The following is a 72,089-nucleotide window of genomic DNA, read 5'->3' on the forward strand; positions in this document are numbered from 1 at the left end:
TTGTTCTACATATACTTCTTCAGAAATATATCCATTTAAAAATATACTTTTAACATCCATTTGAAATAGTTTGAATTTCATAAAGCAAGCATAAGCAAGTAGAAGTCTAATAGCTTCTAATCTAGCAACAGGTGCAAAGGTTTCATCAAAATCAATTCCTTCTTCTTGATTATATCCCTTAGCAACCAGTCTTGCTTTATTTCTAATTACATTTCCATGCTCATCTAATTTGTTTCTAAAGACCCATTTTGTGCCAATTATTGAATAATCTTTAGGTCTTGTTACTAAGGTCCAAACATTATTTCTTTCAAATTGATTAAGTTCTTCTTGCATAGCATTAATCCAGTTATGATCATTTTCAGCTTCTTCAAAAGTTTTAGGTTCAAGTTGAGATACAAATGTACAATGATTAAGTACATCTCTAAGTGAAGAACGGGTTTTTACCCCATGCATAGGATCACCAATTATTAACTCCTTAGGGTGGTTGTGAACATACCTCCATTCCTTGGGTAAGTCATTTGTACCTTGGGGTTGTTCTTGAATTTCTTCACCTCTTTCATTTTGTTCGTCTTCTTGATCCATGTCATCTGGAGTTGCTGAATCTTTCAGAGTGATCTCCTTTATACCTTCTATTAGTGGATCTGCATCATCAACACCCTCATTCTTCCTTGAAGGAAGATCGTTAGATTCATCAAAGACAACATGTATGGACTCCTCAACTACTAAAGTTCTTTTGTTGAACACTCTAAATATTTTACTAGTGGAGGAGTAACCTAGAAAGATTGCTTCATCTGATTTTGCATCAAATTTACCAAATTTTTCTTTGCCATTATTTAATACAAAACATCGGCAACCAAAAATATGAAAATATGCAATATTTGGTTTTCTTCCTTTCCAAAGTTCATAGGGGGTTTTCTTTAAAAATTGTCTAATTAAAGCACGATTTAAAATGTAACATGCTGTGTTAATAGCTTCTGCCCAAAAATATCTTGGAAGGTTGCTTTCACAAAGCATGGTACGGGCCATTTCTTCTAAGGTTCTGTTTTTCCTTTCTACTACCCTATTCTGTTGGGGTGTCCTAGGAGCAGAGAAGTTATGGCCAATTCTATTTTCATCACAAAAATTTTCAAAGTCATGATTTTCAAATTCTGTTCCATGATCACTTCTAATATTTTGAATTGAAAACCCTTTTTCATTAGTGACTTTTTGATGAAATTTCGTGAAAATTTGAAAAGTTTCATTTTTGTGAGCTAAAAAGAAAACCCAAGAAAAACGAGAGTAATCATCTATTATTACAAATCCATATCATTTTCCTCCTAGACTAGTGGTTCTTGTTGGTCCAAATAAATCCATATGTAAGAGCTCTAAAGGTCTAGAAGTTGAAACAGTGTTTTTGGGTTTAAATGATACTCTAGTTTGTTTACCTAATTGGCATGCATCATAAATTCTATCCTTTTCAAAATTTAGTTTTGGCAAACTGAGAACTAAATCCTTTTTAATTAATTTTGAGAGAGAATGCATGCTAATGTGTGCAAGTCTACGATGCCACAGCCAACTAGTCTCATTTATTTTAGCATTTAAGGAAACTAGGCATTGCATGTCTAATTTAGTTAAATCATTCAAGTCTACCATATAAACATTGCCATGCCTATGTCCTATAAATTTAATGCCATCGTTAATAGGACTCGTCACAATGCAAACAGATGATTCAAAACTTACTTTATAACCTTTATCATAGAATTGACTAATGCTAAGTAAGTTATGCTTTAAATCTTTAACTAATAAAACATTCTCAATGTATTTGGAGGGAGTGATACCAATGTTACCTATCCCGATGATCTTTCCTTTGCCATTATCTCCAAAGGTGACCATCCCTCCATCCTTAGCATCAAGCGTGATGAATTGTGATTCATCACCAGTCATGTGTCTCGAGCATCCGCTGTCAAGATACCATTTCCTGTTTCCTTCTTGGGATGCTAGACACACCTGCAAGCAAAGGTCACGTTTCTGTCTTAGGTACCCAAGCTTTCTTGGGTCCTTTCAGGTTAGTCAGAATGGTTCCTTTTGGAACCCATATTTTCTTTGTGTTTGCATATTTGTTAATAAGACATATGTATGATTTATGTCCTATTCTTCCACATTTAAAACAAGTAATATTTGTAGACTTGTTACTTGAATAATTTACATAAATATCCTTCAAAAATTTTTGTTTCTTCAGGGGTTTATAACCAAGTCCAGCCTTATCATATATAGCTTTCTGATTTTCGAGGATCATATTTAGTTTGTTTGAACTTAAGGTGAACTTATCTACTATAGATTTTAGCTTGTTCATTTTATCCTTTAAGTTTTGATTTTCTTGAATCAAGGTGAATTTTTTAATTGAAAGATTTTCAGCTTGTTTCACTAAGGACTGATTTTCCAATTTCAGCTCTTTATTTTTCTTCCCTAGTTTCTTTAATTCCTCAATTGAATCATAGAATGCTTCATGCAATTCTTCAAAAGTAAATTCACTAGTGGGTTCAGAAGTTACCTCATTTTCATGTGCCATCAGGCACAGATTGGCTTGTTCTGTTGAGGTTTCCTCGTCGGAGCTTGAGTCATCACTCGCACTCCAGGTCGCCATCATTGCCTTCTTTTTGAACTTCTTTGGACCTTTCTTCAATTGTGGACATTCGGATCTGAAATATCCTGGCTTCTTGCACTCGTAGCATATAGGGGGTTGATCTTTCTCCTTTTCTTTGCTTTGATCCCCTTTTGTGAATTTCTTTCTCATCCCCTGTTTTCTTTTTCTTAGAAACTTCTTAAATTTCCGGGTGATGAGAGCCATCTCTTCATCCTGTTCTTCATCTTCAGATTCATCCGTTTCATAATCAGGCGAAGTTGTGGATTTGAGGGCAATGGTTCTTTTCTTTTTGATTTCATCCTCTTGATGTTGCTTCATGCTAAGTTCATGAGTCATCAAGGATCCAAGAAGCTTTTCTAGAGGTAGAGTGTTCAAGTCCTTTGCTTCTTGGATGGCAGTTACCTTGGCTTCCCAAGTTCTTGGCAGTGACCTGAGAATCTTCCTTACAAGTTCACTGTTAGTATAAGATTTGCCAAGACTCTTTAAACCATTGATTATATCAGTAAAACGAGTAAACATAGTAGTTATGGACTCATCATGCTCTATTTTGAATAATTCATATTTATGTACAAGCATGTTTATTTTAGACTCTTTTACTTGATTTGTTCCCTCATGGGTTACTTCTAACCTATCCCATATTTCTTTAGCAGATGCACAAGTAGAAATGCGATTAAATTCACTTGCATCTAGTGCACAATAAAGAACATTCATGGCTTTGGCATTTAATTGTGCCAATTTCTTGTCAACCTCATCCCATTCTTTTTCGGGTTTGGTTGACTCCTCACCATCTATAATCTTGGTGGGTATGTGAGGACCGTTCACTATGATACTCCACATATCATAGTCGAGTGCTTGTATGAAAATCTTCATCCGAGCTTTCCAATAGGTGTAATTAGACCCATTGAAAAGTGGAGGTCGGTTTGTAGATTGCCCCTTGGCTAGAGAAGTACCGACATGGGTTGCCATAGATCTTTGGCTCTTTGATTGTTAGATCAAAGAAGGGCTAGAGCACCGGCTCTGATACCACTTGTTGCCCAGCTATGCACCCCAAGAGGGGGGGTGAATTGGGTTTCTAAAAATTTTAAGCCCAACAGATTACATATGAAGAACAAAACTAAGACTTTAAATCAATATTAATTACCTAAAGCAGTATTGCAAGGATATAATAGAGAAATAAGATAAAGCGATAAAGCACACCACAAACACAATGATTTATAGTGGTTCGGTGCTAACCTTGCACCTACATCCACTCCCCAAGATCCTACTTGGGAATTTCAATCCACTATCCTTTGTATTCAACCCGAATACAAAATGTCGGAAACTCCGACACTAGCTATCCCAAGCTAGATCACTTATTTTTCGGGTACAAGTAAACCCAAAATACTCCGATTTCAGGTTCGGATCAATCTTTCTTTGTTTTGAAAATCCTCCAAAAACAAGAACAAAAACTCACAAAGAGTTAGAAAATTTTGAGCACAGATTAATACAATAACAGCTCCTTAAATGAGCGAATATAACAATAAAAGCTTTACTCAAATGAAGAACCCCTTTTTCGGATTTTCTCAAAGTGGATGAACGCTTGAATGCTTGAGAAGAGGTTGATTGTTGATTGAAGATCTCTTGAAAGCTTTGAACGATCTCTAGATCAAGGTTGAAACACTAGGCGTGAAGGATTCTCTCCTTGAAAGCTCTTGCTTTTCTCTTTCACACTCTCTCTGGTATATTGTGGATCCTCTCTCTTTTTCTTTTTTGGATTTTTCGTTGATCTCAGACTTTTTCTTGCAAATTTTGGATCCTCTCTTCTGTTCTTCTCTCTTTGATCTGCCGATTGATCTTCGTCTTCACACATGTTTCTCTCCAATTTGATCTGCTATTTAAACTGTAATTTCTTTCACCATTTCAAGCATTTTGTAGCATTAGAAGCAAGAGAAAATAATTTAGGTAGATAAAGAGCCGTTAGAGCAATTTTAGGAAGCATAAATGGCAATTAAAACGGGCAAAAAAAATAGCCGTTGCTGATATTTTCCATCGCAGGGGTCGACTCATGAGTCGACTCATGCATCAGGAGTCGACTCATGAGTCGACTTCTGTTGCACAGACCAGAAGGTCTGATTTCTGGATTTTTCGGCTCAAATCAGCAGAGGTCGACTCATGAGTCGACTCATGCCTTGTGGGTCGACTCATGAGTCGACTCACAGGTCGTGCCAAGTCAAAAATCCAGCATGCCATGGAAATTTTTTTGCGTGCCAATCAGCTCACAGTGCCATGAGTTGACTCATGAGTCGACTCATGCACTTCAAACCTTCATAACTTCAAAAATATAAGTCCAAATACAATAAAATTTTCATCAATAGATTTCAAATCATTTGTTCTATCAAATGATACTATCAAATCAGAATTTTAGTGAAATTATAATTTTGCCCTTGAAGAGCATAAGGATTTTTTCATTTTAAAATTATTTGTATCCCTTCAATCTGCTTTGTAATCATCAAAATCAATCTAGGAGCAACATGTGAGGATGTGGAAGAGGTATGGAGAGGAGATGCTCTTCTCTCTTCTTTTTCTCTCTTCCCAAACCCTAAAGAACAAACCCTAGAATTTAGGTTTTGCACTCACCCAAGAGAAGAGGACTCTTCTCTTCTTTTTTCACACCATGAACCCACAGCCCAAGGCCTCTTAATGTGAAGGCCTCTTCTTTCTCTCTTACATGCACAAAAAGAAATAACAAACCCCTTTTATTTGGCATGTAAGGAAGTTAGGGTGAAGAGTCCAACAATGTTTAGACTCTTCCATTAGTTGTCGCCCCCTCTCACCAATTCATGCCAAAATAATTATGGGACACCCCAACCACTTATTTTTCATGGTGAATTAGATCTCCATCTAATTTTCCATGCCACAAAACTCCTCTAGTTGTCGCACAAAAGAAAGGAATAAAAGGAAGTGGGCGGCAAGGCTTATAGACAAGGTCAAACCTTATCCTATATGGTAACCAATTCAAATCAGATTTGAATATACCATAAGACATCAGATTTTACCCATATTTGGACATGAGAAAGGGAGAGCAGAAGGCATTTTTGCATGGGGAAAACATCACACAAAAACCTCTTTGTGAGATGAGAAATGGCATCCAAAAAATTGGGTGGCGCATGGGAGGAGTCCAACATTTTATAGACTCTTGATTTTCTTATTTGACTCTAAACCAAATCACATCTGATTAAGTCTAAATAAATAGATAAAATTCAATCTAATTAGATTCATAATTTTTTAATTAAATTTTAATCAAATTAAAAATTGATTGAACTAAAGTTCTGATCAAATCAGAGATAATTCTTCCTTAGCGATTAGGTCATCTTATAACCTAATCAGATCAAACCTTATTGAATCTAATTCAATTAGATTTGATCTTATCCTCTTTACTCAGTCAAATTGAGCTAATCAATAATCTAATTACTAATTAATTCTCTATTAATTCACTAACACTCAGTGAATAAATTTATTACAATTTTTGTATAAGATTAACCATCATTCAAATTGACGATTAAACTCTTGAATGATTCTCAATCATTAATCAGCCACATGATCAGTCAAAATTTTTTTTTGAGTGTGAACTGTAGGTTCGAACCTAAGATGATAGTATAAAAATAAAATTTTGAACTAATTGATGTAACTATCTAGCAATGGGATTCGACATTCAGATAGATCGAATGATGGTGAAGCAACATTCAAGAACCTATTGATGTATGGTTATCGTATAATTCAACCCTTTAACCCTAATGCTCAAGGATGACCTAGGATTTAACTGTCAAACCTAGATAAGTCATCCATATTATATTTCAACCTTTCAAATCCATCATATGGATTATCCAAGCTCAGATTTTACTAAATTAAAATACATTGATATATTAACTCCTACTAATTCGGAGGGGTCAATCCCATCTTGACTCATGTACCGACTTGATAAGTACTTGATTGTATCCAAAAATTTTTCATTACTGAATTAAAAATTTAGTTAGTCTGACACCAAAGTACAGTGAGTTGCTTATAAGTCACTATGGTGATCTTAAGTCGGAGGGATACTTATACCCATATCCTTCATGAGCTATTCTTGACAGCAGAGTACTCCACAGTTGGTCATATTCAGTGATGATGTACTTCTATATCTCACCTACATGTCATACCAGTATCTTCATACCATTTAGTTATGAGGACAACCAACGCATATGGCACAAAATGATCTATACTTGATATTGCTATCGTCCTAGTAATAGCGTATCGTTTGGTCGTGAACCAGTTTAAAGACTACGTGATAAATCCTCTTTTATTGATCAAAGTAGTCCTAAGGACTTCATCACAATACAAGAGTTTGTTAGAAGATGTAACCTTGTGATAAAAAAATTTAAATAATTTTTATTATTGATTAATTTATATATATTTATAATTAGTACAATTATCAAATGATTGACTTTAAGATATAATTTTCATCGACTCCTATTTGGACTAAAGCCAATCAGTATAGTATTATATACCCATCTTTGATTTATCATCTTAGAACTCTTAGATACTGAGGCTTTAGTAAATGGGTTGGTCAAGTTCTCCTTTTCGTCGATCTTCTAAAGTTCGATGCCACCTCAATCCATAATTTTTGAATAAGGTGGAGTGATGCAAAATGCTTGGCAAACTAATAGGACTTTGGTTCCTTGGCATGAGCTATGGTTTCGGTGCTATACAATACAGCAAGACTATCATTGGAGGGTGCCACTCTTCGCTTGCCAGTGAACCTGTACAATCACATAGCTTCTTTGCAAGCATCGGATACTACAATACATTCAGCCTTATAATTGAATTGGATATATTGCTCTACTTGAAACTTTTCCAACAGATTACTCCATTATTTAGGATAAAGATATATTCTAACACGTTCTTGCTATTATTTTCAACTAAAAATTAGAGTCATACTCTATAAATTTTAAGTCAGATTCTTCGTAACCAAGCCACCGATCTTTAGTATTTCTAAAATACCTAAAGATGATCTTTCAGTAATTTTCACATGGATCTTGCTGAAAGAAATATGCCCTATAAGCCAATCAAAATTTATCTTTTGATGGATTTTTCTTGTAATCTTTCAGACTCATGTATTGACTCTTTATAAATAATAAAAGGTATTTTTCATCATATGCTGCATCTTACTTTTGTAATGATTATGATGAACTCCATAAATTAGGATAATAGATTTAGGATTATGATGAGATCGTATCTATGAGACCTAAAATCTTAAAAATCTTGATTTAAAATATTTTTAGTCATAAGAGCATTGAATAGGAGATCAATATTCTGGATAGACTAGCACTTCCTATGTATGCTCGATGGAGAGGGTGGCTGATCTCATAAGCCACTTGTGTGAAACACTAATACAAGAAAGTGGATGCTTATTAGAGAATGAGTTCACTAAATTAATTTGACTTAAAAAATATCTTATGAAATTTACTTATCTGCTAAAAGATATTTTCTTATAGTGGGAGTTGTGCATGTAATCCTTTGACCTGAGACTACCATAGAACCTTGTATACATGAATCCATATTTTTGATTCATACTCATTCATGATTTAGTCATATAGGGGTGTTCTGGATATGGTAGAATGTGTATGGAGGTTATGAGTAGGTCAACATAGAATCGATCACTCCTGATAAGAGAAGATCGTATCCTACTTGCTCTGATCGACCGATGATTCAGGAAGCCTTTGATCAAAGTAGAATAAAAATTAAAAAAAGATTTTAATATTTTATTAATCAAATTATTATTTAAGATTGAGAGAAATATGAATATGATATTAGATTTGACATCATTCTATATCCAGAGTCATATTCAGAATATAGGGAGATCGAAGGATCGAATTGCATGGTAACTTTCCACTGAAGGATATTTTTGATATTTTTATTAAAATTTTATATCTTCTAGATAGATATGATAAATTGCTAGATATAAATCTTATCTTGTAGGTTTGATCGAATTAAAGAGTTTAATTCGATCGCCAATTAGAAAGAGTTCTAATTGCTGAAATCGAGTTAGCTCAATTGGATCTAGATTGGTTAGATTAAATTTTAATCAAATCAGATCAAATTGCACTCAGATTCACTGCTAGATAGATATAGAATCTAATGGGTTACACACAAATAAAATTGATTAGAAGTCTAATTGGATTAGATCATGTTTGCAAAATAGACATGCTAGCACATGTTGCAAAAACTAGCTCTCTGTTACAAACTAGATTCGAAATTGATTCTAGATTGGGCTAATTAAAGTCAAATTAATTCAATCCAATTTTAGTTCAAGTTGGTTCAACTCTTGGCTGCATGTACCAAAAATTTTGAGCCAAGAAACCAGGTCCCTACATGTCAAAATTTTTTCTTATATGTGGGTACAGTCTTTGCACGCAAAAATAGGTTTCGCATCCCATGAGATGGGATGCCCCTTCCTCGACCTTATCCAATGTTCCATGATGAAAAAATTTTTGGTGATTCATGACTTAATTTTGAGGGCAAAAAATCTTTCTGAGATTAAAACACCTTCTAATTTAATCATGAAAATTGGTTGAAGTTGAAAATCCTGCCAGTCTGATCCATGCGCCTAACCAAGGGTTCAATTTGTGAAGGACTTTAATCCAAGTGTCACACCACATTTTAATTTCAATTTTTTTTCACACCATCAGCAAGTTAGTGCCTTCATTTTGGTTTATTTGATGGCTAAAAGTCATTGATGGGTGGTAGAAAAAAATTACTCCATGGGAAGTTGCATGACGCAACGGAGAATCATCGAGAAAAATATTCTAAAGAGTCTTTCTGCACGAAGCATCTCTTGGATTTTTTTCTGATGATTGCCATGTGTCAAAACCTTTCAGATGGGTGTGTGAATTCATTAGGGGGTGTGAGATTTTCTGATGGATGCAAGATGGCGCATGGAGGGGGGCAAATCATTCCCGAAGGCACAACGTCGCTAACTATTTAAAGGGGGCTGCGTTGGAGATTTGATTCATTTAGAAAATTGCTCCTATCTCTTCTTTCTTACACAATCTCCCTATTGTCTAATTAGTCTCTTTCTTTTTTTGTTAGGATAAGTCTAAAAATAGTAAGGACAAGTCTGATTTTAGGACAAGAGTCTAGAAAGAGAATTAAGGAAGGCAAGGAGAGAAAAAGGTAGGGATAGGAAGGCTAGGAGAAGAGGAAGAGGGTCTTGAGGTCCTGGTGCTCGAAAAAATTCTCAGAGTAATAATTTTGAAGGAAGAATCATTCTAAGGAGTTAGTGTCCTAGTCATAGCCTTGTGTGGATTGTAGGGTTCCAGTGGCATAGCGAAAGGACTAGGTGTTTAAAATTTTCATTCAAAACACCTGATGCACCGAAAATCCTAATGCCCAGAAATCCTTGACTATAATAATCAAAGTAAAATAAATGTAAAATAGGATAAGAAAAATACCTATAGTGCTAATCTCAATTTCTATGAGGTGTCCAAGTGTCTGTCCTCCAATAGTGATTCACATGAAAATTTAACAAAAAGCAGTGCTCCTTCACCTTGCTCCAAGAGTTCCAGTCCTTAGAATTCGACTAGCCTCATACCGGTCAGATTTCTCCAAGAACATGACTAGACCCTCTCAGAACCTCCTTTAAACTTTTGATTCTCCTTTTTTAAGATCTTCACAACCCTTGTTAGGATCAGATAAGGTTTTGTCTTAAATCCCAAAGCCTTGTCCTAAAACTATGATAGGTTGTAAGAAAGAAGGGAGAGCAATCGGAGAGAAATTGGAAATCCGATCTGAATGCCTCGGACACCCAGTGCCCATGCCCTTTTATCACCACCAGAGGGATGCCAAAAGAGAGGGACATGCCTCATCCAAAAGGCCTATCTGATTTGATTATCAGAGATAAGAGTTCCTTCAAACAGAAGGACTCTTATCAATGATACGTCGATCAGCACCCTCATCTGTGTGCACGACCAGAGAAGGGATGTTTTTGCATCCCTTCTTAAATCAAAAAAATACACAAAAATCCATGTGGATAGGGGATTCAATTCTAATCTCAGATCACCTAATAATAAGATCAAAAATTCCACAAAGAGACATGATCTCACATCCTTTCACGCAAAGTCTGATCACTACATGCGCGCATGTGAGGAAGATTCCAGCATCCGTTTGGCCATCTGATAAGTCTAGAAAAATTCTAAAAAAATTACCAAAAATATATTATCAAATGTGTAACATTATTAAAAAAAATTATTTCAATTTAAAAGTATTTGATTAGGAGAAGGACTCTCTAAATCATAGAGAGATGCGACGCTTCTGCGCATGCATGCAAGACAACCTTCTTTTTTCTAATTTTTCTCTATCCCAAAAGTTCTAGAAAAAATACATCTCATACTTTGAGATATGAATCAGAGAATGGAGGGTGATGTAGGCTACCACACATATCTTAATCCCATGCCAAAAAGATTTTCTTTTCTGCTCACGCCAACACTTGCACGCAAACAATTTTTTGCACCAAGAGTCCTTCTCTATTTGGACTCCTCATATTTTGGTGTTAACATGAGATTAGATGCCTCATTTTGGACTGCTTTCAGGTGGCATGACCTGACCCAAATACCCACCAAATTGGGCTAGCTAATTAGTAAGGGATGAAACAAAATTGATCTCCAAAAGAGCAAGGATTTCCACATGTGCTAGCATGCTTATCAGAACCCTGATTAAATCCAAAATTTCAATCAACATTTTTTTAAAAGGGTTGTTGACCAATTTTTATATATGTATGATCCATTGGGTTTCACATCTAGCCAACAGTAGGTCTGGGTATAAGTTAACCTAATTTGATTAGATGTCAGTCTAATCGAGCTAACCTGAGTTCGACAATTAGAATCTTTTCTAATTGACGATCGAATTAAACTCTTTAATTTGATAAAAAATCTATAAATCAAGATTGATATCTAACAATATATCATAACTATCCAGAAGATGTAAACTTTGATAGAAATACTAAATATACCATTCAGTGGCAAGTTACTGTGTAATTCAATCCTTCGATCATTCCTGTATCCTGAATATGTTCATGAGTATGGAACCATGTCAAACTCAAACACATATTCATTTTGATTCTCAATTAACCAATGATGACTCCAATAAAGAAGCATTAGAAACTCTTTCTAATCTCCTTCTTACTTTTGATCAAAAGATTTTTCTCGAATCATCTAGAATTGAGAATACACAGGATGCGATCTCTTCTTACTAGGAGTGATCGATTCTATGTTGACCTACTCATAATCTTTATACACACTCTACCATATCCAAAACACCCCGTATATATCTTAATATCATGTTTGGGTATGAACCAAAATATGGGTTCATGTGCATAAGATTCCATGGTGATCTCAGGTCTAAGGATCACTTGCATAACTCCTACTTAGAGAACCATCTTTGACATGCAAGTAAGGCTTCCATAAGATGTTCTCTTTCATCAAGTCAATTCAGTGGACTTATTTTCTAAATGAGCACCCACATCCTTGTATTAGTGTCCCACATAAGTGGCTAGTGAGATCTGCCATCCTCTCCATCGAGCATACATAGGATGTGGCAGTCTATCTGGAATATTGATCTCCAACTCAATGTTCTTACGATCAAGAATATTTAAGATTAGAGTTTTAGAATTTTAGATCTTACTAGCAAGACCCATTCATGTCTTCTAAAATCATTGTCCTAATCTTTGGGGTTCATCATAATCTTAGACATAATAAGATGCAGCTAAAATGATGAATCAATATCTCATAAGTGTCATTACATGTGTTGAAAAATTACAAAGAAAAGTTCCATCGTAACACACTTGCAATTGGCTTATAGGGTACTCTTCTTTCAATCCCCTACTTACACTAAAATCAATCACCTTTGTATCCCATACAATCAATATGGTGATCATATAGCTGCTATGGTATGGCCTTAGCGAATGGGTCTGCTATATTATTCTTTGTATGTACTCGTTCAAGGACAACATCTTGTCTCTAACGAGATGGAAGCATTTGAGGATGTGCTTGGATCTATAATGAGACCTAGGTTCCTTAGCTTGAATAACAGCGCTAGTGTTATCATAATAGAGTGGCACTAGTCCTTCAATCTTAGGAACGACTCTTAAATTTATGATAAATTTTTTTATCCAGACAGCTTCCTTAATAGCTTCACTAGCAGCGATGTACTTTGCCTCAGTAATTGAGTCAGATACTATCTATTGCTTGAAACTCTTCCACTGTCCTATCATTTAGGGTAAACACATACCCTGATATTGACTTGCTATTATCTGAATCAGATTGAAAACTAGATTCTGTATATCCATCTAGTTTCAACTCTGACCCTCCTCCGTATATAAGAAAAATATCTTTAGTCCTTCTTAGGTACTTTAGAATATTTTTTATAGCTTTTCAATGATCCTCTCCTAGATCAGTCTAAAATCTATTAGCTACGCCCAAAGCATAAGCTACATCAGGCTTGGTACATAGTATGGCATATATAATTCATCCTATAGCCAAAATATAAGGGATGTCATTCATCCTTTTCCTCTCTTCTAGTATCTTAGGACACATTTTCTTAGAGAGACATATACCATGACTTGCAGATAGGTAACCTCTCTTACTTGCCTCCATATTAAACCTCTTTAATATGAGATCTATGTACCGTGATTGGGATAAGCCTAACATCCTTTTAGATCTATCTTTATAGATCTTTATACCCAGTATATAGGATGCTTCACCCAAGTCTTTCATAAAAAACATATTCGATAGCCAAGTCTTCTCAATGAGTAGTATGTCATCGACATACAAAACTAAGAAGACAACGGCACTCCCACTTATCTTCTTATATACACATGGTTCATCTTTATTTTTGATAAAGCCAAACTCTTTAACTGTCATATCAAATTGAATGTTCCAACTCCTCAAAGCCTTCTTCAATCCATAGATGGATCTCATTAGCTTGCATAATTGATTTACCCTCCCACTTGAGATAAATCCCTTTGGCTAAGTCATATAGACCTCTTCCTCTAGATGACTATTGAGAAAAATAATCTTGACATCTATCTGTCAGATCTCATAGTCATAGTATGCCACTATAGGAAGCAAAATCTGGATGGACTTGAGCATAGCCACTGGTGAGAAAGTTTCATCATAGTCAATTTTTTGCTTTTGTCTGAAACCATTCACCACCAACCTAGCTTTGTAGGTTTCTATTTGGTCATATGCTCTGATCTTCTTCTTGAAGATCCACTTACACTCTATTGGGGTCACACACTCAGATGCATCAATGAAGATCCACACTTGGTTGGTATACATCGAGTTCATCTTAGATTTTATGGCTTCCAGCCATGTGTCTGAGTCTCTACTCATGACAGCTTCTGAATAGGTTAGTGGATCATCATCTTGAATGATGTTGATCAAATTATCATTGTTAATGATAAAACCACATCTCAGAGGTGCGTAACACACTCTATCTGACTTTCGGAGAGGAGGTATGTATTGTGGATGTACCTAATCCTTAGATACTTCTAACTGAGGATCTTCTTGTGGTTCTACCGTAGGTATTTCTGGATTGGTTTGTAGATCATGAACTTCCATAAGTTCAATATTCCTCCCACTGCCTCCTTCTTGGAAGAATTTATTTTTCAAGAAAGTGGTATACCTACTAACAAACATCTTTTGTTTAGTAAGGTAGTAGGAGTAGTATCCATTAGTTTTCTTAGGATACCGTACTAACCTACACTTGTCTGATCTAGCACTAAGCTTATGTCCAAAAATATTTTTGACATAAGCAGGACAGTCTCAAGTCTTAAGATGTTTAAGATTAGGCTTCCTTCTCTTTCATATCTCATATGGTATACTTATAACAGACTTTAAAGGCACTCCATTTAAAATATATATGGCAGTCTCTAGGGCATATCCCTAGAAAGATATTGGGAGATGAGTGAAGCACATCATGGACCGCACCATATCCATCAAAGTGTGATTCATCTTTTCTGCTATACCATTTAGCTAAGGTGTATAAGGAGGGATCCATTCAGAGAGAATACCTTTATTTTTAAGATGATCAAGAAATTTACTGGATAAGTATTCTCTTCCTCGATCAGATCAAAAAATCTTGATACTTTTCTCAGTTTGTTTCTTGACCATACTTTGATACTCCTTGAATTTATTAAAGGTTTCAGATTTATGTTTCATAAGATACACATATCCGAACCTTAATAAATCAATTGTAAAGGTGATAAAATAGAAATATCTTTCTCTGGCCTGAGTTATCATTGATCCATATACATCTATATGTACTAGGGCTAACAACTCATTCGCCCTTTCTCCATGTCCAAAAAATGGAGTCTTGGTCATCTTACCCATGAGACAAGATTTATGAGTTCTCAATGATTCATAATCATATGGGTCAAAGAATTCTTCTTTGTATAACTTGTTTATCCTTGACTCACTAATATGATCAAGTCAACAATGCTAGAGATATGTGATATTCATATCTTTTCTCTTTCTTTTCAATATGAAAAAAATTTGATTGAGTGCTAGAATTAAAAGATTATTATCAATATAACCACTGCTATAAAATTCACTAGAAAAAAAAATAAAACATCCATTTTCATTAGTCTTATTTCATAACTTTGTTTTAACAACAAAGGTATAGAAATAATATTTCTAATAACCTTTGGCATGTAATAACAGTCTTTTAATTCTAAAATTTTATCCGAAGATAAATCAAGCATATAGGTTCCCACAGTCTCTATGCTAATGGACTCTCCACTTGCGCCATAGAGCTCGAGGTCACCTCTTTCCAGACCTTTGATATTTTATAGTCGTTGTAATGAATTACAAATATGCAATCTATAGGCGGTATTTAATATCCAAATATCAGAGTCTAAACCACTCAATAAAAAATAGGTCTGTATCATATACATATTTTTTAGTGGTATACTTGTACCCTACTTCAATCTTGCAAGATAATTCTTGTAATTATACTCCCAATGTCTAAATTTGTCATAAAATGAATAGATGATATCCATATGGACATCATTGTCTTCTTATTATTACTAACCAATCTAAGATCAGAAATATCCAGAACATCAAAGTTCTTCTCTGATATAAATCTAATTTGCAAGTTTCTCAATCAATCTACATAGTTGGATCGATTAACATATTTTTATCTATGGTATCATGCAGTGAAAATAAAGAAGCCATAATGTAGACTTAAATCTACATAAAGAATAATAGTATAAGCAAACCACTCATATTTGACATGCATAACTAAATGAGAATTTTTAAACTAGTTATGTCTTTCACTATTTTATCAAATATTATAGCCCTCTTCTATGGTAAACGAAAAATCCTAATCTGGTTCTTTAGTGGGGTTGAGACCCTAATCCCTCAATGAAGCCTTGTGGATATCACAACAAATCTTAATGAGTTTAAAGATAGAAAAATCTATCCAATTGTATCTCATGCAACTCTCAACATAACCTACCTCTAAAAATACTCATAGCCTTGTGGATATCACAACAAACTATAGTATTTTTAGTTAAGTCAAATCCTTTATTTTCATACAATCATATCTAAAAAATACTACTCTTGTGGATATCACAACAAAGCAACATATCTAAATATGCCGTAAAGCATATAATATGCAACAAGACAAACGCACATCAATCTCTATAGCAAGCTTTGTGGATATCATAACAAACCTACTATAATTTTTGACAGGATATTGACTAAGCATGAAGAAACGCATGTGTAGTATTCAAAACACTGAGCTACTTTCATTCAAGATTTGAACTAATCCAAATGGCCAAGCAAGTATTAAGATTGGTGGGGATCCCTCCGTTGCTTTTTTTAGACACCAATAAAATTGACCAGACCAGCAATGAAACTAATTAAATAACCACCACACTTGAAATACTCCTTAGATACCAAATAATTAATCGATTTAAGAAATAGGTCAGCTACTGGTTCACAACACTATGAGTTAATATGATTTTTATAAGGACTTTAATAGTCTTGAGCACATCTTAATTCAATCAATCATAATAATGTACTATTATAGTTATATCTTAACAATCATAACAACTAATCATGGTATCTTATCATATCTCTAAGATATGAAAATATAATCATATAACATGATTATAACCAAGAATCTCAAGCATATCACATATGCATATAATTCTAATAATATGCATGAATACAAAACACTCTTTTCGTGGTTCTTCTTCTTGGGATATCACAGTGGCATCCCTACATGCCATAAAAGTATCCTATAAAATAGGAAGAGAGGATCTTTAAATCCTACTTGCTCTTATGACCAGATGGCCTGGTGATGAATTCCAATTAGAGTACTAAGCTACTAAGAAAGATTCTATATATACATCATGCATTTTTTATTTAAAACATATCTTTAAGACATGCTAGGGTTTGGATGTTCAATCAAGTTCAACTCTTGACCCGACTTAAACTAAACCAAAAATCCATGCTTGATCATAATTAAGATAATATTTTAATCTTTGATTATATAGATCAAGGTAGGCTCTGATATCACTATAGAGTTTTGGTGGCACAACAGAAGAACTAGGTGTTTAAAATTTTTATTCAAAATACCTGATGCATCGAAAACTCTAATACCTAGAAATCTTTGACTATAATAATCAAAGTATAATAAATGTAAACTAGGATAAGAAGAATACCTGTAGTGCTAATCCCAATTTCTATGAGGCATCCAAGTTAAAGAAAATTTGCGGTAGTACAGTACATACAATTAAAATATTTTATGCAACAGAAATAATAGATTAAATAATTTAATTTTAATCATATGTATAAGATCTAATCTTAGACTACCACATTAGGATCTTTGATATAAAAAATATGTACTTTAGATCTAAAAATAAAAATCACATCGATCTCATCGATACTGAAATTCTAGATCTAACTATTAGATCTACTATAGGAATCAAAATAAGTTAGAGATCGTTACCAAATAATTTTGATCTTGATCTCCTTTGATCCAATGATTGGAGAGGGTGTTCCTCAAATTACTCATAGCCACATGAAATCATTTGGCCTCTATAGGAAAATTCATGAGAAGACTGGCACAGATCAGGGGCTCGGAGATGCTAGTCTGTGAACAACTTCGACAGCTGACCTCTTTTTTCTTCTACAAGCACCTTGGATACTCCAAAGTAATAAAAAATCTAGAAGAGGAAGAGAGGAGGAGGAAAAGAGGCTCTAAAAATAAAAAATCTACAAGAGAATTGATCTTGAGACATCCAAAAGAGGGGTCCCCCTTTTATAGACTAGGAATTAGGACTTTGCAAGAAAGGATAACATGAATCAATGCCAAAACTCCTTTTTGACATCTCCAAAAATTTCAAAAAAATTATTAAGATGTGGAGAATAAATCTAAAGTCTCACAAACCAAAGGATTTGTTGCTCCTAGATTGATTTTGATGATTACAAAGCAGATTGAAGGGATACAAATATTTTTAAATTGAAAAAGTCTTTATGCTCTTCAGGGGCAAAATCATAATTTTACTAAAATCCTGATTTGATAGTATCATTTGGTAGAACAAATGATTTGTAATCTATTGGTAAAAATTTCATTATTTTTGAACTTATATTTCTGAAGTTATGAATGTTTGAAGTGCATGAGTCGACTCATGAGTCAACTCATGGCAAAATGAGCTGCTTGGCACGCTAAAATTTCCCTTGGCACGCTGGTTTTTTGGCTTGGCATGACCTATGAGTCGACTCATGAGTCGACCCACAAGGCATGAGTCGACTCATGAGTCGACTTCTACTGTTTTGGGCCAAAATATCCAGAAACCCAAATCTCTGGTCTTTGCAACAGAGATCGACTCATGAGTCGACCCCTGAAGCATGAGTCGACTCATGAGTCGACCCCTGCGATGAGAATTATCCGCAACGGCTAGTTTTTTGCCCGTTTTAATTGCCTTTAATGCTCACGTTAAATGCTCTAACGGCTCTTTTTCTGCCTAAAATGTTTTTCCTTGTTTCTTAAAGCTATAAAAGGTCTCAAAAGGTGAAAAACAAAAAGGGGATCTACAATATACACGAGAGATACAAGAGATTTTGAAAGAGAAAAGCAAGAGCGTTCAAAAGGGCATTCAAGAGCATTCAAAGAGAAGGTTTTTCAAGCCAACTTTTCAACCTTGATCAAGAGCTCTTTCAAAGCCTTCAAGAAGCCTTCAATCAAAGTTCACCTATTCCTCAAGCGTTCATTCAACTCTTCATCCACCTTGAGAAAATCCAAAAGGGGATTCTTCATTTGAGTAAAGTACATTTAATGTTATATTCGCTCATTTAAGGAGCTATTCTTGTACTTATTTATGCTCTAAACTGTCTTACTCTTTGTGAGTAATTGTTCTTGTTTTTGGAGGATTTCCAAAACAAGGGAAGGTTGATCCGAACCTGAAATCGGAGTGTTTTGGGTTGGCTTGTACCCAAAAAATAAGTGGACTAGCTTGGGATAGCTAGTGTCGGAGTTTTCGACGTTTGTATTCGGGTTGAATACAAGTATAGTGGATTGGAATTCTCAAGTAGGAGCTTGGGGAGTGGATGTAGGTGCAAGGTTGGCACCGAACCACTATAAATCCTTATGTTTGTAGTGTACTTTATTGTTTCTCTTTATTTCTTTATTATATCCTTGCATTCTTGCTTTAGGTAATTAATCTTGAACTAAAGTCTTTCTCCTCATTCATCAAGCTTTTAACAAATACTTTTCATAAGTAATTAGTTAAGCTTAAAGTTTTTAGAAACCCAATTCACCCCCCCTCTTGGGTTGCATAGCTGGGCAACAAGTGGTATCAGAGCCCGGTGCTCTAGCCCTTCTTTGATCTAACAATCAAAGAGCCAAAGATCTATGGCAACCCATGTCGGTACTTCTCTAGCCGAGGGGCAATCTACCAACCGACCTCCACTTTTCAATGGGTCTAATTACACCTATTGGAAAGCTCGGATGAAGATATTCATACAAGCACTCGACTATGATATGTGGAGTATCATAGTGAATGGTCCTCACACACACACCAAGATTATAGATGGTGAGGAGTCAACCAAACCCGAGAAAGAATGGGATGAGGTTGATAAGAAATTGGCACAATTAAATGCTAAAGCTATGAATGTTCTTTATTGTGCACTTGATACAAATGAATTTAATCGCATTTCTACTTGTGCATCTGCTAAAGAAATATGGGATAGGTTAGAAGTAACCCATGAGGGAACAAATCAAGTAAAAGAGTCTAAAATAAACATGCTTGTGCATAAATATGAATTGTTTAAAATGGAGCATGATGAGTCCATAACTGCTATGTTTACTCATTTTACTGATATAATTAATGGTTTGAAGAGTCTTGGCAAATCTTATACTAACAGTGAGCTTGTAAGGAAGATTCTCAGGTCATTGCCAAGAACTTGGGAAGCCAAGGTGACTGCCATCCAAGAAGCAAAGGACTTGAACACTCTACCTCTAGAAGAGCTTCTTGGATCCTTGATGACTCATGAACTTAGCATGAAGCAACATCAAGAGGATGAAGTCAAAAAGAAAAGAACCATTGCCCTCAAATCTACAGCTTCGCCTGATGATGAAACGGATGACACTGAAGATGAAGAACAGAATGAAGAGATGGCACTCATCACCCGGAGATTTAAGAAGTTTCTAAGAAAAAGGAAACAGGGAATGAGAAAGAAGTCATTGACAAAAGGGGAACAAAGCAAAGAGAAAGAGAAAGATCAACCCCTTATATGCTACGAGTGCAAGAAGCCGGGACATTTCAAATCCGAATGTCCACAACTGAAGAAAGGTCCCAAAAAGTTTAAAAAGAAAGCAATGATGGTGACTTGAAGTGCGAGTGATGACTCAAGCTTCGATGAGAAAACCTCAACAGAACAAGCCAACCTGTGCCTTATGGCACACGAAAATGAGGTGTGTCTAGCATCCCAAGGAGGAAACAGGAAATGGTATCTTGACAGTGGATGCTCGAGACATATGACTGGTGATGAATCACAATTCATCACGCTTGATGCTAAGGATGGAGGGATGGTCACCTTTGGAGATAATGGTAAAGGAAAGATCATCGGGATAGGTAACATTGGTATCACTCCCTCCAAATACATTAAAAATATTTTGTTAGTTAAAGGTTTAAAGCATAACTTACTTAGCATTAGTCAATTTTGTGATAAAGGGTATAAAGTTGTTTTTGAATCATCTGTTTGCATTGTGACTAGTCTTATTAACGATGGCATTAAATTTATAGGACATAGGCATGGCAATGTTTATATGGTAGATTTGAATGATTTAGCCAAATTAGACATGCAATGCCTAGTATCCTTGAATGCTAAAGTTAATGAGACTAGTTGGCTGTGGCATCGTAGACTTGCACATATTAGCATGCATTCTCTTTCAAAATTAATTAAGAAAGAATTAATTCTTGGTTTGCCAAAACTGAATTTTGAAAAGGATAGAATTTGTGATGCATGCCAATTAGGTAAACAAACTAGAGTTTCATTTAAATCCAAAAATATTGTTTCAACTTCTAGACCTTTAGAGCTCTTGCATATGGATTTGTTTGGACCATCTAGAACCACTAGTCTAAGAGGAAAATGATATGGTTTTGTAATTATAGATGATTACTCTCGTTTTACTTGGGTTTTCTTTTTGGCACACAAAAATGAAACTTTTCATATTTTCACTAAATTTCACCGAAAAGTCACTAATGAAAAAGGATTTTCAATTCAAAATATTAGAAGTGATCATGGAACTGAATTTGAAAATCAAGACTTTGAAAATTTTTGTGATGAAAATGGAATTGGCCATAACTTCTCTGCTCCTAGGACACCCCAACAGAATGGGGTAGTTGAAAGGAAAAACAGAACCTTAGAAGAAATGGCCCGTACCATGCTTTGTGAAAGCAACCTTCCAAGATATTTTTGGGCGAAAGCAATTAACACAGCATGTTACATTTTAAATCGTGCTTTGATTAGACAATTTTTAAAGAAAACCCCCTATGAACTTTGGAAAGGAAGAAAACCAAATATTGCATATTTTCATATTTTTGGTTGCCGATGTTTTGTATTAAATAATGACAAAGAAAAACTTGGTAAATTTGATGCAAAATCAGATGAAGCAATCTTTCTAGGTTACTCCTCCACTAGTAAAGCATTTAGAGTTTTCAACAAAAGAACTTTAGTAGTTGAGGAGTCCATACATGTTGTTTTTGATGAATCTAACGATCTTCCTTCAAGAAAGAATGAGGGTGTTGATGATGCAGATCCACTAATAGAAGGTATGAAGGAGATCACTCTGAAAGATTCAGCAACTCCAGAAGACAAAGATCAAGAAGACAAACAAGATGAGAGAGGTGAAGAAATTCAAGAACAACCTCAAGGTACAAATGACCTACCCAAGGAATGGAGGTATGTTCACAACCACCCTAAGGAGTTAATTATTGGTGATCCTATGCATGGGGTAAAAACCCGTTCTTCACTTAGAGATGTAGTTAATCATTGTGCTTTTGTATCTCATCTTGAACCTAAAACTTTTGAAGAAGCTGAAAATGATCATAATTGGATTAATGCAATGCAAGAGGAACTTAATCAATTTGAAAGAAATAATGTTTGGACCTTAGTATCAAGACCTAAAAATTATTCAATAATTGGCACAAAATGGGTCTTTAGAAACAAATTAGATGAGCATGGAAATGTAATTAGAAATAAAGCAAGACTGGTTGCTAAGGGATATAATCAAGAAGAAGGAATTGATTTTGATGAAACCTTTGCACTTGTTGCTAGATTAGAAGCTATTAGACTTCTACTTGCATATGCTTGCTTTATGAAATTCAAATTATTTTAAATGGATGTTAAAAGTATATTTTTAAATGGATATATTGCTGAAGAAGTATATGTAAAACAACCCCCTGAATTTGAAAATCATGCTTTTCCTAATCATGTCTTTAGATTAAATAAAGCTTTATATGGATTAAAACAAGCACCTAGAGCATGGTATGATAGGCTAAGCAAATTTCTACTAAATAATAGTTTTTCAAGAGGTAATATAGATACAACCCTCTTTATTAAAAGAAATCAAAATGATATGCTAGTTATACAAATTTATGTTGATGACATAATTTTTGGGTCTACTAATGAATCCCTTTGTCAAGACTTTGCTAAGCTTATGCAGGGGGAGTTCGAGATGAGCATGATGAGAGAACTCACCTTCTTCCTCAGACTCCAAATCAAACAATCAAAAGAGGGAATCTCCATCACCCAAAGCAAGTACACCAAGGAACTACTCAAAAGATTTGGAATGGAGAACTGCAAACCAATTGGCACACCAATGAGTCCCTCATGTAAGCTTGACAAGGATGATGAAGGTAAATGTGTAGACTTAAAATACTATAGAGGTATGATTGGCTCATTATTATATTTAACTGCAAGTAGGCCTGATATCATGTTTAGTGTTTGTTTATGTGCTAGATATCAATCTAATCCTAAAGAATCTCATTTGAATGCTGTTAAAAGAATCCTTAGATACTTAAATGATACTCAAACTCTAGGGTTATGGTACTCTAAGGACTCACAAATTGATTTATTAGGATATTCAGATGCTGATTTTGCTGGATGTAAATTAGATAGAAAAAGCACAAGTGGAACTTGCCAATTTCTTGGAGTTAACCTAATCTCATGGTTTAGCAAGAAACAAAATTCGGTGGCACTGTCTACGGCTGAGGCCGAATACATTGCAGCCGAAAGTTGTTGTGCTCAAATCTTGTGGATTAAGCAACAACTCGAAGACTTTGGAATCAAACTTAATGAAACACCAATAAGATGTGATAACACAAGTGCCATAAATCTATCTAAAAATCCAATTCAACACTCAAGATCCAAACATATTGAAATAAGACATCATTTTATAAGAGAACATGTTCAAAATAAAAATATAATTCTTGAATATGTTTACACTAAAAATCAATTAGCTGATATCTTTACAAAGGCCCTTAGTGAGGATAGATTCTGTGAAATTAGGAGAAATCTAGGAATTCTAGATCCATATGCCTAAATTTTTCTCAATTTCCAAGAATTGATGTCAAAAATTCTTAGAGCTCAATTTTCAACATCTATCCTGGTCCCAAAAGCTTAAGTCTATCATTCTAAAAACTTATCTTTGATCAAAACTCCTTCTCCCAAAATTTTAAATTTTTCTGAAATTTATTCATATTTTTTTCTGAATTTCTGAACTTCATGAGTCGACCCCCATGAGTCGACTCAATGGCAAACTTGTTATTTTCTCAAACTTCCCACAGGCTCATTGTTTTTATATGGGATCCTGTTCGTGAGCCGACTCATCCTTTCATCTTCCTCCTTCCAAAAGCCGACTTCCCCATTTCCTTTTGCTCCAAATCCAAGGATCTAGCTCGAGGCACTTCTACCTCCTCCTCTCCACCAAAAATCGCCACCTTAGAAAGGGATTTTTGTGCTTTCTCCCATTGTTTGACACGGTTGGAGCGTGCCCTAGCACTCCACCATTCTTCCCAAATCCACCTCTTTTCTCCACCAAAATCCCTCTTCACTCTCTTGTGATCCCTCCTCCACTCATTCACTTGTTCCTCCAAGTCTCCTTGCCTGCTACTGTAGTGAATATGGCTCCGAAGATGAAGCTTCCCCAAAGAAGAAAGTCAGTCCGTGAGCCTGAAGAAAATGTCCGAAAGAAAAGACAAGCTGCTCGATCTTCCACTACTACCACTCCAGCTTCAGTATCTGCTCAAGGTCCCCCTCAATCCTCCCTAAGCCCCAGTAAGAATCCTCTATCTGATAGAAAAGTTGAAACCGGGAAGAATATAGATTTTCGGTTCTTTGAAAAAGAGGGTTTTACATTTGCAACCAAGATTAAAAACCAAGGATGGGGTTTCTACTGCTCCCTTAAGGAAGTCACCTATGTTGACCTAGTTAGAGAATTCTACCAGAATCTACATTATGGAAATGGGTCAGTGACTTCAACAGTCAAGGGTATTGATATTTGCTTGGATTCTAGTATATTGGGAGAAATACTTCATTTGCCTAGTGAGGGTTACTCTTATATGGAACTCCCAGTAAAAGAAGAGGGGATCAGTGTTATACTAGGGGGAACTTATTCAGGGAGTTTAAATAAATTGGAAGCAAAGATTTTGTCCATTGAGATGAGGATCCTGCATCAGATGGTAACGAAGCTCTTCTTTCCTAGGAGTGGTAGGCATGATTTACTTTCCAGCAGAGATGTTTGTATCATGTTTCATGTCATCACTCAGACCCCCCTGAACCTCCCTGCACTTATGATAGAGGCCATGAGAGAGACTTTGAACAGATCCAAGGCACACTTGCCTTTTGGTATGGCCCTTACTCGAGTATTTAGGAGGTTTGGAGTTAGCTGTGAGGGGGAGGCTTCTACTAAGCTCTCTCATGTGGACACTTTCAACCAACACACCCTGCACCGAATGGGATTTACAAAGACTGATGGTGGTTGGATCAAGGGCTCTGAAGAAAGAGCTGAGGAGAGAGCTGAGGAGAGAGCTGAAGACAGAACTGAAGATAGAGCTGAAGAAGAAGGTCCATCATCTCCTGTCCATGACTTCAGGGCAGCATCACCAAATATCCAGTTCATTCCTGATACAGAGGCTGGCCCTTCAAAGTTTACTAGGATGCCCACACCAGTGTATCAGCCAGAGAGCAGAGCACCTCAATCAGAGTTCAGACTGGCTGACGATCAGATCGAGCAAATATCACAGCGTGTGGCTTCTTTGCTATCTAGTCAGTGGAGCAGTACTACTTTTGCATCAGGAGCCACTTCTTCTGATCAGACCATGACTCCCCACATATCCACTGTGTTTCAGATGATATCAGATCAGTCCATCCGGATTCAGCAGCTTGAGGACACCGTCTGGAGACTGACTGGTAGAGTTCTTGACTTGCAGGGGCAAGTCCTTGCTTTGGCCCATCCTCAGCCACAGGAGTCCACTATTGAGGTCACAGACCTCACTGCAGAGGCTGGCAGGCTCAGAGGAGCACTGGAGGGTGGATATGAGTTACTGAGGAGGGAGATCCGAGGATCGAGTGAGCATGCATCCACTCAGTTCACTGCTCTACTTCAGTCTGTTTCCAGAGCACTGAACGTACTTGATTCCATCAGACTCTCCCTTTCTGTTCAGTCCTTAGCCTCTCAGCGTTCTCAACCACCCAGTTCATCTCGCTCTCCTGCTCATGCCAGAGGCAGACGGGGTAGAGGACGCACTTCTGATCGAGATCCATCAGCTTCTCATCCCATATCTGATGACTCCGATCCATGACTTGTCTTGATCATTACTAGATCCTAGGTGTTAGTGTCTTGTTCTAGGATCTGTATTTTGGGGCCATGTATTGACAATTAGCTGGTTGACTTTTATATTATGAACTATGTATTGAAATAATTATGGTTTTATGGTATCATCTTTTACTTATATTTCTACCTTTTGTAATGATGTCGATCATATTTTGGTTATATATATTCTCCTTATTGAAATATTATCTTCTCTTTGTTATTGTTTGCTGTTAATAATTGCTGTATTAAGGGGGAGCAAACATCTGTGATAAACTCTAAAGAGAGAGAAATTAAAGAATGTTTCAGAAAAAGAAGGAGTTAACCATGTTTGATGATGTCAAAAAGGGGGAGAAATTAAATAAAAAAAAATCCATCAAAAGCAAAACCATAAATTATGAGCAATTAAAGAAAAAGCAATCCATCAAAAGCAAAACCATAAATTATGAGCAATTAAAGAAAAAGCAACCCATCAAAAGCAAAACTACAAATTATGAGAAATTAATGAATGAATTGGAGAATTTAAAGAACAATATCAAAAGTACAATGCTAAGTACAATGCAAATAAGTAACTTTTAAATTACTTCTTTACATATGCTCTGATTTGCTTTAAAAATTTAAATATGCTCTGATATACTTCAAAATTCCAACTTGCTCTGATACATCTTTTGAAATTTTATTTACCTTGATACACCTTAAGAAATTCAACTTGCTCTAATACATCTTTTGAAATTTTATTTGCCTTGATACATCTTAAGAAATTCAACTTGCCTTGATACATCTTAAGAAATTTAACTTACTCTGATACATCTTAAAATTTTTTTTTAACTTGCTCTGATACATTGTAAAATTTTTTCTGATAACATTGTAAAATTATTTTTCTTGCTCTGATACATTGCAAAATTTATTTTTCTCTTGCTCTGATACATCTTAAACTCAAAATGATCTAATACACTTTCCAAATCAACTCTTAAACATGCTTTGACACACATAATTATTTTTTGTATCAAAAGCAATTAAAGCACATAATTATTTTTTGCTCTGATGCTAAAACTAAAATCAAATGAGAATGAGCAAATTTTCAAAATACAGCTTGCTCTGATAACAAAAACAAGTTTTCTGCTCTAACACCAAAATCACATAATCCAATGAGCATATCTTCAAATCTTTAAGAAAATGAACAAACTATTTTTGTATATGACCATTTATATCACATGCCAAAAGAATCATACTCTTTTCAAGCATCTATAATGCATTCACATAAATGCTTTTGTTCAAGTATTTTGTCATCATCAAAAAGGGAGAGATTGTTGCTCCTAGATTGATTTTGATGATTACAAAGCAGATTGAAGGGATACAAATATTTTTAAATTGAAAAAGTCTTTATGCTCTTCAGGGGCAAAATCATAATTTTACTAAAATCCTGATTTGATAGTATCATTTGGTAGAACAAATGATTTGTAATCTATTGGTAAAAATTTTATAATTTTTGGACTTATATTTCTGAAGTTATGAATGTTTGAAGTGCATGAGTCGACTCATGAGTCAACTCATGGCAAAATGAGCTGCTTGGCACGCTGGTTTTTTGGCTTCGCACGACCTGTGAGTCGACTCATGAGTCGACCCACAAGGCATGAGTCGACTTCTACTGTTTTGGGCCAAAATATCCAGAAACCCAAATCTCTGGTCTTTGCAACAGAGGTCGACTCATGAGTCGACCCCTGAAGCATGAGTCGACTCATGAGTCGACCCCTGCGATGAGAATTATCCGCAACGGCTAGTTTTTTGTCCGTTTTAATTGCCTTTAATGCTCACGTTAAATGCTCTAACGGCTCTTTTTCTGCCTAAAATATTTTTCCTTGTTTCTTAAAGCTATAAAAGGTCTCAAAAGGTGAAAAACAAAAAGGGGATCTACAATATACACGAGAGATACAAGAGATTTTGAAAGAGAAAAGCAAGAGCGTTCAAAAGGGCATTCAAGAGCATTCAAAGAGAAGGTTTTTCAAGCCAACTTTTCAACCTTGATCAAGAGCTCTTTCAAAGCCTTCAAGAAGCCTTCAATCAAAGTTCACCTATTCCTCAAGCGTTCATTCAACTCTTCATCCACCTTGAGGAAATCCAAAAGGGGATTCTTCATTTAAGTAAAGTGCATTTAATGTTATATTCGCTCATTTAAGGAGCTATTCTTGTACTTATTTATGCTCTAAACTGTCTTACTCTTTGTGAGTAATTGTTCTTATTTTTGGAGGGTTTCCAAAATAAGGGAAGGTTGATCCGAATCTGAAATTAGAGTATTTTGGGTTGGCTTGTACCCGGGAAATAAGTGGACTAGCTTGGGATAGCTAGTGTCGGAGTTTTCGATATTTGTATTTGGATTGAATATAGGTATAGTGGATTGGAATTCCCAAGTAGGAGCTTGGGGAGTGGATGTAGGTGCAAGATTGGCACCGAACCACTATAAATCCTTATGTTTGTGGTGTGCTTTATTATTTCTCTTTATTTCTTTATTATATCCTTGCATTCTTGCTTTAGGTAATTAATCTTGAACTAAAGTCTTTCTCCTCATTCATCAAGCTTTTAACAAATACTTTTCATAAGTAATTAGTTAAGCTTAAAGTTTTTAGAAACCCAATTCACCCCCCCTCTTGGGTTGCATAGCTGGGCAACAGGATTCCTTATGAAAAATAAAAAAAAAAATAATATAGCTTCAATAATATATCATATACAAAAAATTCTTTTCCTAGTCTGTATCTTATCTCTAATTTGGATCGCATTCAAATTAGACAAGAGATAATATTATAACTCATCAGCTATAGCCAACCACTCTTATTGAATTCTCTCTCATGATGCCAAAAATCACAACCCAAATTCAATTAAGCACGAAGAAATTGGCATGGATCCAGATGTGGCGCAAAAGATAAGGATAGAGTCCTAGTCTGATTGGACTCTTCATTTCTAATTCAATTCTAAATCCAAATCAAATTTGGATTAAAACCACTGATAGAAATGAATCTAATCTAATTAATAATCTAAATATCTTATCAAATTCTTAACTCAATTAAGAATTAGTTGAGTCCAAATCCTAATCGAATCAGGATCAAATTTTTCTTGTAATCGAATTTGATTATATCAATCCCAATCTGAGTCGAACTAAATCTAATTCAATTAGACTTATTCCAAAGCTCTTTAATCAATCAAATTGAGTCAATTAGTAATCTAATTACTAATTAATTCTTCATAAATGATAGAGTCTCAGTGAAACTCTCCCATAGAGTCCTAGTCCAAGTAGGACTCTTTACCAGAGTAACAATCCAATTGGACTCTTCAGCCATCAGATCTGATCAAATTTTCTAATGCCTGTGACCCCATAGGTTCGAACCTAAGCTGATAGTATTGGAATAACTTTCTATACCAATCAATGTAACCATCTAGCAATGATGACCCAACGAACGGATGGGTCGAAGTGTTGCAAAGCAACCTTTTAGAACCTATTGGCGTATGGTTACCGTATAATTCATTCTTTTGACCCAAATGTTCAAGGTGACATAGAGTTTAACTGTCAATCCTAATTAAGTTAACTATATTATATTTCAACCTTTCAAATCTATCTCATGGATTACTCTGATCAAGATTTTGCTAAATGAAATACACTGATGCATATCTCCTACTAATTTAGAGGGGTCAATTCCATCTTGACTCATACACTGACTTGATAAATACTTGACTGCACCTAGTATCCTTCCATCAGTAAGTTAGAAACTAGATAGTCCTATACTAAATTACAGTGAGTTGCTTACAAGTCACTGTGGTGGTCTCAAATCGGAAGGACACTTATACCCATATCCTTCACAAGCTACTCTTGACAGCAGAATGCTCGGCACATGGTCACATTCGATATGAATGTACTCCTACATTCCATCTGCATGTCATAACAGTATCTCCATACTCCTTGGTTAAGAAGACAACCAACTCATATGGCACACAATGACCTACACTTGATATCGCTATCATCCTAGTAATAGCGTATCAATTGGTCGCAAATAATTTTAAGGACTTAACGATAAATCTTCCTTTGTCGATTAATGTATATAGTTCTAAAGACTTCATTACAATATAAAAATTTAAAAATGATCAATTTATAATAAAAATATTAAATAAATTTTATTAATAAAAATTCATATATAGTTTACAAGATGAGCACAATCATTTAATGATTGGCTTTGGGATATATTTTCTAATAACTTTCACTTGGACTAAAATCAATCGATACAGTATCGTATACTTATCTTTAATTTGTGGTCATCAAACTCCTTGATTTTGAGAGCTTTAGCAAATAGGTCGGTCTGGTTCTCCCTTCCATCGATCTTCTAAAGGTCGACGTCACCTCGATCCACGATCTTTCAGATAAAGTGATAATGGTGCAGAATATGTTTGGTGCGCTGATGGGATCTCAGCTCTTTGGCTTGAGTAATGGCTTTAGTATTATTACAGCATCGTCGATGAACTTTTGCAACTATACAGCTTCCTTCACAGTATCGGATACCGTGATATACTCTGCTTCGCAAATAGAGTTTGCCATAATATTCTGCTTGAAACTTTTTTAGCAGATTGCTCCACCATTTAAGATAAAATATAACCCGATACACTCTTACTATAGTAATGATCTGACTGAAAGCTGGAGTCGGTGAACCTCACAGGTTTCAAGTTAGTTTCACCATACACAAGCCACTAGTCCATAGTATTTTTTAAATACTTAAGAATGATCTTTACGATCTTTCAGTGATTTTCTCCTGGATCAGACTGGTATCTAAAAGAACCAGATCTAGGATTTCAGGGTTAGATCTTGAAATTTTTTCAAGATCAAATAGTAAAAGACTAAAATAAATTAAAATTTATTTTTTAAAATCAGAGAATTCTTACATCTAAGATCCTATTACATGATTATTATATAGCATTAAATCAGAAATTAAAATATATAGAGCATGAACTACATGCTAATCATATCAACATATTTCTATACTACATCTAATGTATGTATTAAATAATAGATCAAATCTATTACCTTGCAAGTTAGACGTTCTAACCTTGCTGATCCGGGCTTGAGGATGATGTTATAAACCACATATACGTCCGATCTCTAAGAGTCATCCACATGAGCCTATGAATCTCGATCAGAAGTCCTGCTTTAGAAAATCAGCACGGTATGCTAGTACTGTGCTGATCCTTCTTCGATGGTTGATCAGGTGCCTCCTTCTTCTTGATTTAGACTTTCAAGTTAGTTTCACCATACACAAGTCACTGGTCCATAGTATTTTTTAAATACTTAAGAATGATCTTTATGATCTTCCAGTGATTTTCTCCTGGATCAGACTGGTATCTTAAGGAACCAGATCTAGGGTTTCAGGGTTAGATCTTGAAACTTTTTCAAGATCAGGCAGTGGAAGACTAAAATAAATTAAAATTTATTTTTTAAAATTAGAAAATTTTTAGATCTAAAATCTTATTACATGATTATTATATAGCATTAAATTAGAAATTGAAATATATAGAGCATGAACTATATGTTGATCATATCAACATATTTCTATACTACATCTAATGTATGTATTAAACAATAGATCAGATCTATTACCTTACAAGTTAGACATTCTAACCTTATTGATCTGAGCTTGAGGATGATGTTGCAAACAACATGTGTTCGATCTCGAGGAGTCATCCATATGAGCCCACGAATCTCGATCAGAAGTCCTGCTTCAGGAAATCAGCACAGTATGCTAGTACTGCGCTGATCCTTCTTCGATGGTTAATCAGGTACCTCCTTCTTCTTGATTTGGGCTCTTCTAAATATGAGAAGTAGGAGGAAGAGTTTTAGATCTGAGACGCTCTCAGAAAAACTCAAGATGGAGGAAGGAAAGAGATGAAACTAACAACTCTGGAAGAAGATCCTCTTCTTCTTCTCTTTACTCTCTCCTAGACACCCTATCTTGTGTCTATTATATCTCTATGACCTAAAGGTCTTTCTTTTTAATTTTTGTATGTCCTAAAGTTCTCTCAGATCTTTATAATCTATAAAAATTTTATAAAGAAACTCATTTTATAGGGAGAGATATGATATAGTCCTTGTCTAGGTCAAATACCTAGTCAAGGCTTATCCAAACATGGCAAGATAAGGGGCGCCCAACTCTTTGGAGCCTCCTCCTTATTTTTGTGCATGGACAACCAGCAAAGGGTGCACAATGTATGCCCTAAAAGCCATGAAAATCTCAAAAAAAATCTGGATAAATTCGGTGCAAAAAGGAAAGAGTTTTGAATTTCTAAAACTCTATCTCATAGAATTTGAAATCCAAACTTATTCCTACTTTGATTTGATCCACAACCACTTTTCATGTATGAAAGAAGAGAAAAAACCTTTTAGATGTAGGAAAGACCTGGGAGAGGGCTTTTGTCACACAAAATAAGATGGGATTGGTGTGGAATAAGAGAGAGAGCGTGGGGGGGGGGCTTATGTGGTGCAAGGTGGAATCCTAGTCTTACTAGGATTCTATCTTATGACTTGTTTTAATTTAGTTTCTCAAATCAAATCAAACTAAAATTAGATCAACTCAATTAAAATAGGTCTTAACCCAATTAAAAATTTAATTTAATCAGATTAAATTAGATTTAATCTAATTTAATTTTTTAATCAAATTAAAAATTAGGTTGACCCAAGTCCTAATTGAACTAGAACTAGTTTTTTCCTTGCACTTGGCTTATCCAATAAATCAATTGGACTTGATCTAATCAAGTCCAAACCAAATCTAATTAAATCATATTCAATTAGACTTAATCTCAATCCATTGACTTAATCAAATTAAGCCAATTAATAATCAAATTGCTAATCGATCCTCCTGCAACACTTGCACTAGGTTAAATGTCAATCGTATTGATCATTTAACCCTAGAATGATTCTTAATCGTTGATCAACCATCCGATCGAATCATAAACTCTAATGTGTGTGACCTCATAGGTCTGAATCTAAGTCGATAGTATAGAAATAAATTTTTGTACCAATCGAAATGATCATCTAGCAATGGTACATAACGATCGGATAGGTCGAATATGTAGAACAACATCCTTAGAATTCATGAGGATATAGTTTTCATATAATTCATCCCCTTGATCAAAATGATCATAGGATATCTCAGAGTTCAACTGTCAACTCTGATCAGATTGTCTACATTGTATTTCAAAATATCAAATCCATCTGATGGATTACCCTGGCCAAGATTTTGCTAAATTGAAATACAGTGACTCATTCTTCTCCAACTCTTGGAGTGATCAATCCCATCTCGATCACACTCTGACTTTGCAAGTACTTGACTATGTCCAGAAGCCTTCCGTCATTGAATTAGAAATTCAGTTAGTCCAGTACCAAAGCACAGTGAGTTGCTTGCAAGTCACTGAGGTGATCTCAGATCTAAGGGACACTTATACCTATATCCCATCAGAGACATTCTCGACAGCAGAATACTCTAGAGTTGGTCACGTTCTATGATGATGTACCCTTACATCTCATCTGTATGTTATACCAGTGTCTCCACACTTCTTGGTTAAGAGGACAACCAACCCATATGGCCTACAACGACCTATGCTCGATAGAAGCTGTCGTCCTTATTAACAGCCTATCATTTGGTCGTGAACAGTTTAAAGGACTAATCAATAAATTCTCTCTTTATTGAATCTAAATAGTCCTAAGGACTTCATCATAACAACAAAATTTATTAGAAGTGTTAGATGTGTTCCCTAGATGCCAGATTGGCTGACACATTCCTGTACAAATCTAAGGATAAATTTATAATTTTGATTATAAATGAATAAAAAGATTATTCTACTATCACATTGTGTACATTATGTCTGTGATACATCCTTTGAGTTAGTAGAAATATTAATTCATATTTTTAAGAGTTGAAAATTTAAGGCATGAATTTATATAACTAACTCATAAACGGCTCTTGACCATAAGATCATCACGAGGATGGTGATCGATCCAGAAGGTTGGTGTATGATCACTTTCTTAGAGTAGATATGTCTTGAGTCTATGGTGTAGAGACACCAAAGTGAGAGTACATGTATTCGTTGAGAATGAGAGTACTGAGCGTGACCACCTCGAGTAGTCATAAGGAAGTCTACCTTCTCGTCGATGACTAGCTCGATGCTGCAGCTGTGTGTCTAGTTCTTTGATCTGAGGTACATCGACAGTTCACTTTGAGTGTGTTATAGTATGACTACATCATAACTCAATCTTCTAGCCATTCGAAACCCTGAGGTGTATGTTGGCTGTAGCATATTCATTGTAGGAACCAAATCATATCAAGAAGGGATCTATCAACCTTGGTAGATGAGAGAAGTAGTCCTATGATGATCGAAAGATCGAGTCCTTAAGCCCATGGCCATGACAGAGTGAAATCATAGAAAAGAGTTTTTCATTAGGGTTTCATTTCAGACTCGGATCGATCGATTGATTCATATGACTGATGTTGGGTTTGATGAGTTCACCTTAACCCTAATTCAGTAGGGACTCATGATAGAGGAACTCAATCACACAGGTAGCTGCACCGAGAGGTTCATCTTCAGTTCTAATGGGTTGCTATCATATACTGCTAGGTGTCACTGATGGATTTTGAGAGCAATTAGAATGATCTTGATGATCGATCATTCTAATTGTTTGAATCAAAAGAGTTCTGGTCCATCGAAAGGAGTTTCGATGATGTCGATGATGAGATCATGACATGTCTCATTACCATACGAAAATGAACCTAACTGAGTCATACAAATAAGGGTTAGGGTCTGGATGTCATCAATTGAGTTGGTCCAGTTCGATTTATTTGGATTAGATCCAATTAGGTTCAAGAAAATCATGCTAGCACACGATTGAGCCTAACTTTCTCCTCGTGTAATCTTTTCTATCTCGACTAAACCATATATGATTTGACTCACCCAGAGAACCTTGAGAAAGTTTCTCTCAGTCTGACTGGAGCCAGTCCAACTCAAAAAAGATTTATCTTAATTCATGAGATAAATTAAAGATAAACACCTGCTAATTCCTGTCACCTGCCATTTTTCATTTTTGGACATCGATCAAACGTTGACCCATGGATCTTGGACTGAAGGCCACTTGGCAAGAGGTCATTGGAGAGTTTTTTATGGAGTGTCCACCTGCTAAATTCAGCCTCAAAGTAGGCACCATAATCAGATTGGGCTTGCGCCCCAATTGGATAAGGATCAGAGTCCCATGAGATGAGAACTCTGACGCCTTGATCAACTTGGACTGTTAGGCGCCAACCTCACTGGGCTTATCCAATGTTGGTGCCAACAGTAGGAGAGATTGTGGGGATTTTCATCTGATGTGATCAGATGACATCACTCCACCAATTAAAATTTTTCAAAATTAATTAAAATTTTTTATTTGGTCGAATGATGTGGCACTGCATGGCGCAACAGGGCCTATTTAAACCCTATCTGCGCCTAGGGTTAAATAATAATGCACCATACCCAGCAAAAACTTGAAACCCCTCTACCTCTCTATGCTCCCTCTGGTCCTCTCTCTCCTCTCTTCATGCCCAAGAACTTGGGCATCTATCTAGTGCTAATCCAAGGTGTGGTGGTGGCTTGATCATGAGGCTGCAAAAATCTGTCGAGAAGCCACTGCTCCAACTTCAGAAGGTCTTTTGAAGAACTTTCAGATCAGATCCAAATCTAATTTTTGGAGCCAAGATTTGTGAGAAGAAGATGATCCAGATCCCACTCAAGTGGATACCGGTAGAGGCTAGGTGACTGCATGGCTACATCAGAACCTCAGACATCGCTGCAATCATCTACAGGATAATCAAATTACCCTAGAGGTATTTCTCTATTCCTCATATTTTTAGATTTAATTTTAGATTTAATATCAGATAATAAAAATTATATCTAATATATTTTAGATCTAAAAAAATTATAGGATTTTTTTTGAAATATTTCACCCCAAATCTCATTAGATCTGGTAGATCCTACGGTGGAAAAAGCTAGTTTTTCCTTCAACTGGTATCAGAGCTAGGTTGATGGCTCTATTTTAGATCTAATTTAGATCTAATTTTTATTTTTATTTATCTAATATTGATAGATTTTAGATGTCACATCAGATGTGATAGGATCTAAAATCAAAAAATTTAAAATTAAATCTAAGTAGATCTAACATATATGAGATGCATGACTAGCTAGGAGTAGTTTAATCTATGAATAGTTTTATAGTTTTATGTTTTAATGTGATTAAAATATAAATTAGATCTAATTTATTCTCTATTTTTTTGATGTTATAAATATTATATTCAGATCAAAAAATAAAAAATAAAATTTAATTAATACATAAGATTGATCTGTTGCATACCTAGACTAGTTGTAGAATTATTCTAGTAACTGTCTAGAATAGATTTCATATTGAATAGTTCAATTTAAATATTATTTTTTAGATATTGAATGTAATGTATCAGATCTGAAAATATACTAATTAGATCAGATTTTAATACATGAGATGTATGCAAAGCATGTATAAGTTAGATCTGAAATTATATATGTGATATGTAACTTAGATCTAACTAGTTTTATAGTTAAATTAATATTTTTGATTAAGGTATTTCTCATGGCTGTCCGATCATAAGAACAAAGTAGGATTTAAGACCCTCTCCTCCCATTCAATGGGGTGTTCTTATGGTGTGTTGGGATGCTGCACGTTCATCCTTAATCAAAAATTAAATTTACCTTTTTGCAAAATCTTAGATCTTGAAATTTTAGGATTTATTTTACATATTTTATTTATGAATCCAAAACTTGATTAATAAATTAAGCTTATGAAATCAAATTAGGTCTAAAATTGAGAATTTCAGATCTAAGTCATTTTCATAAAATTGGGTTCGAGCTTGGGTAGCTCAATTAGGTCTAGCGGTTGATCAAATTGAATCAAAAGTTGGTTAGATGGGATCATGAAAGCTAATAATTGACCAGCCTAATAGGATTAAGTCTAGGTCAAGGTCGAATCACATTCAGATGTGACTCGATCAAGTTAAGACCTAATTTGGCTCAGTGGTTAGAGCCTAGATTGTAGGCTAACCCAATTGGTTTTGGTTCGATAATTTGGTGTCTAAGGTAAGTTGGGCAGATATGATCGACTGATTTTTAATTAGGAGCTACTCGACTCGAATGCATTCTTGTCGAGTTAATGGCATATCCCTTCCACCAGTCTCACTTATCTAGCCATATGTGTCGATCCAGTTCTAATTTGAGGTGGCTAACAATTCGAGCTAACCCATGCCACTAGGTTAGTCATAATTATTATGACTATGTCAAGTCAAATTTAATGAGACCTAAATCAAATCTTCTTAAGAAAATATTAAGTCTAAGGTCTTCCACCATTGTGGATGTGCGGGTCCTTCTCGGGGTTGATTGTTCTCGATTGGTTACAGTGGCTCAGTTGCACTGGGAAGATGCAACCATGTCCATTAGGCATTAGATGCTACGGATTAGAGGATGGGTTGTGCTCAATATTCTGGATACGGTGAGGGACCCAATCAGAAATCTAGTTCATGCAAATGGTGGGTCTGACTTAACTAAGGATTGGAGCAATATTCTGGGCACGGTGAGCTTCATAAATTAGAGATCAAGTTTTGGGTACACCATGATTAGAGAATCATTGGACAAGAGTTGTCCACTCATCGGTTGACCCATCACCAATAACTATTAGGTGAGATGGTGAGCCAGTTGGTGAGACCGCACCACCCACTAGAAATCACTAATCACAAAAATTTTCACATCTCTACCTAGGAAGTGTAGGGATCTGAGAAAATAGTGGGAGCCTAATTTGTTTAAAAATGAAACCCCTAAATAAATTGGTTAAGTCTGATTATAAAATCTAACTAGAAACTTTTGACTCTCTACAGGAAACATGTCTGCGTCCAACCCCCTGACCAAAATACTAGACACCCACAAATTGACTGGACCCAATTTTAAGAACTGGTTGAGGAACTACAGAATTATTTTGAGTTTTGAGAAACAGACTCATGTCTTGGACTAGGACCCACCTACCATGCCAGCACGTCTGACTGCTGAATAGAGAGCATCTCTAAAAAAGTGGACGGATGACGATAACAAAGTAAGGTACTACATGTTGGGTGCCATGTCTGATGACTTGCAGCGCCAGCATGAGAACATTATGACTACCCACCAAATGTTGGCTCACCTACAAGAGTTGTTTGGTGAACAAAGTCACACAGCCAAGTATCAAGTCTGCCAAAGACTTTTTAAGGCTAAAATGCGTGATGGGCAGTCAATCTAAGATCATTGTTTGACAATGATCAAGGACCTTGAGGAGCTTGAGAAGCTCGATGTCATCTTGGATAGAGATTTTTAGATTGATGTGATCCTTCAGTCCTTGTCTGATGCATATGGTCAGTTCATCATGAACTTTCATATGCATAAGATGCAGTGTACCTTGGCTGAGTTAATGAACATGTTGGTTATGATTGATCTTTCTTTGAAGGGTTCAAAAGGCTCAATCCTTACTGTGGAGCAGACTTCTTCCAAGAGAAAGTCTTTTGGAAAGAAGAAGAAGTCTACGAAGAAGCAGAAGGTGGATGGAAAGAAGAAGAAGATGGAACCGAAGAAGAAGGCTGCTGAAAAGGGAAAATATTTTCACTGCAATTCAGACGGCCATTGGAAGCGAAACTGTCCTCAGTACCTGGCCACCCTGAAGAATAAGAAGGATGGTCCTTCTGGAAGTATGCTCATTATAGAATCTAATCTTATGATTTTCTCTGCATCCAGTTGGATGCTTGACTCTGATTCTAGTGCTCATTTGTGTACTTCTATGCAAGGTCTTGAGGAGAACAGGCGGCTGAGGGATGAAAATATGATCCTATGCATCGAGAATGGAGCAAGAGTTGCTACTGTGGCTATGGAAACCTACCCTCTGTGATTACCATTAGGATTAGATTTAGTTCTTAGAGATTGTTATTATGTGCCTGCAGCAAGCAGAAATTTGATTTCTGTTTCATGTTTAGCACAAGAAGGCTATGTGATTAGCTTTTATAAGGACCATTGTAATATATTTTATGAAAATAATAAAGTTGCAAATAGTTTTCTTTTTAATGGTCTCTATCAGCTACATATTGATGTATCTGTATTTAATATCAAGCAAAATGTGAATGCCATAGGAATTAAAAGGCCTAGAGATAGTCTAAATGATAGGTATCTGTGGCACCTAAGGCTAGGTCATATAGCGAAAGACAGGGTTAACAAATTGGAGAAATTTGGACTATTGAGTCTGTTGACTTTCGAGTCATATCCAGTTTGTGAATCATGCCTTCAAGGCAAAATGATCAAGCTCTCTTTTATAGGATAATGCCTATTAAGGTTCTTCGATCAGATCAAGGAGGTGAATACCTTAGTCGGAAGTTCCTAGACTATCTTAAGGATAATGGCTTAGTCTCTCAATGGACTCCACTTAGAACACTACAACTCAATGGGATTTCAGAATGGAAAAATTGGACCCTATTAGATATGGTCCGTTCCATGATGAGCTTCACGAACCTTCCTGAGTTTCTTTGGAGATATTGTCTCATGACAGCAATATATGTATTGAATAGGGTTCCCTCTAAAACCATTCCTACCACACCGTATGAGATATGGCATGGTAAGAAGCCAAGTCTGAGTCATCTCAGAATTTGGGGTTGTCCGGCTCATGTCAAGAGACAGCAGGCGGACAAGTTAGAGTTCAGATCTTTTAGAACTCGATTCATAGGATATCCTAAAGAGTCATTAGGATACTATTTCTATATTCTGAAAGACCACAATGTGATTGTGAGTCGACATGCTTTTTTTTTTTGAAAAATAGTTCATTCAAGATGGTGGCATCGAAAGAATAATTAAGCTCAAGGAGAATGTCTCCCAAGAGCAACGAGCTAAAGAACCTGAGGAACCCAATCAATTAGAACCAGTCCTAACACAACCTCTTCCACCTCGTAGATTGACTAGGATTTTTTATCCTCCTGAAAGGTACTTAGGTACTATACAAGAGAATATAGAAAAAATATTCCTCTCGAAAAATGGGACTCATGGTGATGACCCCAAGACCTATGACAAGGCGATATCAGATATCAACTCTGAGAAATGGTTAGAGGAAATAAGATCAGAAATTGACTCGATGCACTCAAACTAAGTCTGGATCTTGGTAGATCCACCTGAAGGTATTGTACCTATTAGGTGTAAAAGGATCTTCAAGAGAAAGATAGGTGCAGATGGGAATGTGGAGACATTCAAGGCTAGGCTCGTCGCGAAAGGTTATAGTCAGCGCGAAGGCATTGACTATCAGGATACCTTCTCGCTCGTAGCCATGCTAAAATCCATCCGCACATTGCTTGCTGTTGCAGCCTATTTCGATTATGAAATATGGTAGATGGATGTGAAAATGGTGTTCTTAAATGGATATCTTGAGGAAGATATCTATATGGAACAGCCGTTTGGTTTCACATCCAGTGATGATGATCACAAGATCTGCAAGCTGCAAAGGTCCATTTATGGACTTAAGCAAGCATCTCGGAGCTGGAATACTCATTTCAATGATGTGATCAAACTGTTTGGTTTCATCAAGAATGAGGAGGAACCATGTGTGTTCAAGAAGGTCAGTGGGAGCGCAGTTATCTTCCTCGTACTATACATAGATGACATCCTCCTAATTGGGAATGATATTTTCATGTTGATCTCAGTCAAAATATGGTTGTCTAAGGAGTTCTCTATGAAAGATCTAGGAGAGGTATCCTTTATACTGGGTACTAAGGTCTATAGAGATAGACCAAATAGGATGCTGGGACTTTCACAGAAGATGTACATAGAGAAGGTGCTAAAAAGGTTTAGCATGGAAAACTCCAAAAGAGGTTTAGTACCTTTTAGACATGGCAGATGTGCCCTAGCACACCTAAGGAGATTGAATGCATGAGCAAGATCCCTTATGCTTCGGCAATAGGGAGCCTCATGTATGCCATGCTATGTACATGAACTAATATAGCCCATACTGTGAGTGTCACAAGCAGGTATCAGTCGAATCCAGACGAAGAGCACTGGACTTCTGTGAAATGTATCCTTAAGTACTTGAGAAGGACTAAGGATATATTTTTAGTCTTTGAGAATGGAGAACTCTAGGTTCAGAGATTTGCAGACTCAGACTTTATATCTGATATAGATAATCGAAAGTTGACATCTGGGAGTCTGTTCATCTGCAATGATGGTGCAGTTAGCAGGAAGAGTTCCAAGCAGACGGTGATTGCTGATTCCACCATGGAGGCAGAGTATATTGCTGCATCAGAAGCTGCGAAGGAGGTATTCTGGTACAAGAAGTTTGCCGCAGAGCTTGGAGTGATGTCATCGGATATCATCCCTCTTCATTGCAACAATAATGGTGCCATAGCCCTAGCTAAGGAGCCAAGGTCTCACCAGAAGTTCAAGCATATCGAGCGGTGATTCCATCTGATCCGTGATTACCTCGAAAAAGATTATGTCGAGGTAAAGAGAGTCGACTCCATAGACAATATGGCAGATCTGCTGACAAAGCCATTAGGCCAGTAGAAGATCCAAGCCGACCTTGAGAAGATGGGACTTTGATATGTAGCCAATTGGCATTAGGTCAAGTGGAAGTTTGTTAGATGTGTGCCCTAGATGCCAGATTGATTGACACATTTCTGTACAAATCTAAGGGCAAATTTATAATTTTGACTATAAATGAATAAAAGGGTTATCTACTATTACATTGTGTACATTATACCTGTGATACATCCTTTGAGTTAGTAGGAATGTTAATTCATATTTTCAAGAGTTAAAAATTTAAGGCATGAATTTACATAATTAACTTATAAACAGCTCATGACCATAGGATCATCACGAGGATGGTGATCGATCCGAAAGGTTTGTGTACGATCGCTTTCTTAGGGTAGATATATCTTGAGTCTATAGTGTGGAGACACCAGAGTGAGAGTATAGGTATTCGTTGAGAACGAGAGTACTGAGCGTGACCACCTCGAGCAGTCATAAGGAAGTCTACCTTCTCGTCGATGACTAGCTCGATGCTGTAGCTGTGTGTCTAGTTCTTTGACCTGAGGTACATCGACAGTTCACCTTGAGTGTGTTATAGTTTGACTACACCATAACTTGATCTCCTAGCCATTCAAAATCCTGAGGTGTATGTTGGCTGTAGCATATTCACTGTAGGAACCAAATCGCATCAAGATGAGATCTATCAACCTCGGTAGATGAGAGGAGTAGTCCTATGATGATCGAAAGATCGAATCCTTAAGCCCATGGCCATGGCAGAGTGAAATAATGGAAACAAGTTTTTCATTAAGGTCCTGCTCAAGTGGATACTGGTAGAGGTCAGGCGACTGCGTGGCTACATCAGAACCTTGAGCATCGCTGCGATCATCTACAGGGTAATCAAATTATCCTAGAGGTATTTCTTTATTCCTCATATTTTTAGATTTAATTTTAGATTTAATATCAGATAATAAAAATTAGATCTAATAGATTTTAGATCTGAAATAATCGTAAGATTTTTTTTGAAATATTTTGCCCCAGATCTCATTAGATCTGGTAGATCCTATGATGGAAAAAACTAGTTTTTCCTTCAAGAAGATGAAAGCTTATGATGAAAATGCCAAATATATTTTATTTATTAACAAATGAATTACCATATAAGATTGCTCAACCATCAACAGACTGACGATTGATTTTTGGGACATATTTTTCAACAACTCCCACTTGTCCTAAAGCCACTCGGCACAGTATCTAATACCCATCTTCGACTTGTGGTTGTCGAACTCCTTTATCGTCAGGGCTTTAGTGAAGGGGTCGGCCAGGTTCTCTTTTTCATCGATCTTCTGAAGGTCGACGTCACCTTGATCCATGATCTCTTGGACCAGGTGGAAGTGGTGCAAAATATGCTTCGTACGCTGGTGTGCTTTGGGTTCCTTCGTCTGAGCTATGTCACCAGTGCTGTCGCAGTAGAGCAAGATCGGACCATCGAGAGAGGGTGCTACTCCATGCTCGATGATGAATTTCCTCAGCCACATAATTTTCTTTGTGGCATCCGATGCTGCGATGTACTCTGCCTCACAAACAGAGTCTGCCATAGTATGCTGCTTGAAACTCTTCCAACAGATAGCTCCACCATTCAGAATAAAGATATAACCCGACACGCTTCTACTGTCATCATGGTCAGATTGAAAGTTGGAGTCTGTGAACCCCAAAAGTTTCAGATCTGACTCACCATAAACCAACCATTGGTCCTTAGTATTTTTCAAATACTTAAGGATGGCTTTAACCACTTTTCAGTGGTTTTCTTCAGGATCAGATTGGTATCTACTCACTACTCCTAGTGAGTATGTCACATCTGATCTCGTACATGTCATGGCGTACATGATAGATCCCATGACCAAAGCATATGGGACTCTACTCATACGCTCTCTCTCTTCAGAAGTTGTTGGACAATCCTTCTTAGAGAGAGAAATTCCATGGCCTATGGGTAGATAGTCCTTCTTGGAATTCTCCATGCTAAACCTCTTCAGCACAATGTCTATGTACATGGACTAGGATAACCCAAGCATCTTTTTAGATCTATCCCTATAGATCTTCATCTTTAGAATGTAGGATGCTTCACCCAAGTCCTTCGTAGAGAACTGCGATGACAACCAAACTTTTATTCTCTATAGTGCGGGGATGTCATTCCCGATTAAGAGAATGTCATCCACGTAAAAGACAAGGAATACCACAACTGGACCATTTGCCCATTTATAGATGCAGAGCTCTTCTCTATTCTTAACGAAGCCATACGTTTTGATCACCTTATCAAAACTCATATTCCAACTCTGAGAAGCTTGCTTCAATCCATAAATGGATCTCTAAAGCTTGCACACCTTGGACTCATCTGTGGATGTAAACCCCTCAGGTTGTATCATATACACCTATTCGGTCAGCTCTCCATTCAGAAAAGCTATCTTTACATCTATTTGCCAGATCTCATAATTCAGATGGGCAACTATTGCAAGCATTATCTGAATGGATTTGAGTATTGCCACAGGAGAAAATGTCTGGTCATAGTCAATACCATAACGTTGATGATACCCCTTGGCAACCAGATGGGCTTTATAGATCTCCACCTTTTCATCTGCGTCCTTTTTCCTTTTGAACACCCATTTACACCTAATGGGTTTAACCCTTTCAGGTGGGTCAACCAATGTCCATACATCGTTGACCTTCATGGACTTCATTTCGGATTTCATGGCTTCAAGCCATTTCTCGAAATCAGGTCTCTGCTTTGCATCCATATAGGTGATCGGATCCTCATCGTTCTCATCGAGTTCGATGGGATCACCATCCTGGATCAAGAAATCATAGTATCTATCCGATTGATACGATACTCTACCAGATCGTCTTAATGGTGCAAGTACATTGGACTCCAGATCTGATCTAATCAAATCCGACTTAGGTTCAGCTATTGGTATCGGTCCTTCTACCTGTTGAACTTCATCAAGTTCTACCTTAGAGGCAATGGTTCCTTCACCAAGGAACTTCTTTTCTAAAAAGATTGTGAAGGAACTTCTTTTCTAAAAAGATTACCTTAAGGCTGACGAACACCTTTTGTTCATCAGCATGGTAGAAAAAATATCCTTTGGTCTCTTTGGGGTACCCTATGAATGTATATTTGTCAGAGCTAGGTCCAAGTTTGTCTGTGACTAATCGTTTGACATAAGTCAGGCACCCCCAGACCCTAAGGTGTGAAAGTGCTAGCTTACGTCCTGTCCATATCTCATATAGAGTCTTAATTACAAACTTACTTGGAACTCTATTTAACAGATAACAGGCCGATTCGAGTGCATATCCCCATAAGGATATCGGCAAGCTGGCAAATCCATCATAGATCGGATCATGTCTAACAGAGTCTGATTTCTCCTTTCAGACACACCATTATGCTGTGGTGTTCCTGGAGGAGTCCATTAGGAGAGAATCCCATTCTCTCCTAGATATGTGAGAAACTCACTAGAAAGATATTCTCCTCCTCGGTCAGATCAAAGAGTTTTAATACTCTTCCCAGTTTATTTTTCTACTTCACTTCGGAATCGTTTGAACATTTCAAATGAATCTGACTTATGTTTCATCAGATAGACATATCCGTATCTAGATAGATCATCCGTGAAAGTTATGAAGTAAAAATATTCACCTCTAGCACTTGTGCTCATGGGCCCACATACATCAGTATGTACTAGGCCCAAAAGCTCAGTAGCTCTCTCACCTTTTCTAGTAAAAGATGACTTGATTATTTTATCAAGAAGACAGGACTCACAGGTTGGAAGTGATTCACAATCACTGACTTCGAGGATTTCCTCTTGAGTCAACCTGTTTATTCTATTCTTGTTTATATGACCTAGCCTACAGTGCCATAAGTAGATATCTGACACACTATCTAATCTAGGGTGCTTGCCAGTTGAATAGACTACATTAACAGGTTGTGATAACATATACACACCATTGTTCAAATATCCACAAAAAATAGTAACACCATTCATAATGATATTACAAACTTATTTCTTAATTGAAATTTCATAATCATTTTTGGCCAGAAGGCCTACAGAAATGATATTTAAAAAGAAATTAGGACAGAAATGACAATCATTAAGAACAACGATATGGGATTCAAATATAAGTTTCAAGATTTCTAATGTTAGAACTAGAACTGATCTTCCATCTCCAACGTTCAGGAACCTCTCGCCTTGCTCGAATCTCCTACTGACCTGCAACCCCTGCAACGAATTACAAATATAGTAAGGGCTACAGGTATCCAATACCCAGTCAGTTATATCATAAATAAAGAAATTACAAGGAGTTATCATATAAATACCTTGCCCAACAATAACTTGCTGCTTTCTCTATCTGTTCGGATCCAGGGAGGCAATGTACTGGGGACAGTTCCTCTTCCAGTGCCCCCACTTCTTGCAAAAGAAGCATTCAGCTTGACTCTTATCGAGCTTGATCTTTTTGGTCTAGCCCTGCACTGATGTCCCAGCCTGAACTTGCACCTTTTTCACTTTCTTCTTCTTATTCTTCTTCTCTTTCTCAAAGGGTTGAGAACCAAAAGACGAACCTCTCACTAAATTCACTGACTCCTTGTGGAGTTGGTAATCCTTCTCAAAGTTCTGAAGCAAACCTAGTAACCCATGGTAGTTCACTTCAGGCTTTGTCATTCTATAATGAGTGAGGAATGGGAGATAAGACTTGGATAGCGAGTTTAGTATTGCATCCTTGCCAAGCTGCTCATGCAAGGGAAAGCCGAGCTTGCTCAATCATTCCATCAGCTCGATCATGTATAATATATGATCAGTGACAGAGGCACTATCTTGCATTTTGGCGTTGAAGATGGCACAACTAGTCTTGTGCCTCTCCATGTCATCGGATGTGCCAAAGGCATCCTCCAACACTTGAAGCATGTCCTTTGGCTGAGCCGTCTCGAATCTGTGACTAAACTCGTCGCTCATGGTAGCCAGCAGGATACAACGCACCGTGGTCCAATCACTGAGCCACTTCTGGTAAGTGTCTCTGACTATTCCACGTGCATTGGCAGCTGGCTCCTCAAGTACAGGATCCATTATCATATATAGGATCCGTTCATGCTCCAGGACTATCTTCAACTTTTGGTACCAGCTACTGAAGTTAGGTCACACCAACTTATCATTGTCCAACAATGATCAGAGCGATAGGAAAGTGGCCTTATCTGCTCAAAGGAAAATCATAACCTAATTAGTAATTGATTCATTAAACCTAAAGATTTGAACTTTAATCAAAAAGTTTCTCCCACTATTTTATTCGAATTGGTAGCCTCTACCTCCAATTCAAGGAATTATCCTAATTCTTTAGTGGGTACTAGATTCCACTTAGACTATACACAAGCTCAACTTTGGTTGGCCAACCCATGTACATCTAAGGGTAGGTTCATAACCAATTATTTCTCTAAATAATTTTTAGTAATTTTAATTTTGCCCCAGAAACTTAATCAGTAGGCTTTGGCCTCCACTATAAGGATCCGGTTAGGTCCAACTATTAACATGACCATACTTGGTGCATCTAACCAACGAATGATTAAGCCTAACTTTGGTTGGCCAACCTAACCACCATTAGAGAGATACTTCTAAGTCATCATATGATGAGTGATAATTTCATTAGTCAACAAGCATCAGGCCTTTGGATCTGCAATGATTATTGAGTTAATAGACCTATTATCAAACACCTTAATGGGAGGCTATGACTCAGTTTTCTCCATAACTTTATCATTTCAAGGACCTAATAATTTTAGAGGATTTAATTGATTTAGAGGAGAAGGTCAGAAGAACCAGCTTATCATGATCCTCCCACTGGCTTCACCAAGTCAGCTTAAGGGAGACCATTAAAATAGGCTGGTCTAGGAGCACCTAAATCAGTCACATTGATTTACCTAGCTGACATTGATCAGCTCGAATAATCAAGTGATCCAATCAAAATATAATTTCACTAAGAGGCCAGGTAAGTTCGATCGATGGGAGGGTCAGCCAAAGCTTGCCTTAGACACCATCAGAAATGGCCAAGTAAGTGGGCTCCCAATTAAAAACCATCGGTCCGATTTACCTTAGACACCAACGGATTTAATTAGTTTTGATTAGATCAACCTAACAGTTCGTGCTAGACCGCTTAGCCAAGAATCAAGTCCATTTGATTTTCGTTAAAGATATAGACTTGACCAACTACAACTATTGTAATTGATCTAGAGAATCCTTGACCTAATCTAAGACAACAATTGATTAGATTTAGTCAATTCTCTAATTAAGTCCATCTTTAATCTAACCATAGGTCTAACCCAATTAATGGACCTAATTCTCACTAATCCATTAACCCAATGTGTTATGGTTTGTATCTTAGGTTCTTCAATTCACAATCCTAGAACCTAATCAATCAACTTCTTAATTCTCAATTAAGTTTTGGGCTGAGGGTTGGGTTCGACTTTTCAAAAATAATTTTTATATTTGTAAAATAATTTTATAATATGGTTCTATCAATCGTATTGCATGTTTGATTCATAATCAAGATGCAAGTGAAATAAACATGAAATTACTTTAGATCTAATCTAAACAAGTTCATGTAATTGAAATAATTTCAACTTTAAATAATTTTTTTACATAAAAATTATTAACAAAGAGATTTTATTTTAGATTTAAATATCTTTTAAATCTAATAAATCATAAATTTAATATAGATTATATCTAATAAATTTATGATTAAAGATAGATCTACACAAACTAGGACAACCTTTGCACTGTAAGGGGTAAACCTTACAGCAGGACAACCTTGCAGTTCATGATTGATCTAAAATTTTAATTTTAGATTTAATAATTATATTATAAATTAAATTTAATCTAAAAAATAATCTAAGCATGTATAAATAATCATATAATAAATAATCTAGGCTCTGATACCAATTGAAGGAACGAGATCTAGGGTTTCAGGTTAGTTCTTGAAACTTTTTCAAGATCAGACAGCAGAAGACTAAAATAAATCAAAATTTATTTTTTAAAATTAAAAAATCTTTAAATCTAAGATTCTATCATATGATTATTATATAGTATTAAATCAAAAATTAAAATATATAGAGCATGAACTATATGTTGATCATATCAACATGTTTCTATACTACATCTAATGTCTGTATTAAACAATAGATTAGATCTATTACCTTGCAAGTTAGATGTTCTAATCTTGCTGATCTGGGCTTGAGGATGATGTTGCAAACCGCACATGCGTTCGGTCTCTAGGAGTCGTCCACACGAGCCCACGTATCTCGATCAGAAGTCCTGCTTCAGAAAATCAGCATAGTATGCTAGTACTGCGCTGATCCTTCTGCGATGGTTGATCAGATGCCTCCTTCTTGATTTGGGCTCTTTCAAAGATGAGAAATAGGAGAAAGAGTTTTAGATCTGAGATGCTCTCAGAAAAACTCAAGATGGAGGAAAGAAAGAGATGAAACTAACAACCCTAGAAGAAAACCCTCTTCTTCTTCTCTTTACTCTCTCCTAGACACCCTATCTTGTGTCTATTATATCTCCACGACCCAAAGGTCTTTCTCTCTGATTTTTGGATGCCCCAAAGGTCTCTCAGATCTCTATAATCTACAAAAATTTCATGAAGAAACTCATTTATAGAGAGAGATATGATAGAGTCCTTGTCTAGGTCAAATACCTAGTCAAGGCTTATCCAAACATGGCAAGAAAAGGGGTGCCCAACTCTTGGGTGCCTCCACCTTATTTTTGTGCATGGACCACTAGAAAAGGGTGCACAATGTGTGCCCTAAAAGCCATAAAATTTTTTAAAAAAATCTGGGTAAATTTGATGCAAAAAGGAAAGAGTTTTAGATTTTTAAAACTCTATCTCGTAGAATTTGAAATCCAAACTTATTCCTACTTTGATTTGATCCACAACCACTTTCCATGTATGAAAGAAAAGAGAAAACCTTTTGGATGTAGGAAAGACCTGGGAGAGGACTTTTGTCGCACAAAATAAGAGGGGATTGGCATGGAATAAGAGAGAGGGCATGGGGGGGCTTATGTGGTGCAAGGTGGAATCCTAGTCTTACTAGGATTCTATCTTATGACTTGTTTTAATTTGGTTTCTCAAACCAAATCAAATCAAAATTAGATCAATATAATTAAAATAAATCTTAACCTAACTAAAAATTTAATTTAATCAGAATAAATTAGATTTAAATCTGATTTAATTTTTTAATCAAATTAGAAATTAGGTTGATCCAAGTCCTAATTGAACTAGGACTAGTTTTTTTCTTGCACTTGGCTTATCCAATAAACCAATTAGACTTGATCCAATCAAGTCTAAACTAAAAATAATTAAATTATATTCAATTAAACTTAATCTCAGCCCATTCTCTTAATCAAATTAAGCCAATTAGCAATCAAATTGCTAATCGATCCTCCTGCAATACTTGCACTAGGTTAAATATCAATCGTATTGATCATTTAACCTTAGAATGATTCTTAATCATTGATCAACCATCTGATCGGATCATGAACTCCAATGTGTGTGACCTCATAGGTCTAAATCTAAGTCAGTAGCATAGAAATAAATTTTTGTACCAATTAAAGTGACCATCTAGCAATGATACCTGACGATCGGATAGGTCGAATGTGTAGAACAACATCCTTAGAACCCATGCGGATATAGTTTCCATATAATTCATCCCCTTGATCAAAATGATCATTGGACACCTCAAAGTTCAATTATCAACTCTGATCAGGTTGTCCACATTGTATTTCAAAATATCAAATCTATCTGATGAATTATCCTGACCAAGGTTTTGCTAAATTGAAATACAGTGACTCATTCTTCTCCAACTCTTGGAGTGGTCAATTCCATCTCGATCACACTCTGACTTCACAAGTACTTGACTATACTCAGAAGCCTTCCATCACTGAATTAGAAATTCAGTTAGTCCAGTACCAAAGCACAGTGAGTTGCTTGCAAGTCACTGAGGTGATCTCAAGTCTAAGGGACACTTATACCTATATCCCATCAAAGACATTATCGACAGTAGAATGCTCTGGAGTTGGTCATGTTCAATGATGATGTACCCTTACATCTCACCTGTATGACATACCAGTGTCTTCACACTCTTTGGTTAAGAGGACAATCAACCCATATAGCCTACAGCGACCTATGCTCGATAGAAGCTGTCGTCCTTATTAACAGTCTATCATTTGATCGTGAATAATTTTAAGGACTAATATATAAATCCTCTCTTTATCGAATCTAAATAGTCCTAAGGACTTCACCATAACAACGAAGTTCATTAGAAGATGAAAGCTTATGATAAAAATGCTAAATATATTTTATTTATTAACAAATCAATTACCATACAAGATTGCTCAACCGTCAACAGGCTGACGATTGATTTTTGGGACACATTTCCCAACAGTATCTACTCACTACCCCTAATAAGTATGCCACATCTAATCTAGTACATGTCATGACGTACATAATAGAATCTACTGTCAAAGTATATAGAACTCTACTCATACGCTCTCTCTCTTGAGGAGTTGTCGGATAATCTCCTTTTGAAAGAGAAATTTCTTGGCCTATCGGAAGATAGCCTTTCTTGAAATTCTTCATGCTGAACCATTTCAGCATAGTATCTATATATGTGGATTGGGAGAGTCCGAGCAGCCTCTTAGATCTATCCCTATAGATCTTCATCCCTAGTATATAGGCTGCTTCTCCTAGATTTTTCATGGAGAATTATGACGACAGCCACACTTTTATTTCCTGTAATGCAGGGATATCATTTTCGATTAAGAGAATATCATTTACAAGAAATATAATTATCAAATTATTTATCCACTTATATAAACAGGGTTTCTCTCCATTCCTAACGAAGCCATACATTTTGATCATCTTATCAAAACATATGTTCCAACTCCGAGATGCTTGCTTCAATCTATAAATAGATCTCTGAAGCTTACATACCTTAAACTCATCTGTGGATATGAACCCTTCAGATTATATCATATACACCTCTTTGTTCAGCTCTCCATTTAAGAAAACTGTCTTCACATCTATTTGCCAGACTTCATAGTCCAGATATACTGCTATCGCAAGCATGATCTGAATGGATTTAAGCATTACCATAAGAGAAAATATCTCATCATAATCAATACCATAATATTGATGATAACTCTTGGCAATCAAACAGACTTTATAGGTCTCCACCTTCCTGTCTGCTCTCCTCTTCCTCTTGAAGACCCACTTACACCCTATGGGCTTTACCCCTTCAAGTGGATCAACTAATGTCTATACATCATTGACCTTCATGGACTTCATTTCGGATCTCATGGCTTCAAGCCATTTATCATATTCGAATCTCTGCATTGTATCTATGTAGGTGATCGAATCCTTATCATTCTCATCGAGTTCGACAAGATCCTTATTCCAGACCAAGAAACCTAAGTATCTATCCGGCTGACGTGGTACTCTACCAGATCATCTTAAGGATGTTTGTTCATTGGGCTCCAAGTTTGATCTTATCAAATCTGATTCAAATTAAATCATTGGTGTCGGTTCTTCTACTTGTCGAACTTCGTCAAGCTCGATTTTAGAGGCACTTATTCCTTCACTAAGGAATTCTTTTTTCAAAAAATATGCCTTACTGCTGACAAATACCTTTTATTCAGCAGGCAGATAAAAGTAATATCTCTTCATTTTCTTGGAGTACCCTATAAAATTATACTTATCGAGCTTAAGACTGAGCTTGTCAATTTGTAATCATTTAACATAAGCTGGATACCCCCAGACCCTAAAGTAAGAGAGGTTCGGCCTACATCCTAACCATATCTCATATGGTGTCTTACTAATTGACTTGCTCAGAACATTATTAAGCACAAGACAGGCTGTTTCAAGTGCATATCTTCAAAAGAAGATCGACAGAGTTGCAAACCCCATCACGGACCAAACCATGTTCAACAAGATTTGATCCTCCTTTCTGAGATGCCATTATGCTGTGGTGTCCCTGAAGGAGTCCATTGGCAGAGAATCTCATTCTCTCCTAAATATGTCAGAAAATTATTAAAAAGGTACTCACCTCCTTGGTCAGACTGAAGAATTTTAATACTTTTTTAGTTTATTTCTCTATTTCATTATGAAATTATTTAAATATTGTAAACGATTCGAACTTGTGTTTCATCAAGTAAATATACCCATACTTAGATAGGTCGTTTGTGAACATGATGAAGTAACTATACCCTCCTCTGGCATATGTGCTCATGGGTCCACATACATCGGTATGCATCAGACCCAGCACATCACTGGCTTGTTCACCTTTTTCAGTAAAAGTTGATTTGGTCATCTTTCCAAGTAAACAAGACTCATAGGCGAGTAATGATTCATCATCGTGTTTATCAAGAATTTCTTCTTGAGCCAACCTGTTCATCCTATTCTTGTTGACATGACCTAGCCTACAATACCAAAGGTAGGCATCTGTGATATCATCTATTCTAGGGTATTTATTTGAAATGTACATTACATTGGCCTAAATACAATATAGATACTATTGTTCAACTATCCCTGTAAAATTATAACACCATTCAAAATGATATCACAAAATTTTTTCTTTATTGATATTACATAATTTGAATTGGCCAAAAGGCCTATAGAAATAACATTTAAAAGAAAACTAGGACAGTAATGATACACATTAAGAACAATATACTGAGATTTGAATACAAGCTTGATGATTCCTAAAGCTAGAACTGAAACTGATCTTCCATCTCCAACATTCAGAAATCTCTTGCCTTCTCCAAATCTCCAAGTGATCTGAAAACCCTGCAACGAATTGCAAATATGAATAGAGCTTCCAGTATCCAATACCCAGGTCATTGTATCTATAAAAGAGAAGTTACAAGGTGTTATCACATAAGTACCTTATCCAGCAACTGATTGCTTCTTCTTCTTTGGCCTGTTCGAGTCAAGAAAAATGATATACTGAAGATAATTCCTCTTTCAGTGATCCTGCTTCTTGTAAAAGAAGTACTCTGCCTAACTTTGATTAGTCTTGAACTTGAGTTTCTGGGATTGACTCCCAGCACCAGGCACCTTCTTATTCTTCTTCTTTTTTTTTCTTAAAGGGATGATGACTATCCGAAAAAGATCCTCCCACTAGATTCACTGTCTCCTTATGGAGCTGGTGATCTTTCTTAAAAGTTTGTAGCAACCTCAACAGACCGTGGTAGTTGACTACAGGCTTCATCATTCTGAAATGATTAAGAAACGATAGGTAGGACTTGGGAAGAGAGTTTAGGATCACATATTTTTCCAGTTGTTCATACAAAGGGAAGCTAAGTTTGCTCAATTTTTCAATCTGCTCGATCATATGCAATACATGAACGGTAATAGATGCATCCTTCCTCATCTGAACATTGAAAATAGCATAACTAGTCTTGTGCCGCTCAACGTCATTAAGAGTACCAAAGGAATCTCTCAACACTTGAAGTATTTCTTCTGACCGAGCTTCTTCAAACTTTTAGCTGATCTTGTCATTCATAGAGGCCCACATGATGCAACGAACCATGGTGCGGTCGTTAAGCCACTTCAAATAAGTATCTTAAACCACTCCTCGGGTGTTAGGAGCAGGCTCCTCAGGTGCCGGATCCGTTATCATATAAAGGATCCATTCGTGCTCTAGGACAATCTTTAATTTTTTTATATCAATTATCAAAATTCGATCCGATAAGCTTCTCACTATCCAACAATGATTGGAGTGACAAGATTGAGACCATATCTGCACATATAAAGAATGAATAAAGCCTAATTAGTATATGAATTTATTAATCCTAAAGACTTGAACTTTAGTCTAAAGGTCCTCCCATCATTTTATACGAATTGGTAGTCTCTACCTCCAATTTGAAGAATTATCTTAATTTCTCAGCAAGTACTAGAATCCACATAGACTATATATAGGTCCGAGGATGGCTCGATCAACCCATATGCACCTATGGGTAGGTTCTCAACTAATTATTTCTCTAAACAACTTTTAGTATTTAATTTAGCTCTAGATTTTATTTCAGTAGATGATGGACCTTCACTGAAAGTATCGGTTAGGTCAAACCATTAACGTGAACCTACTCAGTGATTCTACTTAATGAGTGATCAGGCCCAAGGATGGCTCGGTTAATCCAACCATCATCAGATAGTTCATCAGAGTCATCATATGATGAATGATAATTCTATCATTCAGAAAGAACATCAGACGGATGACGCCTGCAATGTCAATCAGAAATAATGAACCTATTATCACTCATCTTAATGAGAGGCTATGATCTAGTTATCACCATAATCAGCTTATTTTAAGAACCTAATAATTTAGAGAATTTAATCGATTTAGAAAAGAAAAAAGAGAAGAAAAGATCAATCAGTAGACCATAATCCTCTCACCGACTTCATCAAGTCACTGAATCAGATTAGGTCATGCTGATTGAACTGGCACCTAGATCAGTCACACTGATCAACCTTAATGGCATGAGCTAACTTTAATCACTTAGCGATCTAATCAAAATCTAGTTCACCAAATTAGCCAGGTAAATGAGATCGGTGAGAGGATCTGCTAAGCTTGCCTTAGGCACCATCGAAATGGCCAGGTAAGCCACTCTCAATTAAAAACCACCGATCAAAATGCCAAACTTACCTTAGACACCAATTGATTAACTAATTTTGATTTGACCAACTTAATAGTTTGGATTCAACCACTGAGCCACAATCAAAATTCATTTGGTCTAATCAAAGACATGGACTTACCATCTATAACTATTGTACTAGAGAAATCCTGATTAATCTAATTCAATATTTGGTTAGACTTAATCAATTTCTCTACATGGTCAATCAATTCTTTAATTCTAACCTTAGGTCTAACCTAATTAAAGAGAAGAACCTGATTTGAGCTAACCCATGCCCCATGTTTTATGCAATGTCATTAGATCTAAATTATAATTCTAGATCCAATCAGCTTGATACTTAATTCTCAATTAAGTTTTGCATCAACATGGTTAAGGTTTTGAAAATAATTTTTTAGATAAACTTTTTACATCAAGTCATAAAATATTTTAGATCAAATCTAAATTTTTTATGATTTTAGATCAAAATAATTTTGACTAAACAAGATTAGATGTAACTAACTATCTTCACAACTTACATCACATACAACAACACTTAGGATTTCAAGATCTAGGATTTTGCAAGAAAGTAAGTTTTCTCTTTTCACTTTCTTTTTCATGGGACCTCACAGTGGCACCCCTATGTTAGATGTGCGCCCTAGATGCCAGATCGGCTGACACATTCCTGTACAGAACTAAGGACAAATTTATAATTTTGATTATAAATGAATAAAAGGGTTATTCTTCTATCACATTGTGTACATTGTGTCTGTGATACATCCTTTGAGTTAGTGAGAATGTAAATCCATATTTTTAAGAGTTAAAAATTTAAGGCATGAATTTACATAACTAACTCATAAACTGCTCCTAACTATAGGATCATCACGAGGATGGTGATCGATCCAGAATATTGGTGTACGATCGCTTTCTTAAGGTAGATGAGTCTTGAGTTTACGATGTGGAGACACCAGAGCGAGAGTATAAGTATTCGTTGAGAACGAGAGTATTGAGCGTGACCACCTCGAGCAGTCATAAGGAAGTCTACCTTCTCGTCGATGACTAGCTCGATGCTGCAGTTGTGTGTCTAGTTCTTTGACCTGAGGTGCATCGACGGTTCACCTTGAGTATGTTATAGTTTGACTACACCATAACTCAGTCTCCTAGCCATTCAGAACCCTAAGGTGTATGTTGGCTGTAGCATATCTATTGTAGGAACCAGATCGCACCAAGATGGGATCTATCAACCTCAATAGATGAGAGGAGTAGTCCTATGATGATCGAAAGATCGAACCCTTAAGCCCATGGCCATGGCAGAGTGAAATAATGAAAGAGTTTTCCATTGAGTTTCACATCAGACTCGGATCGATCGATTGATTCATATGACTGATGTTGGGTTTGACGAGTTCACCTTAATCCTAATTCAGTCGAAACTCATGATAGAGGAACTCAATAACATAGGTAGCTGCACCAAGAGGTTTGTCTTTAGTTCTGATGGGTTGCCACCATATACTACTAGGTGTCACTGGTAGATTTTAGGAGCAATTAGAATGATTTTGATGATCGATCATTCTAATTGTCTGAATCAGAAGAGTTCTGATCCATCGAAAGGAGTTTCGATGATGTCGATGATGAGATCATGACATGTCTCATTACCATACAAAATTGAACCTAACTGGGTCACACAAATAAGGGTTAGGGTCTGGATGTCATCAATTAGACTACCCCAATTGATTTGGATAAGATCCAATTAGGTTCAAGAAAATCGTGCTAGCACTCGATTGAGCCTAACTTTCTCCTCGTGTAATCTTTTCTGTCTCTACTGAGCCAAATGTGATCTGACTCATCCAGAGAACCTTGAAAAAGTTTCTCTCAGTCTAATTAAAGCTTGTTTAGCTCAGAAAAGGCTTGTCTTAATTCATGAGATGAATTTAAGACAACACCTGCTAATTTCTTGCACCTGCCAATTTCATTTTAGGACATCTGTCAAAAGTTGACATATGGGTCTTAAACTGAAAAGGATTCATTGGAGAATTTTTGTGGAGTGTCCACATGTCCAAACCACTTCAAATTAGGTGTCATAATTAGATTATGGCATGAGCTCAATTGAATTTAAGTGGGCACCCCAAATGGATAAGAACCAAAGAGTCTTGATAATCTTGGACTCTTTGGCGCCACCTTATTTGTGCTTATCCAATGTTGGCGCCAACATAGGAGAGAGAATGGAGATTCTTATCTGATGTGATCAGATGACATCACTCCATCAATTAAAATTTTTCTAAAATTTATTGGAATTTTCTGATTGGTCGAATGATGTGGCACTACGCAGCATACAGGATCTATATAAACCCTGCTGCACCTAGGGTTTCTAGATAAAACTTGTTTTATGCAAAAAACCCATTAGCTGCCATCTCCTCCCCTCTTCTCCATGTCCTCCCTACTCTCCTTTCTCTCCTCTTCATGTCCAAGAAGTTGGACATTCATCTGGAAAAGGTACAAGGCGTGGTGACGCCTGGAACAGAAGGCTACAGGACATCTTCGACAGGCTGCTGCTCCAACTTCAGAAGGAGTTCTGAAGTACTTTCAAATCAGATATTGATCTAATTTTTGGAGCATAGAATCATGAGAAGAAGATGTTCCAAATCCTACCTGAGTGGATATTGGTAGAGGCCAGACACTTGCGTGCCTACATTAGAACCTCAGGCAGTGCTGCGATCATCTACAGGGTGATTAGATTACCCTTGAGGTATGTCTATATTTCTCATACTTTTAGATTTAATTTTAAATTTTAAATATTAGATAATAAAATTAGATCTAATAGACATTAGATCTGAAATAGCATAGGATAAAAAATATAAAATTTATTCCACCCCAGATTTGGTGAAATCTGGAAGATCTTTCACAAGAAAAAGATGATTTTTCCTTTACCCTATACACCATGAAGAGCACCCCATTGAATGAGAAAAGAGGGTCATCAAACCCTACTTACCCCTATAACCGAATGGCCTGATGATTATCCAATTCGAGTACTTTGCTACTCAGTGAAGGAGGAAAATCGCTTTTCCTCATAGGATCTTTCAGATTTCATTAAAATCTGGGGCGGAATAAATTTAAAATTTTTTTATCTTACATATATTTCAGATCTAAATCTCTAGATCTAATCTTATTATCTGATATTTTAAATCTAAAATTAAATCTAAAACTATGATGAAAGAAGAAATACCTCAAGGGTAATCTAATTACCCTGTAAATGATCTCTGCACAGCCTGAGGTTCTGATGTAGCCATGCAAGTGCCTGGCCTCTACCTATATCCACTTGGGTAGGACCTGGAATGTCTTCTCCTCATAAATCTATGCTCCAAAAATTAGATCTAAATCTGATTAGAAAGATCTTCAAAAGTCTTTCTGAAGTTGGAGCAGTAGCCTGTCGAAGAAGTCCTGCATCCTTCTGTTCCAGGCATCACCACGCCTTGGATCTTTGCCAGATGGACGTCCAACTCTTTGGATATAAAGAAGGGAGGAAGGAGAGCAAGGAGGATGTGAAGAAGAGGAGAGGGGGTAGCAGCTATTGAGTTTTGTGCATAAAACAACTTCTACCTCAAAATCCTAGGCGCAGCAGGGTTTATATAGACCCTGCATGCTACGCAGTGCCACATCATTCAACCAATAAGAAAATTCTAATAAATTCTAAAAAAAATTTGATTGGTGGAGTGATGTCATCTGATCATATCAGATAAGAATCCCACCTTATCTCCAAAATATGGCACCAACATTGGATAAGCACAAATAGAGGTGGCACCCAAGAGTTTAAATTGATCGAGACTCTCCAATCCTTATCCACTTGGGGTGCCCACTTTAATCTAATTGGGCTCACACCATAATCTGATTATGGTACCCAATTTGATGTGGTTTGGCTTGTGGACACTTCATAAAAATCCTCCAATGAGCCCTCTTCAGTTTAAGACCCATATGTCAACTTTTGACAGCTGTCCTAAAATGAAATTGGTAGGTGCTAGGAATTAACAGGTGTTGTCTTAAATTCGTCTCATGAATTAAGATAAGCCTTTTCTAAGCTGGACAAGCTTCATTTAGACTGAGAAAAACTTTTCTAAGGTTCTTTGGATGAGTCAAATCACATTTGGCTCAGTAGAGACAGAAAAAATTACCCGAGGAGAAAGTTAGGCTCAATCATGTACTAGCACGATTTTCTTGAACCTAATTGGATCTTATCTAAATCAATTGGGCTCTTTGGCGCCACCTTATTTGTGCTTATCCAATGTTGGTTCCAACATAGGAGAGAGCATGGAGATTCTTATCTGATGTGATCAGATGACATCACTCCATCAATTAAAATTTTTCTAGAATTTATTAGAATTTTTTGATTGGTCGAATGATGTGGCACTGCACAGCATACAAGATCTATATAAACCCTGTTGCACCTAGGGTTTCTAGATAGAACTTGTTTTATGCAAAAAACCCATTAGCTGCTGTCCCCTCCCCTCTTCTCTACATCCTCCCTACTCTCCTTTTTCTCCTCTTCACGTCCAAGAAGTTGGACGTTCATCTGGCAAAGGTACAAGGCGTGGTGATGCCTGGAACAGAAGGCTGCAGGACATCTTCGACAGGCTGCTGCTCCAACTTCAGAAGGAGTTCTGAAGTACTTTCAAATCAGATATTGATCTAATATTTGGAGCATAGAATCATGAGGAGAAGATGTTCTAGATCCTACTTAAGTAGATACTGATAGAGGCCAGACGCTTGCTTGGCTACATCAGAACCTCAAGCAGTGCTGCGATCATCTACAGGGTAATTAGATTACCCTTGAGGTATGTCTATATTTCTCATACTTTTAGATTTAATTTTAAATTTTAAATATTAGATAATAAAATTAGATCTAATAGATATTAGATCTAAAATAGCGTAGGATAAAAAATATAAAATTTATTTCACCCCAGATTTGGTGAAATCTGGAAGATCCTACACAGGAAAAAGGTGGTTTTTCCTTCAAGTGGTATCAGAGCCACGTTCTTGACTCTATTTCAGATCTATTTTAGATCTAATTTTAATTTTAATTTATCTGATATTAAATAATTTCAGATGTCACATCAGATATGATAAAATCTAAAATTAAAATATTTAAAATTAAATCTAAGAAGATCTAACATGCATGAGATGCATAACTAGACTAGGATTAATTGAATCCATGAATTGTCTTAAGTTTTATATTTTAATGAGATTAAAATATGAATTAAATATAATTTATTCTCTATTTTTTTTGATGTTATAATTGTTATAATTAGATCAAAAAATAGAAAATAAAATTTTAATTATTTCATAAAATTGATCTGTTGCATGCCTAAACTAGTTGTAGAATTGTTCTAGTAACTTGTCTAGAATAATTTTTATTTTGAATAGTTTAATTTAAATTCTACTTTTCAAATATTACATGTGATGTATCAGATCTGAAAGTATGTTAATTAGATTGATTTTTGATACATGAGATGTATGCAAAATATGTATTAGTTAGATCTTATATTATATATGTGATACGTTAATTTAGATCTAACTAGTTTTGTAGTTAAATTTATATTTTTGATTAAGGTATTCCTCATGGCTATCCAGTCATAAGAATAAAGTAGAGTTTTAAGACCCTCTCTTCCCATTCAATGAGGTGTTCATATGACGTGTAGGGGTGCCGCGCGTTCATCCTTAATCAAAAATCAAAACTTACTTTTCTGCAAAATTCTAGATCCTGAAACCCTAGGATTTATTTTACATGCTTTGTTTATGAACCCAAACTTAATTAATGTATTGAGCTTATGAAATTAAGTTAGGTCTAAAATTGAGAATTTCAGATCTAAGATATTTTCATAAGATTGGGTTCAGGCTTGGGTAGCTCAATTAGGTCTAGCAGTTGATCAAACCGAATCAAGAGTTGGTTAGGTAGGATCATGAAAGCTAATAATTAACCAGCCTAATAGGATTAAATCTGGGTCAAGGTCGAATCACATTTAGATGTGACACGATCAAGTTAAGATCTAATTTAGCTCAGTGGTTAGAGCCTGGATTGTAGACTAACTCAATTAGTTTTGGTTCGATAATTTGGTGTCTAAGGTAAGTTGGGCAGTTGCGACCGACTGGTTTTTAATTGGGAGCTATTCCAGTTGAATGCGTTCTTGTCGAGTTAATGGCATATCCCTCCCACCGATCTCACTTACCTGGCCATATGTGTCGACCCAGTTTTGATTTGAGGTGGCTAACAATTCGAGCTGACCCATGCCACTAGGTTAGTCATAATTGTTATGACTATATCAAGTCAAGTTTAAAGAGACCTAAATCAAATCTCCCTAAAAAAATATTAAGTCTAGGTCTTCCACTATTGTGGATGTACGGGTCCTTCCCGGGGTTGATTGTTCTCGGTTGGTTACAATGGCTCAGTTGCACCGAGAAGACGCAACTATGTCCATTAGGCATTGGATGCTACGGATTAGAAGATGGGTTGGGCTCAATATTCTAGATACGGTGAGGGACCCAATCAGGAATCTAGTTCGTGCAAATAGTGGGTTTGGCTTAACTAAGGATTGGAGCAATATCTCAGATATGGTGAGCTTCATGAATTAGAGATCAAGTTTTGAGTACACCATGATTAGAGAATCATTGGACAAGAGTTATCCACTCATCGGTTGACCCATCACCAATAACTGTTAGGTGAGGTGATGAGCCAGTCGGTGAGACTGCACCACCCATTAGAAATCACTAATCACAGAGATTTTCATATCTCTACCAAGAGAGTGTAAGGATCTAAAAAAATAGTGAAAGCCTAATTTGTTTAAAAATAAAAATCTTAAATAAATTTATTTAGTCTGATTATAAAATCTAACTAGAAACTTTTGACTCTCTACAGGAAACATGTCTGCCTCAAACCCCCTGACCAAAATTCTAGACACTCATAGACTGACTGGACCAAATTTTAAGGACTGGTTGAGAAACTACAGAATTATTCTGGGTTCTAAAAAATTGACTCATGTCTTGGACCAAGATCCACCTACCATGCCAGCATGTCCGACTGCTGAACAGAGAGCATCTCTGGAAAAGTAGACGGATGATGATAACAAAGTCAGGTACTACATGTTGGGTGCAATGTCTGATGATTTGCAGTACCAAAATGAAAATATTTTGACTACCCGCCAAATGTTGGCTCACTTACAAGAGTTGTTTGGTGAATAGACTCGCACAGCCAAGTATCAAGTCTGTCAAAAACTTTTTAAGGCCAAGATGCGTGATGGGCAGTTAGTCCAAGATCATTGTTTGACAATGATCAAGGATCTTGAGGAGCTTGAGAAGCTCGATATCATCTTAGACAAGGATTTTCAGATTGATGTGATCCTTCAGTCCTTGTCCGATGCATATGGTCAGTTCATCATGAACTTCCATATACATAAGATGCAATGTACCTTGGCTGAGTTAACAAATATGCTGGTTATGGCTGAGCTTTCAATGAAAGGTTCAAAAGGCTCAGTTCTTACTGTGGAGCGGACTTTTTCCAAGAGAAAATCTTTTGAAAAGAAAAAGAAGTCCGTGAAGAAGCAGAAGGTGGATGGCAAGAACAAGAAGATAGGATCGAAGAAGAAGGCTTCTGAAAAGGGAAAGTGTTTCCACTGTCAGTCAGAAGGCCATTGGAAGCGAAACTGTCCTCAGTACCTGGCCACCCTGAAGAACAAGAAGGATGGTTCTTTTGGAGGTATGCTCATTATCGAATCTAATCTTACGATTTCTTCTGCATCCAGTTGGGTGCTTGACTCTGGTTCTAGTACTCATTTGTGCACTTCTATGCAGGGTCTTGAGGAGAGCAGGAGGCTGAGGGAAGGGGAGATGATCCTACGTGTCGGAAATGGAGCAAGAGTTGCTGCTATGGCCGTAGGAACCTACCCTCTGCGATTACCGTTAGGATTAGATTTAGTTTTAAGAGACTGTTATTACGTGCCTGCAGCAAGCAGGAATTTGATTTCTGTTTCATGTTTAGCACAAGAAGGCTATGTGATTAGCATTCATAAGGACCATTGTAACATATTTTATGAAAATAATGGTTTTGTTATTAATGGTCTCTATCAGTTACATGTTGATGTATCTATTTTTAATATTGAGAAAAATATGAATGCCATAGGAATTAAAAGGCCTAGAGATAGTCTAAATGATAAGTATCTGTGGCACCTAAGGCTAGGTCATATAGCGAAAGACAGGGTTAACAAATTGAAGAAATTCAGGCTACTAAGTTCGTTGACTTCCGAGTCATATCCAGTTTGTAAATCATACTTTCAAGGCAAAATGACCAAGCTTCCTTTTGTGGGACATGGGGAAAGGGCCACAAACCTACTTGCCCTAGTACATACGGATGTGTGCAGCCCATTTGATATGCCGGCTAGAGGCAACTTTGTCTACTTCATTACCTTTACTGATGATATGTCTAGGTACGGGTACGTGTTTCTAATGAAACACAAGTCTGAAGCCTTTGAAAGATTCAAAGAATTCAGACATGAGGTAGAAAAACAAACAGAAAAGCCCATTAAGGTTCTTCGATCAGATCGAGGAGGTGAATACCTTAGTCGAGAATTCTTAGACTATCTTAAGGACAATGGTATAGTCTCTTAATAGACTCCACCTAAAATGCCTTAACTCAACGGGATTTTAGAATGAAAAAATCGGACCCTATTAGATATGGTCCGTTCCATGATGAGCTTCATAGACCTCCCAGAATTTTTTTGGGGATATTGTCTCATGATAGCAATTTATGTATTGAATAGGGTTTCCTCTAAAACCATTCCTACCACACCGTATGAGATATGGCATAGTAAGAAGCCAAGTCTGAATCATCTCAGAATTTGGGGTTGTCCGGCTCATGTCAAGAGATAGCAGACGGATAAGTTAGAGTTTGGGTCTTTTAGAGCTCGGTTCATAGGATATCCTAAAAAGTCATTAGGATATTATTTTTATATTTTGAAAGACCACAATGTGATTGTGAGTCGAAATGCTAATTTTTTTGAAAAATAGTTTATTCAAGATGGTGGCATCGGAAGAATAATTAAGCTCAAGGAGAATGTCCCCCAAGAGCAACGAGCTAAAGAACTTGAGGAACCGAATCAATCAGAACCAGTCCTAACACAACCTCTTCCACCTCATAGATTGACTAGAATTTTTTATCCTCCTGAAAGGTACTTAGGTACCATACAAGAGGATGTAGAGGAAATGTTCCTCACAGGAAATGGGGTTCATGGTGATGATCCCAAGATCTATGATGAGGCAATATCAGATATCGACTCCAAGAAATGGTTAGAGGCAATGAGATAAGAAATTGACTCGATGTACTCAAACCAAGTTTGGACCTTGGTAGATCCACCTGAAGGTATTATACCTATTGGGTGTAAATGGATCTTCAAGAGAAAGATAGGTGCAGATGAAAATGTGGAGATATTCAAGGCTAGGCTCGTAGCGAAAGGTTATAGTCAGCGCGAAGGCATTGACTATCAGGATACCTTCTCGCCCGTAGCCATGCTAAAATCCATCCGCACATTGCTTGCTGTTGCAGCCTATTTCGATTATGAAATATGACAGATGGATGTGAAAATGGCATTCTTAAATGAATATCTTGAGGAAGATATCTATATGGAATAGCCGCTTAATTTTACATCTAGTGATGATGATTACAAGGTCTGCAAACTGCAAAGGTCCATTTATGGACTTAAGCAAGCATCTCGGAGTTGGAATACTTGTTTCAATGATGTGATCAAAATATTTGGTTTCATCAAGAACGAGGAGGAACCATGTGTGTTCAAAAAGATCAGTGGGAGCACAGTTGTCTTCCTCGTATTGTACGTGGATGACATCCTCCTAATTGGGAATGACATTCCCATGTTGTCCTCAGTCAAAGTATGGTTGTCTAAGGAGTTCTCTATGAAAGATCTAGGAGAGACATCCTTTATACTGGGTATTAAGGTCTATAGAGATAGACCAAATAGGATGCTGGGACTTTCAAAGAAGATGTACATAGAGGAGGTGCTAAAAAGGTTTAGCATGGATAACTCCAAAAGAGGTTTATTGCCTTTTAGACATGGCATTCATCTCTCCAAGAAGATGTGCCCTAGCACACCTGAGGAGATTGAACGCATGAGCAAGATCCCTTATGCTTCGACAATAGGGAGCCTCATGTATGCCATGCTATGTACATGACCTGATATAGCCCATGCTGTGAGTGTCACAAGCAGATATCAGTCGAATCCAGACGAAGAGCACTGGACTTCTGTGAAATGTATCCTTAAGTACTTGAGAAGGACTAAGGATATGTTTCTAGTCTTTGAGAATGGAGAACTCCAGATTCAGGGATTTACAGACTCAAACTTTATGTCTGATATAGATGATCAAAAGTCGACATCTGGGATTCTGTTCATTTGCAATGGTGGTGCAGTTAGCTGGAAGAGTTTCAAGCAAATGGTAATTGCAAATTCCACCATGGAGGCAGAGTATATTGCTACATCGAAAGCAACAAAGGAGGCATTCTGGTACAAAAACTTTGCCACAGAGCTTAGAGTAATGTCATCGGATGCCATTCCTCTTTACTATGACAATAATGGCACTATAGCCCTAGCTAAGGAGCCAAGATCTCACCAAAAGTCCAAGCACATCGAGTGGCGATTCCATCTAATCCGTGATTACCTCAAAAAAGGATATGTCAAGGTCAAGAGAGTCGACTCCACAGACAATGTGGCAGATCCGCTGACTAAGCCATTGGGCCAACAGAAGATCGAAGCCCATCTTGAGAAGATGGGACTTAGATATGTAGCCAATTGGCATTAGGTCAAGTGGGAGTTTGTTAGATGTGTGCCCTAGATGCCAGATCGATTGACACATTCTTGTACAGAACTAAGGGCAAATTTATAATTTTGACTATAAAAGAATAAAAAGATTATTCTTCTATCACATTGTGTACATTGTGTCTGTGATACATCCTTTGAGTTAGTGGGAATGTAAATTCATATTTTCAAGAGTTAAAAATTTAAGACATGAATTTATATAACTAACTCATAAACTACTCCTGACCATAGGATCATCACGAGGATGGTGATCGATCTAGAAGGTTGGTATATGATCGCTTCCTTAGGATAGATGGGTCTTGAGTCTACGGTGTGGAGACACCAGAGTGAGAGTATAGGTATTCATTGAGAACGAGAGTATTGAGCGTGACCACCTCGAGCAGTCATAAAGAAGTCTACCTTCTCGTCGATGACTAGCTCGATGCTGCAGTTGTGTGTCTAGTTCTTTAACCTGAGGTGCATCGATGGTTCACCTTGAGTATGTTATAGTTTGACTACACCATAACTCGATCTCCTAGCCATTCAGAATCCTGAGGTGTATGTTGGCTGCAGCATATCCATTGTAGGAACCAGATTACACCAAGATGAGATCCATCAACCTCGATAGATGAGAGGAGTAGTCCTATGATGATCGAAAGATCGAGCCCTTAAGCCCATGATCATGGTAGAGTGAAATAATAGAAAAGAGTTTTCCATTAGATTTCACATCGGACTCGGATCGATCAATTGATTCATATGACTGATGTTGGGTTTGACGAGTTCACCTAAACCCTAATTCAGTCGGGACTCATGATAGAGGAACTCAATCACACAGGTCGCTGCACCAAGAGGTTCATCTTCAGTTCTGATGTGTTGCCACCACATACTGTTAGGTGTCACTGATGGATTTTGTGAGCAATTAGAATGATTTTGATGATCGATCATTCTAATTATCTGAATCAGAAGAGTTCTGGTCCATCGAAAAGAGTTTCGATGATATCGATGATGAGATCACGACATATCTCATTACCACATAGAATTGAACCTAACTGGGTCACACAAACAAGGGTTAGGGTCTGGATGTCATCAATTAGGCTACCCCAATTGATTTGGATAAGATCCAATTAGGTTCAAGGAAATCGTGCTAGCACTTGATTGAGCCTAACTTTCTCCTCGTGTAATCTTTTCTGTCTCTACTGAGCCAAATATGATCTGGCTCATCCAAAGAACCTTGAAAAAGTTTCTCTCAGTCTAATTGAAGCTTGTCCAGCTTAGAAAAGGCTGGTCTTAATTCATGAGATGAATTTAAGACAACACCTGCTAATTTTTTGCACCTGTCAATTTCATTTTAGGACATCTGTCAAAAGTTGTCATATGGGTCTTAAACTGAAAAAGATTCATTGGAGGATTTTTGTGGAGTGTCCACATGTCCAAACTACTTCAAATTGGGTGGCATAATCAGATTATAGCATGAGCTCAATTGGATTTAAGTGGGCGCCCCAAATGGATAAGAACCAAAGAGTCCTGATAAACTTGGACTCTTTGGCACCACCTTATTTGTGCTTATCCAATGTTGGCGCCAACATAAGAGAGAGCAAGGGGATTCTTATCTGATGTAATCAAATGATATCACTCCACTAATCAAAATTTTTTCAAAATTTATTGGAATTTTTTGATTGATCGAATGATGTGGCACTGCGCAGCATATAGGATCTATATAAACCCTGCTGCACCTAGGATTTTTAGATAGAACTTATTTTATGCAAAAAACCCATTAGCTGCCACCCCCTCCCCTCTTCTCTATATCCTTCCTGCTCTCCTTTCTCTCCTCTTCAAGTCCAAGAAGTTGGACATTCATCTGGCAAACGTACAAGGCGTGGTAACGCCTGGAGTAGAAGGCTGCAGGACATCTTCGACAAGCTGCTGCTCCAACTTCAGAAGGAGTTCTGAAGTACTTTCAAATCAGATATTGATCTAATTTTTGGAGCATAGAATTGTGAGGAGAAGATGTTCTAGATTCTACCTGAGTGGATACTGGTAGAGGCCAGACGCTTGCGTGGCTACATCAAAACCTCAGGCAGTGCTGCGATCATCTACAGAGTAATTAGATTACCCTTGAGGTATGTCTATATTTCTCATACTTTTAGATTTAATTTTAGATTTTAAATATTAGATAATAAAATTAGATCTAATAGATATTAGATCTAAAATAGTATAGAATAAAAAATATAAAATTTATTTCATCCCAGATTTGGTGAAATCTGAAAGATCCTACACAGAAAAAAGGCAGTTTTTCCTTTACCCTATACACCATGAAGAGCACCCCATTGAATGAGAGGAGAGGGTCATCAAACCCTACTTACTCCTATGACCGAACGGCCTGATGATTACCCAATTTGAGTACTTTGCTACTCAGTGAAGGAGGAAAATTGCTTTTCCTCGTAGGATCTTCCAAATTTCATCAAATCTGGGGTGGAATAAATTTAAAAATTTTTTATCCTACATGTATTTCAGATCTAAATCTCTAGATCTAATCTTATTATCAGATATTTTAAATCTAAAATTAAATCTAAAACTATGATGATAGAAGAAATACCTCAAGGGTAATCTGATTACCCTGTAGATGATCTCTGCACAGCCCGAGGTTCTGATGTAGCCATGCAAGCACCTGGTCTCTATCGATATCCACTTGGGTAGGACCTAGAATGTCTTCTCCTCATGAATCTATTCTCCAAAAATCAGATCTAAATCTGATTAGAAAGATCTTCAAAAGTCTTCTTGAAGTTGGAGCAGTAGCCTGTCGAAGAAGTCCTGCAGCCTTCTGTTCCAGGCGTCACCATGCCTTGGATCTTTTCCAGATGGACGTCCAACTCTTTGGATGTAAAGAAGGGAGGAAGGAGAGTAGGGAGGATGTGGAGAATAGGGGAGGGGGCAGCAGCTATTGAGTTTTGTGCATAAAATAACTTCTACCTCAAAATCCTAGGCGCAGCAGGGTTTATATTGACCCTGTATGCTGCGCAGTGCCACATCATTCAACCAATAAGAAAATTTTAATAAATTCTGGAAAAATTTTATTTGGTGGAGTGATATCATCTGATCATATTAGATAAGAATCCCACCTTATCTCCAAAAGATGGCACCAACATTGGATAAGCACAAATAGAGGTGGTGCCCAAGAGTTTAAATTGATCGAGACTCTCCAATCCTTATCCACTTGGGGCGCCCACTTTGATCTAATTGGGCTCACACCATAATCTGATTATGGTGCCCAATTTGATGTGGTTTGGCTTGTGGATGCTCCACAAAAATATTTCAATGAGTCCTCTTCAGTTTAAGACCCATATGTCAACTTTTGACAGATGTCCTAAAATGAAATTGATAGGTGCTAGGAATTAACAGGTGTTGTCTTAAATTCATCTCGTGAATTAAGACAAACCTTTTCTAAGCTGGACAAGCTTCATTTAGACTGAGAAAAATCTTCTTAAGGTTCTTTGGATGAGTCAAATCATATTTGGCTCAGTAGAGACAGAAAAGATTACACGAGGAGAAAGTTAGGCTCAATCGTGTGCTAGCACGATTTCCTTGAACCTAATTGGATCTTATCCAAATCAATTGGGTTAGCCCAATTGATGACATCCAGATCCTAACCCTTGTTTATGTGATCCAGTTAAGTTTAATTCTGTATCATAATGAGACATGTCATGATCTCATCATCGATATCATTGAAACTCCTTTCGATGGACCAGAACACCTCTTCTGATTCAGATAATTAAAATGATTGATCATCAATATCATTCTAATTGCTCTCAAAATTCATCAGTGACACCTAGCAGTATGTGGTGGTAACCCATCAGAATTGAAGACAAACCTCTCGGTGCAGCTACCTGTGTGATTGAGTTCCTCTATCATGAGTCCCGACTGAATTAGGGTTAAGGTGAACTCGTCAAACCCAACATCAGTCATATGTGTTAATCGATCGATCTGAGTCTGATGTGAAATCTTAATGGAAAATTCTTTTTCATTATTTCACTCTACCATGGCCATGGGCTTAAGGACTCGATCTTTCAATTATCATAGGACTACTCCTCTCATCTACCGAGGTTGATAGATCCCATCTTAGTGCGACCTAGTTCCTATAATGAATATGCTACAGCCAACATATACCTCAGGGTTCTGAATGGCTAGGAGATCGAGTTATGATGTAGTCAAACTATAACACACTCAAGGTGAACTGTCGATGCATCTCAGGTCAAAGAACTAGACACACAACTGCAGCATTGAGCTAGTCATTGACGAGAAGGTAGACTTCCTTATGACTGCTCGAAGTGGTCACGCTCAGTACTCTCATTCTCAATGAATACCTGTACTATCACTCCAATATCTCCACACTATAGACTCAAGATACATCTATCCTAAGGAAGTGATCGTACACCAAGCTTCCAGATCGATCACCATCCTCGTGATGATTCTATGGTCAGGAGCTGTTTATGAGTTAGCTATGTAAATTCATTCCTTAAATTTTTAACTCTTGAAAATATGAATTTACATTCCTACTAACTCAAAGGATGTATCACAGATACAATGCACACAATGTGATAGAAGAATAACCCTTTTATTCATTTATAGTCAAAATTATAAATTTGTCCTTAGATCTGTACATGAATGTGTCAGCCGATATGGCATCTAGAGCACACATCTAACAAACTCTCACTTGATCTAATGCCAATTGGCTACATATCTAAGTCCCATCTTCTCAAGATGGGCTTCGATCTTCTGTTGGCCCAATGGCTTAGTCAGCGGACCTGCCACATTATCTGTGGAGTCGACTCTCTTGACCTCGACATAACTATTTTCGAGGTAATCACGGATCAGATGGAATCGCCGCTCGATGTGCTTGGACTTCTGGTGAGACCTTGGCTCTTTAGCTAGGGTTATGGCGCCATTATTGTCACAGTAAAGAGGTATGGCATCTGATGACATCACTCCAAGTTCTGCGGTAAACTTCTTGTACCAGAATACCTCCTTCACAGCTTCTGATGCAGCAATGTACTTTGGCTCCATGGTGGAATCAGCAATCACCATCTGCTTGAAACTCTTCCAGCTGACTGCATCACCATTACAAATGAACAAACTCTCAGATGTCGACTTTCGATCATCTATATTAGACATAAAGTCTGAGTCTATATATCCCTGAATCTGGAGTTCTCCATTTTCAAAGACTAGAAACATATCCTTAGTCCTTCTCAAGTACTTAAGGATACATTTCACAAAAGTCAGTGCTCTTCATCTGGATTCGACCGATATCTGCATATGACACTCACAACATGAGCTATATCAGGTCGTGTACATAGCATGGCATACATGAGGCTCCCTATTGCTGAAGCATAAGGGATCTTGCTCATGCGTTCAATCTCCTCAGGTGTGCTAGGGCACATCTTCTTGGAGAGATGAATGCCATGTCTAAAAGGTAATAAACCTCTTTTGGAGTTTTCCATGCTAAATATTTTTAGCACCTCCTCTATGTACATCTTCTATGAAAGTCCGAGCATCCTATTTGGTCTATCTCTATAGACCTTAATACCCAGTATAAAGGATGCCTCTCCTAGATCTTTCATAGAGAACTCCTTAGACAACCATACTTTGACTGAGGTCAACATGGGAATGTCATTTCCAATTAGGAGGATGTCATCTACATACAATATGAGGATGACAACTACGCTCCCACTGACCTTTTTAAACACACATGGTTTCTCCTCATTCTTGATGAAATCAAATATTTTGATGACATCATTGAAACGAGTATTCCAACTTTGAGATGCTTGCTTAAGTCTATAAATGGACCATTACAGCTTGCAGATTCTGTGATCATCATCACTAGATGTCAAACCAAACAGCTGTTCCATATAGATATCTTCCTCAAGATATCCATTTAAGAACATCATTTTC

The sequence above is a fragment of the Elaeis guineensis genome, chromosome 14 (genome assembly GCF_000442705.2).
Source record: "Elaeis guineensis isolate ETL-2024a chromosome 14, EG11, whole genome shotgun sequence".
Taxonomy (NCBI): Eukaryota; Viridiplantae; Streptophyta; class Magnoliopsida; order Arecales; family Arecaceae; genus Elaeis; species Elaeis guineensis.